General features: G+C 41.5%; 1 protein-coding gene across 1 annotated transcript; it reads right to left on the bottom strand.

Moving 5' to 3' along the window:
• Window positions 1–18,452: 18,452 nt before the first annotated feature.
• On the bottom strand, window positions 18,453–29,927 carry PNPLA4 (patatin like phospholipase domain containing 4). The gene is given in 9 exon segments (XM_035116696.2): window positions 18,453–18,532; window positions 18,535–18,676; window positions 19,967–20,067; window positions 24,612–24,662; window positions 24,664–24,748; window positions 24,946–24,970; window positions 24,973–25,024; window positions 29,736–29,819; window positions 29,822–29,927. Coding segments are annotated over 9 exon segments (669 nt in total). The 5' UTR covers window positions 29,921–29,927; the 3' UTR covers window positions 18,453–18,502.
• Window positions 29,928–72,089: the final 42,162 nt, after the last annotated feature.

Here is a 72,089-nt window from a genome sequence, read left to right on the forward strand (position 1 = left end):
GTGATATCTGAAGTAGAATGAGTTCTGGTTGCAATGCACTGCCCTATGCCTAGTGTGGGGTTTTTTCCGGGGGGGGGAATGCAGGGGTACGCATACCCCTAAACATTTTCTGAATCTTTGTATTTTTGTCCATTTACTGTATTTCTTTTTCCCAATTTGAACTATAAAATGGTGATTTTTTTAGTCAAAATGGGAGTACCCTAAATATTATTATTATTATTATTATTATTATTATTATTATTATTATTATTATTATTTTGGGGAGAGCACTGCCTATGCCTATCTCTTGCAGAGTCACTACATGTGGAAATTTGCCCAGTGCTGGTTTCAGAAACTTAAACTCCTATAGCTCTACTTAGTGTTCCCTTTTCGGCTGGGGCTTTTCCCATGGCAAAATTCATTGAGTGCCACAAGAGAAGGAAGGATAAAAGACAGCCTGAAATAAAGTCAGGTGCCATTGCATGTTAGCAGAAGGGGGTATCAGATAATATTCCATTCCATAGTTCCTTTATGATTATTCATGCTGCCTGGAGTGATTACAGATCAACACAGTGTGTTCTCATGCAATTTGTTCCAAGTGAATCGGCATGCATGAGCAACCTTCAGGATATTCATTAGAAGCTCCCCCCCCCCATATCCACAATCTTGAGCTTGCCTTTTTTTCAGTCCAACAACCCCATTCCTTTCTGGACAATCTTTGGGGGGGGGGGGAGGGAGACATGTCAGTGTCAGGTGGGACCCAAGGCAAAAGTGGATGGAGCAATGAAGCTAAATTTCACTCTTGTACAATAGGCTAGTTCCTACGTACAAACACACCCTGCTTTATCCTCCCTCTAGGCATTTTGAGAGTCCGGGGACACATTGCAGCCAGGCAAAAGCATTTGAGGAGAGTTTGAAGCACCGCCAACATGGTGAGTGGTCTGGGGAGAGTCCAACGGGGTAGATAGAGAGTGCAGAGGGCTACAATTGGTTCTGGAACCGAGGTTCCCCAGCCCTGATTTTAAACAATCTTTTAACAAAGAAATGGAGGGGGGAGTTGTTCTCAGCTACTAGCAACCGAAAACTATTTCCATTTTCGAATCCTATTTGTTCCCATTTCTGTGGCACTGTTTTCCCACTTCCAGATTGATCATGTATGCTCAGAAGTACGGTAAGTCCCACTTATCTTAATTGAACTTTCTTCTGAATAGACATGGATAGGTCTGGAGACTCCTGCACAGCTATGGAAGCAATCTTGAGTGCATATGATCTTCGGCAAAGTTAAGCAATTTCAAGTCCCATTGATTTTAGTAGAGAGAGTTAAGCATGTGCTTAAAGCTCTTCAATTAAAATCAATGGGACTTCAAAGTGATTGATTTTGCCTGGAAAAAGCCCCGTATTAGCCACCTTTGTAGTGAAAAGCTCTTTGCTTTCTCGCGTTTGTTTCAAAACACAATGCAATGTTCCTGAACTTTGAGATTCCGCATTATCAGGAGTTCACTTCCATCCCCCTTCTAGTTATGTAACTGTAAACAGAACGCCAACTCGTGTAACAAAAGAAGGTGATGGAAGGGTCAGACACCCACAGATTGGTACAACAAAGCAGGGAAATTCAGCCTTACCAAAGAAGAAAAGGACCAATCAATGAAGTAATGGCCTGTCTTCTTTTACAGTTTATCATCCTGGGCGTGCCTGGGCGCGCACATTAAATATAAATTAGTTTGGCATTGTGAACTGCAGGTTTCTAGTTTTGCAGAACCTCCCCCCCCTCCCAAAAAAGGGAAGAGCCTCATTCAGGCATTGTTACCCCAAAATGAGTACCATCACATGGAGGGGTGAACTCTGTAGCCCCACAGCTCTCCACCCATTGGGAGCGAATGCTTGTCCTGGAGATGTTGCTGTACCCATGTTTGCTTAATTGCATGATTTAGAAACAGCCTGCACATGTAGAAAATAAGTCCAGTCCCCAACATGCAGTGGTAACTATGTGACACGGAATGCCTGAAGAGGACTACGGTTTTGGTTCCAAGCGCAACCTTTCTGACAAGGATCATATCTGCTGTTTTGGTACATCTAATCTCCATGTAATACACATCACTGCTAGCTCAGATTCTTGTTCTATGTTGTCTGCACTGTTGCTATTCTTATGCATGCCATGAGTAAGGAAACAGAAGCATGTTTGAGGTTATTTCATTGGTTGTGTGTGCACTGGTTGCTTTTTAGTTAGTTAGATTTAGTTAGAAAATCTTCTGTTTTATTTTTTTATTCCTAAATTAGTCTACTGCCCGAAGAGCTCTGTGAAACCTGAAAAGTTCCATTTTCTTTCATTCTTCACTATCAACAAGTGGGAAGAATAGGCTAAGCGTGAGCTGATAAATTTCAGTGCCTAGATTCTTCCAACCGTGCAAAACCATAGAATAAATAAGGGGAAAGTTTATGTTGTTCTTGCTAATCCAGATTCCTTGAATTTTAAATTGGACTTTAAAATTCAACCTCTCTTCTTTGTACCACATTTCCATATAAAATGATATTCAAGTATCCCATTTTCTTCTTACAGCATTTATTATTGCTGTAATAGCAGTATTCACTCAAGCTACATGTCTGGTGGTTTTATTGAACTCCTTGCCTTATTTATGGCTGCTCAAAGAAAAAACCCATGTGCATTGCAAAGGAAAGCACATCAGCCCCAAACTCTATTACTGTACATTAGCTGTGCCCCTACCATAGCTGCCAAGTTCTCCCTTTTTAAAAGGGAAATTCCCTTATGCTGAATAGGCTTCCTCGCGAGAAAAGGGAAAACTTGGCAGCTATGGCCCCTACTACAACCAGGTATGTCTTCAGCCAGCATGAGAAGATTCCCTGTGCTCATACCAACATATATAGAGAGAGACCTCTTCCACATGAATGGGATAATGAATGGGGCCAGGATTCCCCTCATGTGTACATCGGCATGCATGCAATATGTACATGGTGTCCCTTATCACACTAGTCACACTAGTCCAATTTAGGGTCAATGAACACGTCACCAGCAGGGGATGGGGGTTTGCTCACATAGCCCCACAGATTCCATACACATACTTCAGATGTGTGAAGGGGTTAATCTGAACCTCCTTTTTGTGGGATTTAAAAATCATAGGTTGATAGCAAGAATCCGGATCCAATGGGGGGATTTTTATCAAGACTACTGCATGGTGGCGTGCTATGGTCCATGGGGTCACGAAGAGTCGGACACGGCTAAACGACTAAACAACAACAACAATGCATGGTGAGAAGAATTAACCCCGTCCCACTCCTCTCACACATCACACATTTAATCTACGTTGTTATCTACTTGCACTTTGACATGCTTTCGAACTGCTAGGTTGGCAGGAGCAGGGAGCGAGCAACGGGAGTTCACCCCGTCATGGGGCTCTGTGGTTTAACCCACAGCGCCACCTACATCCCAAGGAGGAGGAAGGTGACAGCCAATTCCACCCCTGGGACTGGATGAAAGTAAGAAGGAAGAGAAGTGGGAGGGTGGCTGAGGTTGATGTTCTATTCATCTCTGTGGTTTAACCCACAGAGCCCTCCCTACTCCTTCTCAAAGCCTCTTGCCCATCTTTGGGAAGCAGGAAGGAGGACTTTAGGACCCTGTCAGAGTCCTCATGTCTCCTTCCCGAAGCCAGGCAAACAAACTGGGCTTTAAGAAGGTGCCCCCATGGCTGCTCTCCCAGTGCTGCTACACCACTCGCACTACCCTAAATCTGCCACTGACAAGGACTTGTATAAAAAGTTTTCCTTCCAGTAGCACCTTAGAGACCAACTAAGTTTGTTATTGGTATGAGCTTTTGTGTGCATGCACACTTCTTCAGATACGCACATGAAAGCTCATACCAGTAACAAACTTTGTTGGTCTCTAAGGTGATACTGGAAGGGGGGGATTATTTTGTTTCGACTACGGCAGACCAACACGGCTACCTACCTGTAACAAGGACCTGTATGGTTAAGGATAGAAAGTTTATATGAAATTATTACTCTTGCTTCTGTCAAGAATATTTTAAATATTTATTAAATATTAAATATAAATTTAAAATATTTTCAAAAGCTTCTGAAAATACATTCTACAATTAGACCTTTCATTTCTCCATTCCAATAAACAAACAAAGCTGTCCTTAAAAAAGATAGATGTTGTACCAGATAGAATGGTTTTTAAAACAAAAAGGCAAATAAATCCTAGAGAAATGCGCCAAAGCACTTTCGGATTAAAAACAGAAACTCTCTTAAAATGAAAACATTTCCGTACTTCACAGATTTCTACCACTTTCGTTTCTAAAGGTAATGATATAATTATTTGCCTGCCTTGATTTGCTCTTTATATCCTTTATGTTCCCTTGAATGCCTGCTTTACGAGAGTGAGTTTTCATGTATCTGAGTAAGATTAGGCACAGATCTCATAAGAACATCACCATGACAACGGACTACAAAGGAAGCAAGGTTCAGGGAAAGCATCTCTGAAAAGGATTCACATATTAACCTCTCTTCAGCTAAGGAGAAACAGAGTTGCTCTGTGCATTCCGTATACAGATACTAACAGCCTGCCATATACTTGTGTTCTCTATTCCTCATGTATTTTTTCTTCCTGTAGGCTTTTTCTGTATTCTGCAGGCTTCACTGAGGTAGCTTTAGGACAGTTGTAATATTCAGTTAGGGAAGCCACAGCTACATGCCTCAGGTTTTTATTGAGACCATTATATTAGGCCTTCTTTGGTTAGTAATGCCAAATGCTTTACCTACCATTATCTCTCCTGTACAGGAAAAGAAAAATGAAAACTAATAGACTGCCAAAGATGACCTGGGGGTACACTTTCAACATAAAAGTTCCAAACCTCTAAAAGCCTGATAAGCTTAAGCGTTTTCTCCCTCTTAGGAGTCAGGACACGTGTCATATGTTACAATGGGAAGCTGAAAATCATCTGTCCCTTTGCAAGAAAATTCATATTTCTAGCCTCATGGCTACTACTGTTCAGATATTAAATCAGTGCTGCTTTTAAAAAAGAAAGAAAAAAAGAAAGAAAGGTTTTATTGGCTGAAGAATACACAAGGTCTCAGGGAAGATATTGACATAAGCAACATTTCCATACTAGATGCAAGGGAGGCAAAGGAAGAGGGATGAACTGTTAAACCACTCTGTAAATTTTAGCTGACAGGTGAATATGCGTCTCCTGCCATCCTAGCAGTTCAAAGGATGTCAAAGTACAAGTAGATAAATAGGTACCACTACAGTGGGAAGGTAAACGGTGTTTCTGTGTGCTGCTCTGGTTCGCCAGAAGCGGTTTTGTCATGGTGGCCACATGACCTGGAAGCTGTACGCCGGCTCCCTCGGCCAATAACACGAGATGAGCGCCACAACCCCAGAGTTGGTCACGACTGGACCTAATGGTCAGGGGTCCCTTTACCTTTAACAACTCAGCCCCCTTAGCAAACTACTGTTCCCAGGATTTTGGTTCCCAGGATTTTGGTGGGGAAGCTATGACTGTTCGAAGTGGCACATTACCGTTTTATAGAGCAAATGGGCCCTATGTCCATAGCCTTTTGTTCTACCAAGACGCATTCAAGACAAGATGGGGCCCACCATACTTGTTTGTGTGCCTGGCCCATTTACATATAAGTAAGAGATGAGAGGATAATATCTAGTTCGGCCCAAATATATTTTCCGAAGATACACATGATTGTGAAACAAAAGAAGGCAAATGACTGATAGGACCACACAAGCACATTCCTGCCATAGCAATCAGTTGGATGGCTTAATATGAAAGGGAAAAAACAGACTGTTCTTAAGCCTCCCAATATAATTTTTGGTTAGGTTCAAAGCAAAAATCAAATCCATCCAATATACTATTTGCACCACAGATCATTCCTAACCCCACTGGCCCACTGACTGCATTCCAAAATCTCTTTAATCTTTGAAAGTTATATTTCACCCATGACATGTCATGAAAATAATTAGAGAAAAGTGATTGTTTTCTTTATTACAATCAAGAAACCCAAAATAAAGTTGCAATTAAGGAATTACGCTATCCCCAGTGAAACGCTACAATTCCGCCTTAAAGGATTCCTGCCAAAAAAATGTTATACACGCCAATATATATTTATAGGTGTTTGCCAATGACTTCTCCCTCCTCACTGCAAGCCTGCTTCATTAATTTATTGGATGAGAAATAAATATTTGATGTGCAATTAACTGGAGATTAGTATGGAACTTTCCCACAGAAACAGATGCTCGGTGCTTTCAATGGCTGAAAAGCATTTTACAATGAAGAAAAATATAATGATATTGTGTCACTTCTGGGCAGGGGAAATTGTTCAAAACATTCAATTAGTGAATAAAATGGCTGCTCATTTAATACTTTGGAGGTTGATTAATTGCTGCTGTAGAGGAAAGACACCAGTTGCCATGTGTTCACGTAAAATGGGTGCCAAGTGCCCATCTACTGGAAATTATATTGAGGTGTCCGCCAGCTTAGACAACACCACTTTAAAGCCCAGTTCAGAGCTTGAATGGCATGGTAGCTGCCAGAAAAATGATCTGTATGAGCACTGCATTTGTGTGAAGCTGCTACCTAGCAGGACTGCCCATATCATTCTACCTCAATGACAGATACTAGAGAGCACTGGTGAGATGTTGAAGGGCAGAGCTCTGTGAGCCCAATGGCCTCCCTTACTCTCTCTGTGAAGGATGCTGTCCCATTAACAGTCATGAAGTAAAATTCAACTGGTTGTCTTCTGTCTGTGGAATTGCGGAGAGGGTATTTTGTCTGCCTTAGGTACAAAATGTCTCAGCCCAGTCCTAATGCCAACAAGGACCACAGATTTGTCCAGTTACGTATATTTAGTGCTAGGGCACATGATTTAAATCAGGCATCCCCAAACTTTGGCCCTCCAGATGTTTTGGACTATAATTCCCATCATCCCTGACCACTGGTCCTGTTAGCTAGGGATCATGGGAGTTGTAGGCCAAAACATCTGGAGGGCCGCAGTTTAGGGATGCCTGATTTAAATGCTAAAGGTCCCATGTTAAGCCCCTGGTATCTCCAGGCAGGGCCGGAAAAGATTCCTTAGGGAAATCCTGGAAAGCTGCTGTTAACTAGGGAAGCAAGATGGATCCCCATTCTGATGCAATTTAAGATAGCTTTCCATCTCCCTACATTCTTTCTATCTGTGCTGGATTATAATATCAATTATGTAATAATTTGTAAAAGTTTTCATTGGATGACACATCTACTGGATATCTTGGCTCTTCTATACATAAGAAAAAACTGAGTACCAGAACTGAGTTCCTATGAGTTACCCCTGAAAAAAAAAAGCCCTGGTGATGCTAAGGAAAACCAACAGGAAGGCACTAGATTATTTGACATGGCACATCCCAATAGATTCACAACTCTATCATTTAAAAGCCATATGCTCAATGACAATCACAATTTGGGCGAGGAAGTAGTCACTCGCAATGAATGGTTTTGATCTGCATCATAAGACAGCATCTTACAGAATGAACAGAAAACTTAAATGATCTTCATTGTGTGTCAACGAGAGCATAGTAGCCAAGGCAGATGTTGTTCTGACCTCTATTTACTGGGATCTGACAGCTAGTTTAGGCACCATCTGCCACCCTTTTGGGATATTCACTTGGGAGTATTAAACTGCTGTTGCATCATTATGCCAGGTGTCATCAATGGTCAGGTGCATCATTCTGGGTGCAATGAATGGAAATCTCCTTTGCATTCACTATTGCAAAAGACCTTGCATTTAACTGGGCTACTCCTCATTAACTCAAGAAACCGAAGACTTTTCTAAAGGTAGAAGTGGGGGGGAGGAAGGAATAAATCTCTATACTGCTTGATGTTTGTTCAAGTCATCTGTTGCCACATTAAGACATGTGGTCTGAAGATACTTACAGAAACCAGAACTGAGAAAACCAAAAGAAGAAGTCTAAGGTGGTCCTTTGAATTAGATTATTAAAGAGGTATTTTTTATAAAATATACATTAAAAACCTCTCTTTTCTGAGAAAACCTATGATGCAATTGGTTTGCCAATTAAAATAATCCCTTTGGGGCTAAACAGAGTACCAAATAGTCACTTGGCCAATGTATTACTCTGACATGTCCATCTTTTGATGCCGCCATGGGAATCCTTTGAAGAAGGACAACACAAAGGACTCTCTGCCACACAGCACTACAACAGAAATGTGGGTGGAGAGAAGATAGTAGTTAAAGTAACAGTATCAGTAGAAGATAAACAAAAAGAATTGTGATATAAAGGAAGTGAAAGTTTGAAGCAAAGGAAGAGTATATGTTGATATTTATTTGCTTGGTCATGAACACAAGAGGTTGCAGGTTTCCATGGCTGCACCATGGCAGCTTCATGGATTCAGCTGACACATAGCTGTCAAGTTTTCCCTTTTCTCATGAGGAAGACTATTCAGCATAAGGGAATTTCCCTTAAAAAAAGGGGAAAACTTGACAGCTATGAGCTGACAATACCTGCACAAAATAATAGGGTGAATCACACTGGTATTACACCTTCCTCCGTGGCATCTTTGAATTCTGTCCAGGCAATATTTGAATCCAGTTCTCTGCAGTTCTGAAGCAGTCGAACCTTGAATTGCTGCAATAAATACTCCTTTGTTAGTGGTGTAGGTTCCATTTGCATTTAAACATGTTAAATCACACTCTCATGCAATCCAGCCGAGCTTTTACATCGCTGAAGGACTCTGGTAACAAATTCACATGAGTCTGGAGCGCTTGAAACAGAATTAATTTTGTGATGGAGAGAGAACCAATGCATTACTCCTGTGACTAAACCATTGCAACAAGTTTGCTGTTTACATGGGCTTATATACACTCAAGGAAAAAGAGAGCGCCAAGCGATTTGCAATTTACTTAACTCTGACACACATGCTAAAGAATCTGAATTATATTCGCTTCAGGACCATCTGTTTCTTAGTTTCCTCTTGGCTTCCTTACACAGAGAGAAACTTAGATATTCAATTGGTACTCCTGAACATCTGTGATTTTGTAGCTGAGGACATATTTATAGAGCTGAATGCATGAAAGGGTGATACTAGTTTTCAAGGCCTTGTTTATTTTAAGCTGAATTTGGTGCAGAAGAAAGGTGATAGGTTAACATCACTAAAGCTATGCCCCCCCCCATTTCCCCCAGGCATGACAGGAGCAGGGAAAGAACTATTTGAAACACCAAGATTCCTCCTTCTAAATCTTATCTCTCCTCCCCCCCCTTTCACCAAGTGAATCACTGTTTCTGTTTATGAATCAGTCACAAGTTATTGTAACAAATTCTAGATATTGGGCCAGTACTTGAAATGTTATGTTGATTGAAAGAAATATAGAGCCTTGGAGAGACACATAAGGGTTTTTAGATGTAATTTAATTTCTAATTTTCTAAAAAGAAATGTTTTATCTGTTCCTCTTTTAATAGAAAGAATGAAGATGATCTCCATCAGCTTGCCGGTGGTAAAAAGAGAAATGGCCTGTGTATGAGAGAAGAAGCCTTAGGCTAACAGAGAAATATGGTTATTTTCATAAGGGCTAGGAAAGAGAAATCTCCAAGATGAGAAAAAAAAATGATGTTGACAGTTATTCTGTCTCCTTTATTGGGCAATTCAAAATTCATATGATAAATTATCCAGCTTGATAAGCCTGTGTTAAGTTATTCAAGATAAGTTACAGCTGCATATTTAGAATCCCCCCAAAAAATCTCTAATTCTGCGCAGAATGATGGACAAACACACACACAGAGGCACTTAATGTGCTTTTGCTTCTCAAACACTTGATTTTTTTCATTTCTTGCTGTATGTTATGCTTCCACAAATACAGAACAATTTATGACGGACGCAAACAATGAGATTTTCCTAAGGACTTTAATGCAGGCAGAGATGAATTGGGCCTCAGATGAGATCGGAGAGCCTCTGCATCACCCTACTAATTAGATTGCTATTACTTTAAATCTGCTACTGTCATTTTAAATGTTACTGCTGCTTTAAATCTGGTCTTGTTGCTTCAAATGAGGTGGCTATTTACTTGCCCTACTTCTCACCTTCCCACAAATCTTTCACTTTCAAGACACACTTAAACAGAGCAGTCATACTGGATTCCTAGCATCTTGGAGAGAAGGATTCTCTGGCTAGTACAGTGTTGACTTTTTTTTGCTTTTTCTAAAGAAAGCTCTGTTACTGGGAGGCTTAAGGAAGTTAAACAGGAAATAAAGGTTTTAATTTACACAACAAAGTTGGCAAAACAAAAGATGTGTCAGGAGATAGAAAGCTTGCAAGAAACTCTCTCTCTGTGTGTGTGTGTGTCTGTAAATAATATGTATACACACACAATTTAGTGGATGTTACAGATATCAGACCACACCCCTCCAACTGGTTTGGGATTCTTCTTTTTGTTCTATCCCCTCCTTACTGAACTGCAACCCAAGTAGAGTGCTACCAAAGAACTCTACTTCTCCTATCCCCAATTCAGCTTTCCGGTTTTTCTCTTGTCTGTATACAGTGGTAGCTTGGTTTACAAACTTAATCCGTTCCGGAAGTCCGTTCTTAAACCAAAGTGTTGTTAAACCAAGCGGGGGACTCAATTTACAAATGGAACATGTTCTGCTTCCAAGGCAAAGTTCACAAACAGAAACACCTAGCCTGTTTCTCATACTTTAAGACATTCCCATAAAATAAGCCATAGCAGGATTTTTAAGCATTCAAGGAATATAAGCCATACCCCGAAAATAAGACATAGTGATAGGCACAGCAGCAATGCCAGCTGCAGTAGGAGTAGGAGGAAAAAAATAAGACACCCCCTGAAAACAAGCCATAGTGGTTTTTTTTTTTTTTAGGAAAAATACATATAAGATGGTGTCTTATTTTTGGAGAAACATGGTACTTACGGGTTTGCAGCGTTCTTAATCCAAGTTCTTCATAAACTAAGCTGTTCTTAAAGCAAGGTACCACTGTACTCCCCATGGTAGCATATGAATGGGGGTGCGGTGGTTGCGGGCCACCCAGCGTGTCATCACTGAAGGGGGTGACCGTAGGGGCTAGCCTGCAGTGCTCCCGAGCCGCACATCTTTCCTAGGGTGTGACATGGTGGCTTGGGAACCTGCAGGCTCTGCGCTGCCTGAAACAGCAACGTGGGGCTTGCGGACTCCATGGGGGTTCCACGCAGTGTGCTCTTTCCCTCTTGGATGGTTTGCCCCACCCCCGGATTCAGGGCATTTACACCACCCTGAGTGCCCAAGCAGCTAGTTACGCCCCAGACTCCCCAAAATACACTAATCACTGTCTTTTAAACTAAGCTCAGAGACTTCCTTCTCTGGCTACAGCACTCAGGAGCTATATCCCTAGCCAGCTGAACACAAAGAACCTGCCATATGTCCAGATCTTATTACCATTATTACCCTGTATTTTTTCAATGTTAAAATATTATGGACTGTATAGACTCATGTTCATGCTGGCAATTGGCCTTAATATGACATAATTAATGATATATATTTATTTGATTTGTTTTTTGTAGTTAAAAAACTGAAGAAGACCAAACCGAAACAGTATGATTACCTTGAATCACTGTCTCACATGTTGTTATAGTTTACAAAGATTAAAACAGACATATTTCGCCCGTGGAATTGGTCGACGTGTTGCCTCCTTTTTTTGGGTATTTTGACTCAAGTCTGCAACACAGGGGTTGTTTCATTAGCATTGTCCTGGATCTTAGGCAGGTTAATTGAAAAATCGTGTTTCAATGACTTTGTCTTAAAAAAGCTCAACAATTTTGGAAATATGGCAATGCTAACCTAGACTCTCAACTGCTTTTCTTTTCACTCCCAAAGTGCTGTCTCCACTCACTCTATCCAGTTCAGCACTTTGCAACCTCTTCTACTCTGGTGGAATCCCCTTGCACTGCATCACCAGACTCTGGTCTTTCTGAGTTTTTTGTCAAAGCAGGCTAGTATATACAGGCTAGTAAATCTTTTGTGTGTGTGTGTATGTGAAGGAGTATTCAGACATATTATACCTCCACCCTACCTGTATGCTGAACAACATAGTCCAGGAAAATCCTATTTTTCTACTGCAGGTGTAGGTTACCCATTAGGCCCTAAAGATTCATGCTACGGTGTATATCTGCAGCACTGACAATTTTCATACAAAGCAACAAGTAACAACACTGTTATCCTTTTGCACAGGAATAACTCCATCTGAAGGTTGTGTTTCCTGTCAAGGCAAATATTGAGACTGAGCCTGGAGTAATTTCAGCGGCATTTCATTCAAATCCATCCTTGAACTTTAAATGGACCTCAACTCTCTAGTCAGTTCCTAGGTTGTGAATCATTTGTGCTTGGCTTCAGTTGACTGACAATAGCTTAAGTACATCTGGCATGAAGGAAAATTATTTGCCAGGTTTGCTTTATAGCTATATACTCACAAACTGAGGGAGGTTAATTTTCTTCTGCAAGACACTCATTAATATTCCAAGTGTCTCAGCCACAAATTTGACAAGACAAACATGGCTGGTCACCTACTATGCTACATGAAAGAGGCCTTCTGGAAGCTTGGGGAGGGAACCTTACTGTGAGTTCTGAAACTTCTGACAGCATAGAATGGTGACAGAAAATATATTTTCCCCTTCAAAGCAGGAGGTTCAACCTGACAGGAGATAGTAACAAGGCCTGAAACTTGGCTAGAAAGCTTTCAATTTGCCTGACACTTCTCCTCATAAGCGGTATATGTCATTTACCTCGTTACTCTTTTTGCTTTTCTTTTTTAGATATTTTGTTTGCATGTGAGGCCAACATCTTGCTGAGTCAGACTCAAATATGTTTATGCAAAATGCTAGCATACATCCAGGACAAGAAATCATGCTGGCAACAAGTAACATTGATGAATGACTGGAAGATGAAAGGTGACACACAGGGTTTTAAATGCTCATCAAAGAAAGGGATGTAAAATCAAATATTTATTCATCCTGCTTAATTTTTTTTAAGCAGAGCTTCACCAAGCGGTGACTCAGAAACTGCACATGGTTCCCAACATTGTTCTGGCCCCTGTTGAAGTAGCAGGTGGAAGGTCACTAGCCAGGAAATTCATTAGGAGATCATACATGTGAGATGGCAATCAAACCTCTGCTGAAAAGCCTCCAATAAAGGAGAATCTACCACCTACTGAGGAAGTCCATTCCACTGTCAGAAAGTTATTCCTGATGTTTAGTCAAAATCTCATTTCTTTTAACTTGAATCCAATGGTTTGGGCCTTAGCCTCCGGAGCAGGAGAAAGCAACTTGTTCCTCCCTCCATGTAACAGTCCTTTAGATATTTAATAAACATTGTATTGGCTGGAATTATGTAAGCCAATATATTGGCAATCTCCACTACTTCCTCTTGCCACTCATTGGTGTCTACCTCCTGGTAAGCTTTGTAGGGCACACCAGAGTAGGGGGGCAATTACTGGAGGACACTAGACCCAGATCCTTTCAAACATGGCACTTCAATTAAGTGCTAAAACAGTAGCACCTATGGATCAATCTCTCCAACTGCTTTTTTCATTTATAGGAATTTGAATGTATTACAAAGAATAATAAGACAATAAAATTGAAATGGGTCAGATAGAGATGCTTTTTGAAAAAGTTTTTTTTTTAATTCTTCACTTTTGCAAATTGCAGAGTCAATAAAAACGTTCACAGAATTTATCTTCCAATAAGGTCGCATAAACACATCCCCCGAATGGGCCTAAAAGGACATGATTCATGGAAAAAATAGATTGTGATTTGGCTGTTTATTCTGGGAGTAGGCCTTTCTATACATTTGATCCAGGCCTATTTGCACATTGAGGGGGGAAATATCTATGCAGTTTAATTTCCCAGTAAAAGTTTCAGGATTGAAATCCTGGCAAAACCAGCTAGAGGAAACATATTAAGAACATATTTTTGTTTTCCATTTTTCCATCTCCATAATTATATTCTCCCTACTCTGGCAAACAATAGACATTAGAGGGCCTGCAATTCAAGAGCAAGAGATTACTTGCCATATTTTAGTTTAACAATCTGATTTATTGCCAAAATGATGCATAAATGCAACATTATGCTTTCTACAAAAACTAAATTTGATGCTCCAATTGATTGCCAATCTTGAATTATTTCAAAATGTTTCATCCAAGCTGCCGCTAGATTTGCTTATCGTCTCTTTTGATTTTGACCTGTCTTGTCAAATAGAGCAGGACTGATCTCACACATGCCACTTACAGCATTGTTGTTGTTGTTTAAATATATTTTTATTAAAGATTTCTTGGTTTACAAAAGTATGTGCAATCTCTCTTTCTTCAAGTTACATTTTCTACAGGTCTGTTTCATTTGTTGAGACATTAGTGTTACATTAGGAAGAAAAGGGGGAAAGATGTGGAGCCACAATCTCATAGCTGGTGTGCACATGTGTGAAAGACAGTGGTTTTAAATGTGCTTCCATCAGCTATTTAAACTGATTCACAGATAATTTTTACAGTCACATTTCAACTGATTTGTCACCGGGAACAGGGCATAGATGTTCTTCTGAAAATGCATCTGCAATTCTCCATCTTCCCTATAAGTTGCATGCATTTTTCAAATTTTGTTTGCTCCTCATTCTTGTCACAAAACAAACTGGAATTTCAAGAGTTCTTCCTGATATCTCAAAATGCTTCAATGAGATAAAGGTGGCTGCATTGTTCTGATTATGAAATAAACAAGTCATCCATTTCACAAGTGGAGAAATACCCGATCCAGCTCTTAGGAACCACAGCAAGCTGAGAAACACAGTATTCTTTTCATGAAGTAGTCAGGAAAATCCATCCTCTTGTTTTCATTTCTAAGACTGTTGTTAAGTGGAGAAACATGGTTTCTTTGTGAAACAGACTGAAATTCTGTTGTTACTGAAGAAAAAAAGGGGGGTTCATTACACTAAGAGGTTTCATGTCATGAAAAGGTTTTTGCATGTCATGGGCAATTCCAGTTACAGACAAGTTGTGAATATCTTCTCCCTTATCAGCTAAAGAGGCAGTAAATGTATGGAGTTATGCAAACCCTTAGCCAAGGAGATAAGAGAATATACAACATTTGGAAGACAACTGAAGCCAGCCCTGTATAGGGAAGTTTTTAAATGTTTAATATTTTATTATGTTTTCATATATGCTGGAAGCCACCCAAATTGGCTGGGGCATCCCAATCAGCTGGGCGGGGTATAAATATGATAATAGTGATGATAGAATAGGACATTCCTATCTTCATCAGGAGGAGACTCTTGAGAGTCCCATGGACTGCAAGAAGATCAAACTTATCCATTCTGAAGGAAATCAGCCCTGAGTGCTCAATGGAAGGACAGATACTGAAGCTGAGGCTCCAATATTTTGGCCACCTCATAAGAAGAGAAGACTCCCTGGAAAAGACCCTGATGTTGGGAAAGATTGAGGGCACAAGCAGAAGAGGATGACAGAGGACGAGATGGTTGGACAGTGTTCTCGAAGCTACCAACATGAGTTTGACCAAACTGTGGGAGGCAGTGGAAGACAGGAGTGCCTGGTGTGTTCTTCTCCATGGGGTCACAAAGAGTTGGACATGACTAAACAACAACATCTTCATCAGAGAAATGTTGGAGGGTATGTTACTTTCAGGTAAACATGTACAAATTGCATGTTAATTAGCAGCCTGCTTGTCAGCTCCTGAAAAGAGGCATCTGCTTGGTTATTGTGTGAAACTGGACAAAACAGGCATTTGGTCTGATCCAGCAGGACTTTTCTTGTGATTACTTAAAATGCAGCTGCAATTCAAAGAAGCGGCTGAAAGAACTGGAATTTTTCAGCCTAGAAAAGAAGGGATTCAGGAAGCATTGTACTGAGTAGGTATTGTACCAAATGAAAAAAAAAATCACTGGTGGATTTTTATTTTTATTTAAATCAGTTAATAGCCACCTGTTATTTACTCTTTCAAGTGAATTTGGTAATGCACACAAAAAGCCTGTTGAGATCAGTTCTCAGAAATGAGAGACTGCATGCAGTTTGACAGTGAATAATCAGGTGTGAGCGTTTCCATGCAGTCCATCTTGAAACGAATGCCCTAGTCTTGGAAGAGCATTGTTTTCGGACTGCAGTAGTCACCTTTTCAGTAATAGAGGTCACCGAGGATGCATGACCTCAATGATCTTCCTACACTGCTATCTGCCTATTGAAGATCAGGTCAAAATCAAGGTCTTTATAGCCTTTTTAAAAAGGAGGCCAAGCTGCTTAAAAGGAATGTCTTGCACTGAAGTCATGACCTACCACATTAGGACTATTCTTTAGAAACTATGGAACTGTCAACTACATAACAGAAATCTGAAAGAACAAAGCAGCATGAGGCAATATTGACAGCTTATTCAACACAAGTTGTCATAGTTTTATACATCATCGCTGCCACACCTGAGAAAGTCCATTTCGTAAATTTGCCCTTTACATCAAATCAAATTCTCTTCGTACCAATTTTCATTTCAGCCATTTTAACAATGTAAGATACAGCACGGGTCGTTTCATTTCAAAGATCTGGAAAAGGCAGAGGAAAAAGCGGCAACCAAAGTGATAAGAGTTTGGGGCATTCCTGCCCCAAGAACAATGCAAGTTCATAATGCAGTGTCATTCCAGGCATTCAAGGGAAATCTGCAGTCAGATTTGCAGTTACTACAAAAAAAGGTGTGAGGGGAGTAGGAAAAGCTGCCATGAAAACAATTCACCACTTCCAAAAATAACTTTAAATATCCCTCCCCCCCAAAAAGTGTGCATTTTTGGGGGGGGAGGGGGCTGAATGCTCTTACCACAGAAATTGCTCTAGCCTAGTCTATCTCCTTTTCTCTTAATCATCAATGCACAATGCTGTTTTACAATGTTTCATCAATCCTTCTATGGGTGATTGCATCAGTATTTTTTTTTTGTGCATGTTCCCCTGCATGCATGATTAAAACACTGCACCAAATCTGATGATAAGACATGACAACTTGAGTAAAGCACCACCCCAAAGAACTTTGATCAGGAAGAATGAGGTGAAGCTTAAGCAAATAAAAAAGATTTAAAAATGCATGCATCAACTCTAGAATTAATTTTAGAAATTCTCCTGGTTAAACCAGCATTCAAGAGAAGCAGAGCAAACAACAGGGAGATGAAAGGCATCAAATGTTCCTAAAGTACATCCCATTTCTTTCATTCCCAAAATGCCTAATTGTGGCAGAAATGAACATACATATTTATAAAAGAAATCTCTCTCTCTCTCTCTCTCTCTCTCTCTCTCTCGTGTGTGTGTGTGTGTGTGAACAACCCTGGACCCAAGCTACAATGTAAAGTGAAAAACAGTCCACAGCTCTACTCATTGGATCAGATTATTCTCCTATGTGTGTACACAGAGCATCTTTATATTGAGTTCTTTAAGTTCAAATCAGCTATTGGAAATAGCTGAATTATTGACATGAGAAATTTGCAATGAAGTAAGAATTTATTCAAAGTATTCATAATCCAATAAATTACATAATCTGAGCAAAATCATTCCTGTTGTGCCCCAAAGATGTGATGGTCAGAAGCAATGAATACACTGAGACAGGTCCTGAGGACTACCTGGGTCAAAAAATGGCAGTCTCACCCAACCAAGAAGGCTGATTGGCTCCCTCCCTGCAAACCACAGGAAGCCAGGTCTTCTCTGACATTATACTGGGAGCACAATTGCACTGGAAACTTAAGCCCTGCATGACTCCTACTTCAATTTGGGCAAATTCCCTCCTTTGGGGGAACTTTGTCAGCAAATATAAATAAATTTAACTGCCACCTTTTTTCTGCAAAGAATTATACGTGCCAGAAAGCAAGAATTAGTCATTTGAAGCACTGCACTACGCAAATCCAAATGTGGAAAGTTATGCAGTTCATTTGAAGAACAAGATGTACTAATAGCAAAATCCATATGCATAACAATTAAAAGATATGCAATTAAGCTGTTTTGTATCCCACTGCCTCTTTATAATTAGAGTTCATGCTTCAGAGTACACAGGGGAAAAAACAATAAAAACGAAAATGATTAAGTCAATTAATGGGCACACAAACAGGATTACTTGCAAAGAACGTGAGTTTGCAACTCTGTGTAGAAAGTGTATATTTTCCAGCCACAAACTGAACATATATTTAAAATCTAATTAATGTCAGCAAATCATTTTTGAGCATTTCCATGGCAAGAAAAATTAAAACCCTTTGATTGTCTTTCTTTCTTACTGCCCTATTAAACAGATTCTCTTACTATGCAAGCACAATTCCATTACATCTAAACCTGTTTACAAATTCCATCCAATACACCTATATATAAACACTTGTTTGACAGCGACAGATGCAATTCCTATGGCATTCATTTTAGATAAACAGAAATTGTGACAACAATCCCTTGGGCTCTGTTGGAGTGTTTGTAGCTTTGCTCTGACAGCCATCAGACTTCATTAATTTCCGACACACATAATCTATTCAAACCAATTTTCCTTCAGTAAAAAAAATGTATGGCATCATCATATCCTGCCTGGTATAGCGATTCCATCTTCTCCTGGCTTGGTGGGAAAAGAGCCTCGTAGAGTCTTGAGAAGTTCTCTAAGGCCAAACCAAGAAAAAGACCATTTCTTTTGTCTGTGCTAGTTTTCCTTTGAGGTAACATATCATTAACTATAGTAAGTTTTCTTGAAGAGTGGTATCCAACACTTACTGTTTTATTATCATTTATCTGGTCCTTCTTCCAAGTAGCTCAAGTCATGGCAAATGGGCTTTATCACATATTTCCCTCTAAAAGTAAAGTGGGTGGCCATAGTAAAGCATGGCAGTTAAATCAGGCCATCCAGAAAGATGGAGATGGTTTCAACTTTAAGGATTGTATACTACGGATGCTGGTTATCATTAAAAAATAATAATAACCCAGCAACCCTAAAATTAGACGACCAAGGGCTGTGAATTTACAACTGCCCTTATCCAACCATAGAAGCTTGGAAGCACTTATGGACACACCATTATGGCCATGTTCATGGAAGGGCATATGTTCTGCCACTGCCTCCCACATCCCTCTAGTCACTTCCAGCTAAGAGGCTAAGAGGCTAAGAGGGACTAAGAGGCTGTATACCTCCCAGTGAGGGAGATTCAGCTAACTCTCTCTCCTCCTGTTCTGCCTCTTGTTGTTGTTCGCCTCCCGAGTCTGTCCAACTCCCATCTTCCGAACTGTGACCAGGTCAGTACTACTCTCCTGCTCAAGTGGAGCTCCAGGATCCTGGTTCTGAGCAGGGAGAGAGAGGGGCTCCCCCCACTCCTCCTCAGAGTAGTACTACCCAGCCTGATCCCTGACAATGAGTGATCACCAAAGCAGAACAGTCTCATTTGCCTGCTCATGAATGAATCGATCAGTATCCCCCAGCAAGTGTCATGACTGTAAACGAATCTCGACCTGAATTTCTAACCTTCGGGGGCCCATGGGAAGATTTGTAATGTTTTTGTAATGTTTAAGAGCATGCCATGAGAACAATAACCTCTGGTTGGTTCTTACACCCCTCTCCCTGGCCACTTCCCCTTCCTTCAGTCCCACCCCCACCTTGCAACACACAATTTGCTTGACCATGGAATCTTGGTAAAAGCTGGGTCTGGTGGATTAAAATGGATCCTCTTAAATTTGCATGAATTTAGAAAGAGTTCCCTACCATCAAATCAAAGCTTACACTGGTACACAGTACAAGAAAATGTCACAGGTTTGCTTCTTGTCAGCACCAAAAAAACCCACACTGATCTTCATATATCATGATTTTTTACACAGGAGGACAACAAAACTATCAAGAAATCATGGAATACAAATGTGGACACAGAGGTGAACTATAACCTGATGACTGTTTTCAGGAGGTCCTATGTAAAAATTCTCATTTATAATGGTCCATGTCTCACATTCATGTTTTTACACTATGGCACTGGTAGAAAGCACCAGTTCTACACTTATTAAAGTAATGTCAATGGGGGCAAGATGTGATTTGTGATTTGAGGATGGATGAGCAGGTGAAATCTGTGCAAAAAGATGCAATTTCAAAAACGAAGACAAAAAACCAACCCACACATTTTAATTGATTTAATCTCTCTCTCTCTCTCTCTCTCTCTCTCTCTCTCTCTCTCTCTCTCTCTCTCTCTCTCTTTCTCTCTCTCTCTCTCTCTCATCTATCTGGTATTCCATTCTCTTGACTGGTGGGGTCATTCTTTCCTCTTCCTTCCTCCCCGCAGTCACACCATTTCCCTTCCTACAGCATCTCAGATTGCCCCCTCCCCCACTCTCTGCTGTCAATTTAGCAGCTCAGGTCCCAGTCTGAGCCTTGAAAAGCACACTGAGTTGAAACAGGAAGTAGGAAACATAATCATTCTTCTGAGTGTCTCTTTCAGCTCTATGTAGCCTACTTTTCAAATGGGGGATCAAAAAAATCCTAACCATCCTTGCCACCTAATAACAAAAGGAGCAGTGAGGTGGGCAGGGACTCTGAAGATTAGTAGCATCATAGGTACCATGCTGGCAAACCTTCATTATAATATAACTAGACTCTTAGGTTTTTTAATTGTCACTGTTATTTCTAATCAGAACAGTCTGTTCCTAATAAGAGAAAGTCGGCCCTTAATCACTGGTGTTGTTCTGAGTGAGTGCAACGTCTTGGCTTCAAATTAACATCAAATTTGTAATGCCATGAACATACAGAGTGCAAATATAGCAACAATATTTCAAAGATGAAGACATTGTTTTCTGCCCAAACTCTTGATCTTTTTGGATCCAGCTCGTGGCTTTAGGTACCGTTTGGATTTTTGGACTTCAATTCTATGTATATAGACAGTTCAGAACACCACACGCCAAGTCATGACCAAGTTTCCTCCAATTTGCTAAAGCCTTGCATCTTCCTTGTGCCAGCATTAGAGTGACTGAAGGGGCTTCCAGATGGAAGTTCATGGTAGAATCAGTACTGCCTCAAGTATGCAAGCTTTTTTTGTATACAAATCTAATAAATAAAACAATAATAATAAGGTAGAACTGGTATTGCCTCTTGTTTTTTGCAGTGACAACACCACAACATCAAAATGCCAGCATAAACATTTAAAAACATGCAGATTTCCCTTATTGCAGAAAAGTCAGTGTTGGGGTGTTAGCTCATTAGCACATTGTCTTTGTACAGTGATGTTTCCGGTGGGTGGTGTTTCATACTACACTCCTACTTCCACCCAAATTCCCTGCAGCCATTTTGTTTCTTGTAGCCCAAACAATACAAACATGTCTATTTCTACCAATGGCAACTTGCTAAGGCATGCTCTAATTTCAGAAATCCAGTTAGAAGGAGCTGTGCTCTTAAGAGCTTCACATAGTAGAAGTGAGGGATTACCTAACACACCAATCAAAATACATGCATTGGGCTCAAAGAATATTTTGAAACAGAGGTCTTGTGAAGACCCATCCATCCCTCTTATGCAAACCTTAATCATATATATATATATATATATATATATATATATATATATATATATATATCTGTCTCAAGGCAAATCTTTAAAAAATGTAGTATAAACACTGACAACTGGGAAACACTGGCCTGCAAGCACTACAGTTGGAGAACAGCCTTTACCAAAGGTGTCATGGGCTTTGAAGACACTCGATCTCAGGACGCAAGGGAGAAATGTGCTAAGAGGAAGGCACACTTGGCAAGTCCACACCGTGATCAACTCCTGCCTGGAAACCAATGTCCCCACTGTGGAAGGACATGTGGATCCAGAATTGGCCTCCACAGTCACTTACAGACCCATTGTTAAAACCGTGTTTATGCATAGCTGCCAAGTTATCCCTTTTTAAAAGGGATTTTCCCTTATGCTGAATAGGCTTCCTCGCGAGAAAAGGGAAAACTTGGCAGCTATGGTTTATGGAAGACAATCTTACTCAGCTACAAGTGATTGCAGAAGAAGAAGAAGAAAAGAAGAAGAAGAAGAAGAAGAAGAAGAAGAAGAAGAAGAAGAAGAAGAAGAAGAAGAAGAAGATATCACTCTTGCACAATATCTGTGTTTAAAGAAAATGTGAAAGAAAAAAATGGGAATAATTGAAATAGATATTCCATGCTGTTTCTCTCCCCCACCAGAAAAAGCACAGCATGATAACTGAGAATGATAACATTCGTTATTGCACATTTCCAGGATCTTCTAAAGAAATGTGCATCTCCAGGCAGAGAAATACCTGCACACATGCCAGGAACAAAACAATAAAGCAGAGGGGCAGGGGGGAGGGAACCATCCAGATAGATTCCACCAACCTCTGTCTCATTATTCTACCTGTGTTTGTCTTCTGTTGGTCTATCATCCAAGAGCATGCCATGGCAGTCAACCATTTATTTGAAATTGCATGAATCTGCTGTTACTAAACTTCAAAATTTCCCTTTGGAGATGCTAATCAGATACAAGATTTTGCTGCACTTCCAAATGAACCTTTTTTTTGTGAAGAACGCCTTGCTTCTTTATCCCACTTTCTCTTCTCCATTCTCTCAACGCCCTTCTTAAGGTGCCCCTGAAAGTGTTTATTACCTCTTGAGTGCTGCAAGCTGTGTGAATGATTCACTGGAAGCCATCAGAGCGTAACAAGGGCTTTTTATGATTTGGTTGCCAACAGTGCCAATAAAGCATAATGAGTTTAGCAAGATAACTGACTTCCTAGGCGGCCAAAAATTAGAACTGACAGACAGGTCCAAATCCAGAGGTCGGAGCCCAGAGATGGTGGCCATATTTATATTTATTTTATTGCTATTATGACTTTAAAGTTCAATAGATAGCCTTAAGTGGAGCAGTATATAAGCAAGACAGGCAACAGTCTATCCCACACACATCACAGTAAGCTAAGCTGAGTGGCAGAATCTCCTACATCAGAATTGCTTAACAACTCCCCAATGCCTCTTCTCTTTGTTCACAATCTGTGGCTTCTTGACGTCCATGTGATCAAGGACAAAACTTCCAGAGCGGAAAGAGAAAAGAGTCCTCCTGCAGGTTTAAAGATCCAAAGCTGCAGGAGGAGAAGTTTCAAAAGTCTTCAGGAAGGGATAGTGAGCATTAATGGGCCAGCTGAAGCTAGGCAAGATGACCCCCCAAGAAGGGGAAAGCAGCCTGGGGTGTTTCAAAACTCCCTATCTGTGGCTGCAACAGTAGCACGGATAGATTAACCCTCCATTTAAGATGCTCTCTCATCCACCCCAGAAATAACATTTACGCTGCTTTCTCTTGCTGCACCAGACCCTCAAACGTACTCCTTAATAATTCATAGGCTATTGGATTTTGAGACATTATTTCTCGTAATCCACACACATATATTACAAGCAGGAGCGATATTGTGAAATAGGGTGTAGTTAAAATCCACTTAAAAGAGGTACATGAAGCATGAAGACTAAGCTTAATGGAATATACACCTGCAAGTAAATTCAGGTATCTAAATCTATGTAACTATGCTGCGCTCATTCATTTTAAAGGGCCCGGTGTTGCTTCATCAACCACACAAAGTATAAGCGGATGGGTAAATGAATAAAGGACTGTCTTTCTCACCCGCTAAACCATCATTCAGCAGAACATTCCAGCCTTGCAGAGGACCATTGCGACAAAATCCCACTTTAAAAATACCATTCGTATCTGAAGATTAGCAGGGCAGGTTAGCTACAGCGGTGTCAAAAGTTATGCTGTATCTAAAGGGGCATTTCTTCTGATTAAGTAGTCTATATACTTTTCCTAACTAAATCAGGAAGAAGAACATACCCTCCAATGATTCAGGTAGGTAGCCGTGTTGGTCTGACGCATATAAGGGTCTGGTGACTTCTGTTTCAATGTATCTGAAGAAGTGTGCAAGCACACAAAAGCATTTAACCAGCACAAATTTAGTTGGTCTCTAAGGTGCTACTGGACAATTTTTTTAATACCCTCCAACATTTGTCCAGTGATAATAGGAGCATCCTATTCCATTCCCTTCAGCATTTGTCCAGCAAAAATAGGGAAACCTGGGGCTTTTTTTTCAGTGGGAAATCGCCAGAACTCAGTTCTGGCACCTCTCAGGTAGGTGCCGTTGCCATTCTAAGAGAAAGAGGGAGACGTTCGTGGTGAGTTCCAGAACCTCTTTTTCTAGAAAAATAGCAGTGAGGACATCCTATTGCATGCCCTCTAACATTTCTTTGATGAAAATAGGGACGTCCAACGAGCTGGATGAACATTGTGATGCATATAGATGTCTCTTCTTTTTTGGAATGGTTATCAAGCCCTGTCTGGGCCTTTTGTTAGCATTTTGTTCTGACATAAGAACCAGTTCTTTTACACACTTAAAAAAATCACAGGGGGAATCATTATTTTTAAAGGGATAAAATAGGGCCAATTGTGAGCATTGCAGAAGCATTAGATCACGTGGGTCTTACTTTAAACAGGTCAGCAGTCCTTCTTGAAGCAACGTAGTTACTCAACTGAACTGAATGACGAGTTCTCAGGACACAGTTAATAAAAAACCAAACACATAGACCCTGGAGACAGTCATACATTTCCATTTATAGACGTGATCTGCAGCTCTCCTACCTTAACAAGATCCTCCCTGGAGGCAAAATCCGAAAGCAAATGATTTTTCCCCATTTTTAGCACTAGTGACTGATACAAAGAGCCGATTTTCTGCTATCTCATGAGCATTAGGAGGAAGAATTGAATCAATGCAGCCCCTACAGAAAAATAGAATGATAAACATTAGTCAGCCTTAATAATTAAACACCATCTAAATAATTTAGGAAGGATGGAAAGTGCTGTTTCTCCACAGTTATTACAAGACGCCATCCACACAGAATCCTCGCAGCAGCATTTCTCTGGGGCTTTACATGAAACCAAATTTAAGGTGATATCTGTAAAAAGAAAGGCGTACCTAAGTTTTGTCATAGCTTGGTGTTAGTAAAGTATAGTTTTCTAGGATCTGCAAATTCATAGGTATTTTTGGCACACTCCTGAAAAAGTCGCCGTCGTCCCCACCACAAAAAAAAGTTATGTACAATGCTATTTTTCTATTTTAATATTCATTTCTTACAAACCCTACAAAACATATTTCTGAAATAAAAACATTTTGTGCCATAATAAGCATAATAAGCTAGTTGAGTGGGAAAGATTAGGCAGTTTTTGTATTTGTTTTTATTACCATTGAATCCACATTTCTTAGACCTATCATGATCAAATTAATCTAAAAACACACACAATTTCATTTCTGCTTACCTACAAATCACTACCTTTGTTTTAATAAAATGTTTAGTGACACCTGAAATTTTAGTCAGCCAAAAGACCATGTACTGAATGGGAAACTCTTATCAGATCCTTCACAAGCAAAGAACATCATTGAATAGACTGAAAGAATCATGCAGATTTAAATCACAGAAAGCTGTGGGTGACAATTTTCAGTTATTTTTAATGCCACAGACTAGGAGTTGTAATTTACTAAGATGAATGCTCATTAGAATGCAAAAACAGCTTAAACAGCTGCAGGTAGCATATGGGCAATACCCACAGCAGTGGGAATTTAAGAGAAAATTAGTTAAACAGCAGTGATTTCCCTCCACTTGCAAAAGCCTTTGAAAGGGTGTGACCAAGGGTACTGCCAATGGCCTGGGGAAAATATGATACAGAGAACCAAGGGTGGTAGTGTGTTTTTTTAGATCAAATGGCAGGTTCAACAGATGACTCCTGATCAGATATAAACTGCTGTTGGGCTTCAGTGAGAACTAGCAGCAGTAGCATTGAGATAACTGTAAGGGGAAGAGAAGAAACTTCATTGTACTGCTATTTAAAGAAAATGGCATTTGCCTTGAACTGCAGAGTCACAAAAAATTGTTAGCATGTACTACAAGCAGCACGTTCCATAAATTCACTGACTTGCTGTTTTTTAAAAATAAAAAATACACTTCTAATTATAGATGCTGTCTTTAGCAGTTCTGATTTCTGAAGCAGATACTGAAGTTCTGCTAGTGCAGATAATTATCATGAACCCACTTCATGTCAAATTCATTCAGATTTACATTCTGTTGCAGGGGTTGGTGGATTGTTAGGGTAGATTTACACTGAAAAGACGCATTATCAGGATGTGAATCGAAATGTTCCTTTAGATGTGCGTCCCATTGAGCTTATCAGGCAGAGTCCACGCTGGCATGCCTAAACACAATTTCCCGCAGTTCCTTAAGGGAAAGATCTACACAAGAGGCAGCTTGTTAAGCAGCTTTACTACTGAGAATTAGAGCGAGGAGGAAAATATCTGCCTTTACTCTAACCGTTGTGTGGCGGTCAATGGAACACTACAGTGTGCAAGCGAGCAGTTGGATGACTGGCTAGCTATGATCACTTGCGTCATTCATACAGTAGCCGGTGGATTGCTCTCCATCATCTCGATCATTTTGCAGGACCAGCTGTGGGCTCACACCAGAGCAGCAGTGTGGCAGCTTAGGCTCTAAAGATGTGGTTGGACTACATCTCCCATCAGACCTGTCAGAGGGCCTGGTATGGCTACTCTAGAGTAACGACTCCAGCATGGTCTTTTAAGGTTTTTATTAAGTGCTGATTATTTACAGTGTTCAGAGCAGTAAAAATGCATCCTTAAGGTGAGGTGTCTGAACTCCCGAATGGCGATTGGCGCGTTTTCTTCCAGCACCACAGCTTTGGCAGACCCAACCTCTTCCCCCTACGTTTGCGTCGCAATTCGGGAGTTGGGGGAATTGGCCTCCCCCCTGTGCGTCCAACTTCCTGTCCCACCTGCGGCCTGGGCTCCACAACCTTGCCTGAGCCTCGGACACCACTTCCTGACTCTCCGCTGGAGGCAGAGCTCTCCTTACTCTCTCCCGCGCTTGGGGATGGGCTGGAACTTAAGATGGGAGGGACTTCCCTGTATCCCTCGTCCCTCACATCCATCCCCCTCCCAGGCTCCTCTCCCCCCCTTCCTAGTGGCTCTCCGCTTGCTGGGGACGAGTGAAACCCCAAGAAGTCTGTGGCATCCGAGCCTGTGGGTGTAAAAATTTCCCCCCAATCCTGCGATCTTTCTCCTTCCCCCTGAGAAGACGGGAATCCCAAGAAGTCAGTGGCGTCAGAGCTGGTGGGAGTAAAAATGTTCTGCCAGTCCTCTCCTGCCTCTGACGTCGTTGACCTCGGTGAAACCCACACCTCTTCTTCCGTGTCCTCAAATTCCGCTTCCCATCTCCATGGAGAGCTGCTGCCTGCTATCCCTTCCTCCTGCCCCTCCCCCTCTCCCTCCCTTTCCATGTGCCAGGGCTTGGGCCTGTGGGGGAACAGGGCGTGGAACTCTTCCACTAAAAATTCCTCAGGTACTTCTGTGGCCGGTATCCACTCATTGTGGGACGGCGGAGTGTCCTCCCATGCTATCAGGTACTCCCTAGGGTCGCCGCTAAACTTGGTGACTAGGCTCTGTCCCCTTCTCACTTGGACTAGCTGCGGCTGGGGCACCCCCCCACCTCTAGCGGCTTTCTCCTCTTCCAACTTTTTCTGTAGGTCCAAAACCATCACCCTTAGCTGTTTCTCAGTCTCCTCTTTTGTCCTCACCTGGTCCACCAGCTTGTTCAGCTCCTCCTGCGCCCCTCGCGCTTCCTCCTGAGCGGCATGCAATTGCTGCTGTGCGTGCGCTGTGAGGTTCTGCAGCTCCTGCTTCGCTGCTTCGGCCTCCAGCCTCCAATGCTCAGCCTCTTGAGCGCTCATCGCTGCACTCCAAAGTAGCCAAAAAAAGATTCGGGAGTTGCTGTCAGAGGGCCTGGTATGGCTACTCTAGAGTAACGACTCCAGCATGGTCTTTTAAGGTTTTTATTAAGTGCTGATTATTTACAGTGTTCAGAGCAGTAAAAATGCATCCTTAAGGTGAGGTGTCTGAACTCCCGAATGGCGATTGGCGCGTTTTCTTCCAGCACCACAGCTTTGGCAGACCCAACCTCTTCCCCCTACGTTTGCGTCGCAATTCGGGAGTTGGGGGAATTGGCCTCCCCCCTGTGCGTCCAACTTCCTGTCCCACCTGCGGCCTGGGCTCCACAACCTTGCCTGAGCCTCGGACACCACTTCCTGACTCTCCGCTGGAGGCAGAGCTCTCCTTACTCTCTCCCGCGCTTGGGGATGGGCTGGAACTTAAGATGGGAGGGACTTCCCTGTATCCCTCGTCCCTCACAAGACCCAAGAAGAACCACAATCCAACAATATCGGATGGGCCACAGGCTCTCCACCCCTGCTGGCTTCCAAGTATTTGCGAAGTTGTGGGGCAGAAAATGAGAAGAATCTGCAGAAACGAAGTGAGAGGTTTTGCACATTCCTACTTCTAATCTTCCTGGCTTCTATGAGTACCTTGACACCACTGTGAAGATCTGTGATTCACCCTGAGATCTTTCGAACACACACACACACACACACACACACACACACTAGCTGGCCCTGCCACTGCCACGCGTTGCTGTGGCTCAGACTGTTAAATGGAGGCTCAGAGTCCCCCTTCAGACTCCCCTCACCTTCAGAGTCCCCCTATTTTACGCGTGTTCTGTTTACACAGGCGTAACGCTGTGATCCCCCCCACTCTGTGCCGACCCATGACGTATCACGCCCCCTTCTCTCCCCCCAGTTCATCCCTGTGAGTGGTCCCACCGTGTCCTGACCTATCCCATCCCCTCCTCCCCCAAACCCCCACCCAGGTGAGTCAGTACCTCCATTCGGCCTAGTGTGTAAAGGCTTCAGCCTAGTATGTAAACGGGAGCCAAGGTGCTTTTGAGAGAGAAGGTTTTATAGGTGCAGTACCAGTGTAGCCGCCACTAGAGGGCGCTGGTTTGCAACCTAGTTCTTTTCCCAGCATGCATTTTCGTCTGAGGGGTTTGTTTTGAAACACGGGTTTTGGGGGTTTTACCTGCCACAGGTGTGACATCTGTCTTAGCAAACTTTATAAGAGCCTTCGGACAGTAGCTTGGGACGTTGTGTCAAAATTTGAAGGTAATCGGTGAAGTGGTTTTGGAGAAAATTAGATACTAACCCACATGCCCAATTTACATTTACATTTTTATATATAGATATATAGGTGGGTCATAGATAGCTTTGCTTTCTTAGTTATCTCTAGCTACCAATTAAGGAAACTGAAAACGACAAATCATTAATTACCAGGAATAAGCAATTACAATTACTAATTACTAAGAATGTTTTCATTATTTTTACAGACAGATTGTGCCTGCACTAGCTATGTCAGCCTATTTTGCCTTTGACACAAAATTAAACATGCTAAAAGGGGGTGGGAGAGAGAGAGAGAGAGAGAGAGAGAGAGAGAGAGAGAGAGAGAGAGAGAGACTGTCATTTGTAACTACATGTCCGATCGTCACAAATACTTACTGGTACTACAAAGTAACAGAGCAAGAATTAGAAAAATAATTTTATAGGTCAAAAAAAATTATTCACCATCACTGCCCATTTCCCCACATATAATCTTGCAACACACAATATGGGCAAAAGGGTGACAGTAAAAGATAAGAGTATGTTTCATAAATCTATTTCTGCTCCAAAATGTTTAATCTGGAATATGCTAGCAATACGTAGCTGCACTATAGCTGCACAAGATACTGGTCATATTATTATGATTTCAGTTGATAGCATCCCAAATGAGTAGATTTAAGCTATCTTTTAAAGATTTGCATGTTCTTTTTCAATTACCTCTATATTTTCTGGCACCGTTAAAAGAACAGTAGCAGTTGCAGATCCTGAAGAAGCTCCTGCAAAGGCCTTCACAACATCCAGTACTGTAATTTCTTGCCATGCCTGGAAAGAGCAAATGCTGCCCCCAAGTGGTATATCTCTGGAAACCCACAAGCTGCAAAGAACAAGTGGAGGTGATTCATTTTCGCTCTGAAAAGAAAGTTTAGAAAGGATTGTGAAAGATTTTTCCACTCTGATGTGTAACATAAGGCTTAGAACCATCAGGACATTTTTAATCTTTAAAAGATACAATTAAGTTCAGCTTCCAAAAATAATTGGAGACTTGCATTAATACCTTTGAGGCTCTTGTCAGAGGTGCTTTGAAATACAATTTAACAAAGTGTTACATTTTTTTCCAACTTCTCTAACTGTAACTTTATTATCTATCTTTAAAATTCACTCTGACAATTTACTTTCATATTCTACTGCAAGACTAAACCAGTTATTACTCATACCTCCAAACACTTAGCTGGTTATTCAAGCAAGTATCTTAAACAAAAAAAATATGTAAATACTTGCAGTCATTCCCCAAAATATTTCAGAACCATTGGTGCTGGCTAAAATGCTTACAATCCCTAGCTACTCCAGTAATTCAGCTGGTCATTCAATTCCTTTTAAACATTTAACTAAAGCTGCAATCACATATAAAATTTCCTGGAAGTAAGCCCCACTGATAACAATGGGACTTACTTCCAAGTAAAGATATATATTAGGGTGCTGAATGTCACATCTATAGAGAGATGTGGCTTCTCACCCATGGCCCTATTTTCATAATAATGTTTCTTTGAATTAAAAAAAGAATGTTTTCTTATTTAGATTAACTGGAAGACACAAAAGTTCAAGTCTCTGTCAGTATGAAAACAAAACGATAATATGGTAACATAAGGGTTTCTAACAACTATCTAGAAAGATAGGAACCTTCATCTAATAAAGAAATCAAACATGCTGAGTTGGAAGAATCAATTAAAACTGATCCCACTTGCTACTAAATATTGCATAACTGGAAGTGCAGTGAGACACTAAAAGCATGTTTACTCAGAAGCAAGTCCTAGTGAGCTTAGTGAGACTTATTTGAAGACGAGGTTCACTTCTATCTTCATGTATTGATCTATGCAAGGCAGCTTAGGGTAGGCATCTCCAAACCTAGGCCCTCCAGATGTTTTGGACTACAATTCCCATCATTCCTGACCACTGGTCCTGTTAGCTAGGGATCATAGGAGTTGTGGGCCAAAACATCTGGAGGGCCGCAGTTTGGGGGTGCCTGGCTTAGGGTTTCTGCATTTTAGATACCAACTAGATCAGCCTTCTCCAGTATGGTGCCCTCCACATGCAGTGGCCATTAATTCTGTGGTTGATGAGAATGTTATCTTTATGGTTCCAGATTGACAAGGCTGATCTACGGTAGATTTGAGGCTCGATTCACATTTTCATTGCAGCATAGAGCATCTAACCTTTTCAGCTGTGTCAATAGTGAAATGTCCTTGTGTGCAGGTACTGTCTGTTCATTCATAAGAATGAAAAGCAGGCAATATATAGTCAACATTAGTTGGATCTCAGCAAATAAAATGAAGTCGCAGGCTGGAAGTAGACTTTGGGCAGCCACCAGAAGTACCTCTCTCTTCCTACTGATAACGATTACCAATACAAAGCACATGATGTTAATGCTGTCATATTTCAATTCCCACCCTCCAAGATTGTGTTGCGTGGCCGTGAGAAAAGTCATTTGTGTGATGACAAAGCATCTTGCATTTCACATCAGGATATATTCGGATAAGAGGGAGAGACACAGAGTGGCCTTCATTAAGCCACACGATCAGCTACCTTAGCTTAGAACAAAAATTGGATGGATGGCCAGAAAGAGCTTGAAATTGAGTATTTTGTGGGGGTGGATCAGATAAACTAAAAATAACAGAAAGTTCAAAAACAACACATTCGTTTTTTAAAAATGTGAAAATTTCCTGAAATGTCTGAGCAAAAGTATTGCAGGTCTCCATGAAGTCATTGCATATTCCAGAATTAGGAATGTGCAGTATTAGGTTGTTGGAGCATCTATATTATTATTACTATTACTATATTAATATTACTATTGTTATTAATTAACTAATTAAATTTGTATACTGCCCTATTCCCATATATGTTTCTCAACATAAACTTACAATAGAAAAAAAAATTGGTGCAGGTGTACTTTTTCATTAGATTAAAAAGATGGATGAAAAGGTTGGCATTCCCTATTCTGATTCATGTGAGTTCAAATTACCAGCAAAGAAACTTGGATTAAGGCAAAAAATATAAACTGGGGAGGAAGGGGGGGGGAGAGATGCAGCATTTGGTTTGTGCTTCTCTCTAAGTCTCCAGATACCATTAGCTCAGAGAATATAGTAGTCTACAAAAGATATGTAAATCTAATTAAGTATATCTTTATATTTCCTGTAGCGAAAGCTGCTGCTTGTATTACCAAAATCCACTAGAATAATAAGCTTTAAAAAATATAGAATTTTCCCGATGTGATCCACTTACCGCACTGTCTTCTGCACATTTTTTTCCCAATTCAAAAGTAATATAAAACAAATGCAGAAATTAATCATTTTGGGCTGCATTGTGTTTTCAAGATTAATTGTCTGGAATGACGCTAACAACATTAGGCAAGCGTGGGTGCTCAACCATATCATGACTCTCCAAGTCTCACCAGCATAAATAAAGTCAAATGCAATGGTGATGAGTGTAGGAATCCCTGGCAAATGCATAGCTGCCAAGTTATCCCTTTTTTTAAGGGAAATTCCCTTATGCTGAATAGGCTTCCTCGCGAGCAAATGGCCATCCAGCTTCTGTTTAAAAACCTCCAATGCGGGAGACTCCACCACCTTCCGAGATAGTCCAGCTCTTACCCTCTTACCATCCTAATGTTTACTTGGAATCTCCTTTCTTGTCATTGGAATCCATTGGTTCGGGTCCTGCCCTCTGGAGCAGCAGGAAACAAAACAAGCTTGTCTTTCAGTCTTGTCTTCTCCAGGATAAACATCCCTAACTCCTTCAACCATTCCTCATAAGGCATGGTTTCCAGACTGTTTATCATTTTGGTCGCCATCCTCGGCATACGCTCCAGCTTGTCAACATCCTTCTTAAGCTGTGATGTGCAGAACTAGACACAGTACTCCAGGTTGGGGAATCACAACACCATTCTGCATGTACATTTATTTATTTAGTACATTTTGTAGCCTACCTTTCTTCCAACCTGGAATCCTCTGGGGGTTGCCTGTATGGTTCCCAGGCAGTCTTTCATCCAGGCATTGACCAGACTAGACCTGTTTAACTTCAGCAATGCTTGGGCCTAAGACTCCAAAGCTGATGCCCAAGAAAGGCAAGCTTTGCCAGCATCTCTGTTCAAAGGGTACAGATGGGGCTAAGGCATTTAAAGGGGGCAGAGCCCAAAGAGTCCCAGCCTACAGACTTTATCCTGACACGATCCATTGCATTCTATATGATATCAAGGTCTGAGGGTATGTGAAGTTAACACCCTGCTGAAGCGAAGGGTCTGGGTCTGGTCATTGTCTGCGTGGCTGACAACCATCGAAAGCACCTTCAGATACTCTGCCTTGGGTTCCATTACAGAACGAAGGCAGTGTATAAATGTTAAATCAATCAAAAAATAAAATGTGCCCCAAATTCACAGGAAGCACTTCATCTTGAAGTAATGCGCAAGCATACCCTTCCAAAATTTTTGCAACATTGTAAATAAGCACAGGTGTGTATTTTATTTTTATTTTTTTACAAAAAAGGAATGCTGAGAGCAGCTTGAGAGCAGTACATGTGAAAAGGATCTAGGAGTCTTGGTAGACCACAAACTAGACACGGGTCAACAGTGTGATGCAGCAGCTAAAAAAGCTAATGCAATTCTGGGCTGCATCAATAGGAGTATAGCGTCTAAATCAAGGGAAGTAATAGTACCGCTGTATTCTGCTCTGGTCAGACCTCACCTGGAGTACTGTGTCCAGTTCTGGGCACCACAGTTCAAGAAGGATACTGACAAGCTGGAACGTGTCCAGAAGAGGGCAACCAAAATGGTCAAAGGCCTGGAAGCAATGCCTTATGAGGAATGGCTTAGGGAGCTGGGCATGTTTAGCCTGGAGAAGAGAAGGTTAAGGGGTGATATGATAGCCATGTTCAAATATATAAAAGGATGTCATATAGAGGAGGGAGAAAGGTTGTTTTCTGCTGCTCCAGAGAAGTGGACATGGAGCAATGGATTCAAACTACAAGAAAGAAGATTCCACCTAAACATTAGGAAGAACTTCCTGACAGTAAGAGCTATTCGGCAGTGGAATTTGCTACCAAGGAGTGTGGTGGAGTCTCCTTCTTTGGAGGTCTTTAAACAGAGGCTTGACAAGCATATGTCAGGAATGCTTTGATGGTGTTTCCTGCTTGGCAGGGGGTTGGACTGGATGGCCCTTGTGGTCTCTTCCATCTCTATGATTCTGTGATTCTGTGATATTGCTTATCATTTTTGTAAAAGAACCAAATAAATATCAGCTTCCAAAAAGAAACAAACCATTACTCGCTTCCATGTAAACACAGTTGAGATCAGGGAGCAGAAAATACCACTGCTTGTTTCCACCATTTTCCTAGCTTAATTAAGATGAAATATTTATATGACATTAATTAGTTACAATTAGTTGGAAGCATGCTCTTTTCTAAACAGAGTTGTACAATAATGCACTATGGAAATCTAGAATTAAACCCAGACAAGCAGTCAGGCCCCATGCAAAAAAGTGTCTGTTGCTGGGCTGTACCACTTCTTTAGAAAACATGGTGAATTGGAAGATGCAAATATTCATTTCCTCCACCTGCAGTTTCAAATGAGAGAGTCCATCACCTCCTGCCCACCCTCCTTCATGTTTAACAGCCGTATATTCACCCCGAGCAAAAAGCAACACTTATGAAATTATATTTTATAAGTTAATAGGCATGATTCTTGAGACAGACTGCAGACGAAAATAACCATGTAACAAGCAAGTAAAGCAATATGTAAGAGATATGAATATTTTATGTGGACAGAAGGGGGGGGGGATGAAAGAAGACCAAAAAAGGGGATTGGAAATGCCTATTTTAAAACAAAAAAACAAAGACTGCAGAAATATCACAGGGAACAAATTAAAACTTCATGTGCTCTGCATGCAAACTGCAGCCTATTAAGCTATGAAGATAAAAAGAATTGTCAATGGACAAACGGAGTAAATCGGACCGTAGTTAGAAAAAGACCAAGAAAAATATCCAAAGGCTAACCTGTCAATAAGGTTCAGTTTGTACATTATATTTTTAGCTGTGCAGTTCTGCCTCGGGGTGGATAAACACACATCTGAAGCCACTGCTGTCCTGACTGAGAGTGCAGATTCTTCTGCCTGCTTTTGCAGGACAGCACAAACCTATTCTGGCTCTCTCACATTACAGCTGAGGGAAATGCCATGGTGGTGCCATAGAGCTGTGTCCAACAGAGTTGTCCCATTAGCGTAATAATTTTTGCCTGTGTGAGGCTCCCTTGCCCTCTCCTCTCCCTCTCCTCATGCACCTCCCTATTCCCCTCAAAAGAATCTGTCCTAGGGTTCCCTCAACCCTCTGTAGCAATTCAGGGGGAGAATGGGGGAGGACATACAAAGAGAGGAAGCCTCGTTCTGCAGGCAAAAGTCCGTATAACAACAGGACAGCTTTGCTGGATACAACCGTGTGTCCCTACAATAGTCTTTCTCTCCATTGCAAAGTGAAATATTGAAAATACTTTTGTGGTATCCTGGAAAAGAGGAACCAATAGCAGCAACCTCAATCAGGATTATAGTGGCTTCAGAGTTTCATTTCATTTTCATTTCACTTTTAATTTGTATACCACCTTTCTATAATAATAGAACTGTAGAAAAGTGTTTCTCAACCAGTGTGCCTCCAGATGTTTTGGGACTACAACTCCCATCATCCCTAGCTAGCAAGACCAGTGGTCAGGAATGATGGGAGTTGTAGTCCCAAAACATCTGGAGGCACACTGGTTGAGAAACACTGCTGTAGAACAGTAGAATTGAAAATGCTATACAGAAGACAATTTGTGTATAGGTGAAGAAACAACAGAATATACAGCAAAGGTCTGTATATTCTTATAACAATCCCATCCACTACAGGTAAATGATAATAATGAAATACAAGTTAAATAAACTACTTATATCAAATAAAATAATATTCAATAATTCATTAGAATATAATAGTACACAATTAAATTAACTCTCAAAATAACAGCAAATAATAATTTAACAGAAATTCACTCTCAACCATTACAATCAATCATTACTAAATTATAATCAATAAAAATAACAGCAAATTTACAGTTTACAAAATACAATACATGTGTGCTTATCTATCCCAAAGAAGGACCATACATCTAAAAATGTACATAAGTGTTCTGTGCCCTCCTTGAGTGTTTGTGCCTGGTTTGAATGTGTCCATAAACTCTGGCCTGTGACCACCTAGAATGGAATGCAGCCCTCAAGCTGAAAAAGTTTATCCACACTTGTTTTCCTGGTAAAGGGATGAGCCGCAGCAAGTCTAAGTCTTGTATATGGATACTGTTGTTGCACATAATGGTAAAAGCATGGTTTAGCATTACAGGACCAAGCCACAGCTAACCAAAGGCAGCTATACTGTCTTCTACTCTAGCAGAACTTGGAAGCTTTTGTTTACATTTTAGACTAACTGCAGCTTGTTGTGATATGCAGATCCAGAAAAACTGCAGTTAGTCTTAACTATGGCTGGTGGAAGCAACCCAACTTCAAACCATAGTTTATGAAGCTGACTAGTTTTCACCAGCCCTTGCTAATATAAACCCCCAATTGAGATGTTATAAACAAGCTTCTATTAGTCTAAATTGGAAGTGGACAAGATGTTGTTAGCGCCTCTTCGTGCCCATATTGGGGGGCGGGGGCGCTAACAACACCTTGTCCTCATAATGTTAAATCACAGTTTAGTGTTATGTGTGAACTAGGCCACAGTTTGTTGCAAAAATGTAGCAAAGAACAATTTTAAAAAAGAAGATTAATCAAGACAAAATTTCATTCTGTCAGTCTGTATTCGCTCCAGAAGTACCCTGGCTGATATCTTCAATATTTTGACAAGGTACCGAAATATAAATTTTAAGCTCATTGATACAGGGGGTGCAGTGGGGGCGGAATTCAAACTGTCAGAATATTTTAATAAGAAAAACTGAAAACTAATGTAGAAATCTGACAACAACTCTGTGGTACTGCAGTGTGCTCACATTTATTGAATATAATAATAATAATAATAAAAACCAGCTTCAACATAAAATAGAACATTGGATTTGAAAGAGAAACTGAAACATTTGAATCTGGAGCTTTTTCATCTAATCCAACAAGTCCAGAATTTGAATACCCTTTGCTTCCTAGTAAGCATCTCAAGCTCTTGTTTAGAAAATGGAAGCTAAATACTTTGATCGTACAAATCATCATAAATCCAGAAACTATGTCCACCATCTGTCCTTGGAATGCACCAGGATGGATTTACTGCAACATTTACTTAGTAAATCATGGCAAAGTGAAAGGTGATAAACGAAATGAAACAAAAAACAGAACCTCAAAGATCAGGACTAATTTTGTTTCTTTGCAATACCCATCAAAGAGAGAATTCCCATCTTCAAAAAGATATTTATTTACTTGTCTAGAGCGCAGCTTCTGCCATTGGATTCAGTTAGAGCAGTTAGTCAAACAAAATATTTTTGAGTAAGAAAGGTCAGAGATCACTTGAGCACAACGGCAGACTTCTCTTGAACTGTGACTCAGGGCAGTGAAAAGCACAATATTGCCTGGCAAAACACCTTTTCTAAACAAGACCATTTTCTTTCAGAGCAATCCTATCCATGCCAAATGCCCGCTGAGGGGAGCTGGGAAGAAGCAAAGGGACACCAGCAGGGAGCAGTCATTCTGAAGGCTCCAAATACTCTCATGAAAGCTATCTGGGCAAAGATAGAGATCCACCAGTGTTTCCATTCTGGAGTTTGCTGGATCCAACAAACCTATGCTCCTTCAACTGTACTGGGCTCCTTGAGTGTGCCAGCCTGAAGCCAATGTAACCTTTCTTTAGAAGGCGAGAGGTGGTGGTGGGGGAACCAGGCCTCCCATACTAGGAAGGTTTTGAAAGCGGCAGATTGTTCTTTACTTAGGATTGTTCTGGTGTTTAGTCAGGAGATTTGGACTAAACATTAGGAAGAACTTTCTGACCGTCAGAGTTGTTCGACAGTGCGAACGGTCTCCCTCAGGATGTTGTGGACTCTCCGTCCTTGGAGGTTTTTAAGTAGAGGTTGACTGGTCATCTATCATGGATGGTTTAGTTAAGATTCCTGCATTGCAGGGAGCTAGATTAGATAACCCTTGGGGTACCTTCCAATTCCACAATTCTGTGATTCTATGATTGCAAGATGATTATGTATTTGAAATACCTTGAGCACACACAAAAAGCTAGCTATTGTCTATTGAGAAGGAAAATGTTCAGTAAACAGCATCAGGACAAAGTTCCAGGATTTCCAAATACTGATCAATTTCAAGGAACATCTAGGAAACAGCAAAAAGAAAAAGTTGGCAAGCATTGGTAAGAGCCTGCCAACAGCTTTCCTTCAAAGCCCCGAATTTCCAATGTGTTGATGCATTAAAACATAAGCTCTTCTAATAAACCTATTGAGACTAATTTTCTTGACTTCAGCATACTCTGAAGAAGTCCTAACAATACAAGACAATTGCATTGCCATATAAAACTAAGCACGACCCACACAGGTTACTCAATACCACACATCCAGCATATTGAGCCAGCTTTTTTCCCCCTTCCATCATAGCTGCCAAGTTTTCGCTTTTCTCGCGAGGAAGCCTATTCAGCATAAGGGAAAATCCCTGTAAAAAAGGGATAACTTGGCAGCTATGCCTTCCATAGAATTTACATGAGAGAGTCAATTAATGGCTAGGCTAGGGTAATTGAGTAAAATATGAAATGTGGCTGGGGGGGGAATCAAGTTGCAGATGGTGGTGGGGAAATAGGCTGGAATCTTATACACATCTACTCAGAACTAAAGTTTATACAATTCAGTTAGATTTACTGCCAGGTATAGGATCAAAGCCCAACAGTCCAATCCAATCCAATGCAGAATCCCATCCCACTCAAAAATAACTGGAGTGAATCAAGGAGACTCACTTCTGAGTAGACCTGCATAGGATTGTGCTGGAAATCTAACTGAACTGATTGGAACAAAATAAAAAAATTCCTTCCAGTAGCACCTTAGAGACCAACTAAGTTTGTCTTAGTTGGTCTCTAAGGTGCTACTGGAAGGAATTTTTTTATTTTGTTTCAACTACGCCAGACCAACACAGCTACCTACCTGTAACTTGAACTGATTGGGACTGACTTCCAAGTAGGGTTGTGTGTGATAGAGCCAATAAAACACAAAATGCTGCAAATATGCCTGATAAGGCTGGACCAATATTTCAAATAAAGGTCTTTTTGCAGGGGTGGGGGAGCAGAATTCTGAGGAACTTGTTTTGTTTAACTCTCCCTCTGTGGGGTTGCCATCTATTTCCCTGGCGCCCACAAAACTTGTGATCCCACACTTTTGCTGATCATGATGTGGTTATCTTTTTCTGCCCTGAAAAGTACACAGAGACTAAGGAAAAAGTTAAAAGATTAACAGTCCTTCCCACTTTCAACTCTATGCACTTTCCATGGTGCATATTAACTCTACTGGAGATGACTTTTACCCAGATCAAAGTTTTCATGTCCACATGGATGGGAAGGAGGGCTGATTCAGAACAAGGGAGAAGGAACTCAGCAGAGGAGGTGGCAACCATGGAACTTGCTCAAAAATCAATGGTCCTTACAATGTTGGGCATCCCAATTTTAAGGGTTTTTATTTTTTAAGTGACACACTTTTTCATCAGTGTTCACTGAATACCTTCCATCTCATCTTCCATCACATGGTGCCTTAGATATTTTGTTATTGATTGCATTGACTTCCCCTCTATTGACACCTCTTGCCATATCCATTATCAACCATGCATTCTGAACTTGTGAGACCTATTCATGCAGAGGTCATGAATACCTTAGAACAGTGGTCCTCAACCATGGGCCTCCAGATGTTTTGAGACTACAATTCCCATCATTCCTGACCACTGGTCCTGCTAGCTAGGGATCATGGGAGTTGTAGGTCAAAAACATCTGGATGCCCAAGGTTGAGGACCACTGCCTTAGAACACCAAATAAAAAAAAATAGCAAAGCAAGTAGGCAACTGTTTTGGGTTTTGTTTTTTTAAATCAACAACCTTGAAGCTACAACAAATTGCTAAATTTGCTTCCTAGCAAACAGGCTTCCTTAATCCCAAAACCGCAGCCTGTTTTCTGTGTTGGGCTATTATACAATGTTTTACAACAGAACTTTTACAATCTAGTATTTTTACAAAAAAATTTAAAAAATGCTTCCAGTAGCACCTTAGAGACCAACTAAGTTTGTCATAGGTATGAGCTTTCCTGTGCATGCACACTTCTTCAGATTACAGTATCCCATTTGTATCCCAACCTTCCTTGGAAGTGACCAAAGTTAAAATCTATCTCAATTTCTTCTTGGATAGCTTCCTCTGAAACAGGTAGGTAGCCGTGTTGGTCTGAGTCGAAGCAAAATAAAAAAATTCCTTCAGTAGCACCTTAAAGACCAACTAAGTTTATATTTTGGTATGAGCTTTCGTGTGCATGCACACTTCTTCAGATACACTAGAAACAGTGTATCTGTTTCTAGTGTATCTGTTTCTAGTGTATCTGTTTCTAGTGTATCTGAAGAAGTGTGCATGCACACGAAAGCTCATACCAAAATATAAACTTAGTTGGTCTTTAAGGTGCTACTGAAGGAATTTTTTTATTTTGCTTCCTCTGAAAGAAAGGGCGGGGAGGTCCACTTAAACAGGGTCACACCTGAGTAGCCACAAATATTTGGAGCCACATGCAGTACGATCTAGACAGGTCTACTCAGAAGTGCTCTGGAGTTCAGTGGGACTTCCTACTAGGTAAGTGTGTAAAGGACTGCGCAAACACTTTACTCCAAAAGCTATTACCCACAATGGTGTTTGTTGTTGTTGTTGTTGTTTAGTCGTTTAGTCGTGTCCGACTCTTCGTGACCCCATGGACCATAGCACGCCAGGCACTCCTGTCTTGCACTGCCTCCCGCAGTTTGGTCAAACTCATGTTCGTAGCTTCGAGAACACTGTCCAACCATCTTGTCCTCTGTCGTCCCCTTCTCCTAGTGCCCTCAATCTTTCCCAACATCAGGGTCTTTTCCAAGGATTCTTCTCTTCTCATGAGGTGGCCAAAGTATTGGAGCCTCAGCTTCACGATCTGTCCTTCCAGGGAGCACTCAGGGCTGATTTCCTTAAGAATGGATAGGTTTGATCTTCTTGCAGTCCATGGGACTCTCAAGAGTCTCCTCCAGCACCATAATTCAAAACAATGGTGTTTACTTCTAGGTAATTGCTCAGGAGCAGAATGTACCACTTTAAAAATCATAAACTACAAAAGCAAAACTAAACTATTCCCGTGAGCAGCATAAACAATATAGTTGGGAATCTGTATTTTGCCATTTTAAATATACTACACAGATTCTAAAGAAAATATTACATTTTTTTTTCTTAACCTTGGCTTGCCTCTCTCCCCACCCTCCAAAAAAAAACCTGGCTCCTTTGTCTGCTGCTTAACCAGCAGAAATTCAACATGGGAACTTCCTCATGGAAACACAATATAAGGAACTCATCATATATAAGATTTCTGCCTGCCAAACATCTTTTGAAGGCATAGCAGTCCTAAAAGATGTGGCAATACTATCAAAACTGTGGAAAGTGGGGTTTACTACTGTGTTATGTGTCGGAAAGTTGGAAGTTTGAGGGTCCTGCTCCTTATCGTTTTCTGTATTTGACTGACTAGAAATATAGAAAAATAGAGATCTAGTGCCAAGATGCCTTGGTCTTGTACACAGCAAGTGCCTATTAGTGTCAGTCACAATTCGTTCTTAAGGCATCGCTAACAAGGTCCAAAATGGAGCCAACGGTCTTGAGATTTAAGGCATCATAATTTACTACTTATTTAGCTAAACCACCAGGCACCTTTGTACAATTCTAACAAATCTAATGATCTTGGCCAAGTAACTGAATTTAAATCATCATCACCATCACATTGATCTAGCACATGGTAGATCTGGCACAGCACAGTTCCTACTTGGCAATAAGCTGCCTTCTTGGTCTCTGAAATGCAAAACCAATGTTTTAATCTGCTTTGTGTCAGGGAAGGTTGGAAGGTAGTTGGGTCTGAATTTTGGGATTCCTCTGAATCTGCTGCTATAGTTCTTCACACTTTCTACCTGTGGCCCTCAGCCTATGTTCTGAAATGAAGGAATTTCTACCATTACTAGTTCAGCAACTTTAAAATTAAAAAAAAAAGTGGCCCAAGGGCCTGGTGCTTGAAGCCACCTCCCTGTACGGCGCATCCTTGGGGATCCTGCCATCTTCCATTCTGTGAACATGATGAAGCCAGTGTAGACATCTCTGAGACAGGATTGTGAACATGCTGGGGATGTGGGCTTGGGAGAGCACATCTTTGTTTGAGACTGTCCTGCCATATGATGCCCCAAATCTCCCTGATGCAGTGCATGTGGAAGACATGGAGGTGTCACTCCTGGCAGGTATAAGTTGCTCATGGTTTTATTTATTTATGGGATTTTACTACTACTCATTTTGGGCCTTCCATACTTGTCAGCAAAGAAATATTTTCATAATTCAAACAGCAGAGCTTAGTGTCTGCACATATGGTATATTTTACAGTGCCACTATTTCACTCCTAGTTTCTATAGTTAACACTTCCTGGCAGGAATGAGAGCTTGGGAATTAAGTTGGAATAAAAAATAAAGCCCAAGGAGAAAATCTGCTTGGCATTGCTTTTGGCGGCCAAATATTACAGCACTAAGCTTGTTTAGGTCCCATGAACTTAATGCAAGTGTCTGCCAAAACTAGCCTAGCATCGTTTCCCGCACTTAAAAACTGCTATAAAATGGCAGATTATACTGGAAGGCCTTCGACATTTTAATGTGTGTTTACAGGGAAAGAAGTATTTTTAGATCAGGTTTCACCTTTGAGGTTTCATAAGCAACTAAGCAGCAAAACCATCTCAGTATTCCAATGTTTCAGTATCAGGATGGCAGGTAATGAGATAGTATAACAATAAGCTTATGGCAAAAGATGATGGATTGTTTTTCAGACCACTTAATCCACCTGGCTCTAGATGGCAACAAGCCTTTTTTTCCAGCTTACAATATCTGAAAGAATATTTTTCTTTAAAAATGTAGTTAACTAGGTTCTTCTTGCTTGGTCAAGACAGTTACAGTGAGTCAGGCACTGGATGTGAGGACTCTACTATCAATTTAGAGCTCTACACAAATGAAGCCCATTAGAGACGGCTTTGTGTATTGGTATTCCCTAGGACTTTTTTCAGGTGGAACTCTCAGGAACCCAGTTCCGGCACATCTTGGGGGGTGGCCATTGCCATTATAAGAGAACGAGGGACATGCTCATGGTGAGTTCCAGCACCGCTTTTTCTAGAAAAACTGCACTGGGTATTCTCCAGTTATTTATGCCAATCATTCTTCTGCATGGACAGGCTCATCCAGATTTGTGCTCATCCCGTGGCTAGAAAGCAGGGGTCCAAGCAGTGGTCCCACACTTTCTAGACATGAGGTCCAAGCAGTTTTGCCCTTGTCTCACTGCTTTCTCTCTCAAAACCCACTCTTTGGTGATAAATCTGAGCAAATGTCAATCTAGAGAAAATCCAATTGACATTTGCACTGATTCAGCAGTAAAGAGTGGGTTATGAGGGGGAAAGAAGTGAGACAAGGGCAAGCCTGGATGAGACCAAAGAGAATATGGAAAAAGCCTGGTTTGCAACTTCAGATCATGGTAAAGATGACAACTTTAGAGCTATATTCTTCCTTTCCTTGAAATGTGGTGGCAATGCCATTTCAGGCATTCCTGGATGACACACCTGTGTTTCTCATAAAATAAGACGCACCTACAAAATAAGACATGGCAGGCTTTTCATGAGTTGATTAAATATAAGACATACCCCAAAAATAAGCTGTAGTGGGGGGCGGCAGGTCTGGCAAGGAAAGGAAGGCGTTTAAGCGCCTTCGGAAGAGCTGGCAAGAGGCAACAACGTGCTTGCTGGCAGCCTTCTTTTCATGCCACTCGCAGTGGCCGCCGCTGCAGTGCTTTGGTGCTGGGCGCGTGCCCACAGCCACCGCCACAGCTGCTGGGATCACTGTCGCTGCAGCCACGCTCCTGGGTGCTCTCGGCACTTCCCCCCGCAGCCACCTCACTGTGTTTTGCGGGGGCGGGGGCTTCCCGATGATCAGCTGGGAGGCGGGCTGATCGGGCGTCTCTTCACCACCACCGCCGCAGCACTCAGAGCGCTCGCCCACAGAGATCACGGGCTTCACCTGCAGCCGCAGCTGCCTCTCACCAGGCTCTTCGCGCTGTGCTGCGCTCCCTGAAGCGGCTCCCGTGCAGCCGCCTCTTGCCGGGCCCTCCGCCACCGCTTCTCTCACAGCCGCCTCCGCGGCTGCTTCCTGCTCCACCAACATGGCTGTGCTCCTTGGATCACCGTGTTTCTTCTGCTCCTCAGCAGCACGCAAATGGGGAGGGAAAATGGGAGGGCAGCCTTGCCGTTTTTATTTTCTGCTCCCCGGCTCTCCCCGGGTCCCGCGCGGCACGTGCTGGTGGCTCTCACCGGGTCCCACTGGGTTGGGGCTCGGCGCAGCGTGCTGTTGCCAGCTCCCACTCAAAAAAATAAGACATCCCCCGAAAATAAGCCACTGTGGGGGGTTTTGAGGAAAAATAAATAAAGATGGTGTCTTATTTAATGAGAAACACGGTACCATAACCTAAAAACATTTCTCTTCAACCAGGCGTTTGGCTGATTAACATTCTATGGCTTTTAAAATGTGCTTGTGGGAGGGGTTTATTAGTTTGTTTTGGTGTGTGTTTTTTTGTTTTATTATGTGTTTTGTATTCTCATGTTGTATTTTTCTGCTGTGAACTAGGATCTTTGGATGAATGGTGGTATACAAATTTAATTAATTGATTGATTAATAATAATTATGCACAATTATGTGACTGGCAGACGGTGGCAGAATTACCATGATGCTGTTACATTAGCTCTTGTTTCAACTACTATATTCCTATCCATTTGTTTTTTTACAAAAACTTTGCTGCTGGGTATGTGTGATTACAAAACTCTGGTGTACCTGTGGCATAGCACCTGCCAGGTTAGCAGAACCATAGGATTAGAACAACATTATACTCATGTGTTCCTCAACATTCATGCAGCACATTTACAACTCTATTCTTTCCCCCGTGATGGCTGGTTCTCTTGACACAGGTTAAATTTATCTTATTTCCCTATTATTTTTGGAAGTGCTTGTACTGTTTTCTTTGTCATCTCTGAGCACCCAGCCGCTGTTTGTTCTTACAGTTTACCTGCCAAAGTTTATGACATTGCCTTTTACCTGAAATATATTCTGTCTTGTAGTTCAATATTTACTGGTGCTACTTTCAAACATCTTTCCTGGAAGTTTCTTACACTCTCCTTGTAATGTCCAACATAGTGCAAGTGTGCATCTTAAAACCTAAAACCTGAGTGTTGGGAGAAGAGCCTCTGGAGCAGATTTTGGGGGTCTTCATGAGCCTGGAGAGGGGAAGAAAACACCAGTTCCCCCACAGTGCAAGTGTCTCTCCATCCCAGAAGCACGTAGACGCCCTGGGGGTGTTGCCTGCTGCAGGAAACTTTTAGCAGAATGTTATGTAATTACATTTCATGAAATTAAATACTTTTTAAAAAATTCCTTCAGTAGCACCTTAAAGACCAACTAAGTTTTTATTTTGGTATGAGCTTTTGTGTGCATGCACACTTCATCAGATACACTGAAACAGAAGTCACCAGACCCTTATGTATATTCAGAGGGTGGGGGTGGGGGTGATGGGAATGGGTGATGGGCTGATAGGAGTGGTAAAGCTGTTGATGACTGTTAACGATTGTTAATGACTGAAATTGGTCTTGCGGGGGGAAAGCAAGGGCTGAGGTGCTAAGGAAAGCTTGATCATGTATAATGAGATAAGAATCCTATGTCTCTGTTCATTCCAGGTGGCTCCATGGTTTTAAGCTTGCTAATGAGTTGCAATTCAGCAACTTCTCTTTCCAGTCTGTTTCTGAATTTTTTCTGTAATAAAACAGCTGCTTTGAGATCTTGTATAGAATGTCCTGGGAGATTGAAGTGTTCTCCTACTGGTTTCTCTGTCTTGTGGTTCCTGATGTCAGATTTATGTCCATTTATCCTTTGGCGTAGGGTTTGGCCTGTTTGTCCAATATAGAGAGCTGAAGGGCACTGTTGGCATTTGATGGCATACACAATGTTAGAAGATGAGCAATGAAATAGTCCTGAGATGGTATACTTTTAGTATGACAGACCGAGATATTTTGGGACCTGAAAAAAAATCTAATTTCACCTCCATGGTGGGTTAAGATATAATAACTTACTCAATCATTGACAGCAATTGACAATTTATTGCACTATAATGATGCCCAGAAATTGCTGCCTGAAGAAGGCTAGCTCATAATACGATAGGGCTGCTAGTGTGTCTGGCTCTTAACCAGGAGGTTGGTGTTTCAAGCCCAGCCAGGGATGACTGTGGCCAGGATTCCTGCATTGCAAGGGGTTGGACTCGATGACCCACATGTACCTTCCAACTCTACAATTCTATGATTCTATGAAATCTAAAGTAAAGACCACAGGGAAGGAGACAGCAGAGTTTCCTACCTATCAGCCAAATCCAGTCTGCACATGAGCACCAGTCAAGTACAGTGGTACCTTGCTTTAAGAACAGCTTAATTTATGAACAACTTGGATTAAGAACACTGCAAACCCAGAAGTAGATGTTTTGGCTTGTGAACTTTGCCTTGGAAGCAGAACATGTTGCGTCTGTTCCATTCAAATAAGAACACTTTGATTTAAGAACAGACTTCCAGAATGGATAAAGTTCGTAAACCAAGGTACCACTGTAGTTGAAAGGCAAGTTTCCAAATTAATTGTTTACAGTGACTTGATATGGGAGTTCAAATAATAACTTTAAAATTAGAACAGTGAATTAAAATAATAGCATCCTCCCAGGAATTCAGCTAGGCGTCATGCTAATTACCACTTATTCGCAAGTTTGAAGTCAAGGCCTATTGGCTTTGTAAATGTAAAAAATCTAATTTTAACACTTCCCATGGTACCAAGGGAAACTTAGATTAAAAGGGTACATTTCTGCTGCCAAGCATGTTGTTATTTAACAGACAAATTAAAACCCTGGGGAAAGCTCCTATCTCCTCTCAGATTCTGATTAGATGTAAGTGTTTTTAAATGCTGATTCGGTATGCTAGAGCCTACAGGCAACAAGGGGGGGGGGAGAGAAATAGCAGATACAGAAAGACCCTCACAGCTGAAGTCTGGATGTCCTGAGGCAGAAAGGAATATATTCATGTGCCAGGATCCCAGTGGTGGCACAGGGTGAACACTGTGCCCTGAGAGACAGTGTATTAGGGCTGAGTACAGTTTTAATTTCTAATTAAAGCCTACACTTTCAATAAAGCAAAAACCTTTAAATGAACCAGTGTATGTACAACATGAGGGACGCGGCTTGCCGATCAGGTCAGCGGTTCGAATCCCTGCAATGGGGTGAGTTCCCATTGTTTAGTCCCAGCTCCTGCCAACCTAGCAGTTCAAAAGCACGTCAAAAGTGCAAGTAGATAAATAGGTACCACTACAGCGGGAAGGTAAACGGTGTTTCCGTGCGCTGCTCTGGTTTGTCAGAAGTGGCTTTGTCATGCTGGCCACATGACCTGGAAGTGTACGCCGGCTCCCTCGGCCAATAATGTGAGATGAGTGCTGCAACCCCAGAGTCAGTCACGACGATACCTGCCAAGTCTCCCACTGAAAAATGCGGGATCAGCAGTGGTGCGGCACCGGAAGTTGCATAGAAGCAACTTCCGGAGCCGCTATGCCCATGTGTGGACACTGGAAATCGGGCAGAGCGGCACTTGAAGTTGCTTCTACGCATGCCCGGTGGCCATCTTGGTGACGGCCACCGCCATGCGGCCACCACCAAGATGGCCGCCGGGTATGCATAGAAGTGACTTCCGGTGCAGCTCTGCTCAATTTCTGGTCCCCGCACATGGGCAGAGCAGCACGCAAAATGGAGGCTCCCTGGCAGGTAGGAATTCCAGGAGATTTCCGGGATTTTTCTCCATTTAGGAGAACAGCAGGAAACGGATTAAAATCCAGGGGTTTCCTGCGAAAAACGGGATACTTGGCAGCTAAGGTCATGACTGGACCTAATAATCAGGGGTCCCTTTACCTTTAGCTTTATGTACAACATATATGAACAAAAGAGCTCTTAAGGGACATAGAACTCTTTGAGAGAGGGAAGTAGGTCTGATTCCCCTCCCCCATTGTTTTGTTATTCCATTCCTAATTATTGCTCCATCACAAATGACATTGTGATTCATGCTTTAAAATCAGGGCTGTGAAGAAAGCATTGACTTAACAACAAACATCACCAGACACTGGCTGAAGACCGGTGTGGAGAGAACCATATCACTTTCTTCCCTCACTTTGTGTCCAACTGTGTGGTAAAATTCTCCTCACCGCTTGACATGATCCTTTGCAGCCAACCAAGTGGTTACATCCACTTATCTGTTTTCACAGACGTTTGGAACCTAGGGAGAGTAGGGTACTTTGCTTCTGGCTGTCCAGTTGTATTTTATCATGGATCCAGGTTTTTAGCAGTTACTTTTTAAGACTCTACTTTTGTTTCGATAGTTAGCCACCCTGGGAACCTTTGAGAGGAATGGTGCAGCACAAGAACAAGTAATACTGGAGACTTGGTATCACGGATGAAGCAGGAAAGCTATGTCTGACTGCAGGTGGCCAGAAAACAGAAAACAAAAAAGGCCTCACTTGCTCCTGTGTCTTCAATTGTTTCAGTTTCTCTTTGTTTCAGTTTTAACATGGAAAAAAAACTAGCAATTGAAGCTTTCCACTGCTTCTAATTCCTGCACATATAACAGTTATTAGCAGGTTTAAAAGTTGGTGGTAGGGCCTCACATGACTGAATGCGCATATATATATATATATATATATATATATATATATATATATATATATATAATGTCATACCTCAATTTAAGTCAGGGGTCCCCAGACTTACCCGGCTTTGGTCCGGAGGGCGGGGGAGTGTGTGCCCGTGCGCATGCGCACACACACTTACTGGCACGGTGGCGCGCTTCCAGGTCGGAAAAATTGCCAAAAATTGTTTGTGCGCATGCGTATGGGCCCCGACCTGGACGTGCACCGGAAATGACCTCTTCTGGGTCGGGAGAGGCCCATACGCATGCGCACAAACGATTTTTGGCAATTTTTTCCGATCTGGAACAGCGCCGCTGCGCTGCACGCTGTAAGAGTGGGCGGCGGCAGCGAGCGGCGGGGGTCGTCGCGGGCCGGATTGGGAGGCCAATTGGGCCGCATCTGGCCGTAGTCTGGGGACCCCTGGTTTAAGTACACCTCGGTTTGAGTATTTTCAGTTTAAGTACTCCGCGGACCCGTCTGGAACAGATTAATCCACTTTCCATTACTTTCAATGGGAAAGTTTGCTTCAGGTTAAGTATGCTTCAGGTTAAGTACACACACACACACACACACCTTTCCCAATAGTCCCAGGGCACAGATTGAGATCTCGCCCAACTCTTGCATTAAAATCACCCAGGGGGATAATTTTATCTTCCTTAGGCGTCTCCAGCTTAGAGTAAAATTTTTCTTTAATGTCTTCATCGGCATCCAGTGTTGGTGCATAAGCGTTTATAATAGTAGCTTGTTGGTTTTTGGAGAACTTTGTTTGAAGGGTTGAGAGTCGCTCATTAATGCTGGTAGGGGCTTCTGACAGGAGCTTCACAAGGTCGTTTTTGAAAGCGAAGCCTACCCCATGTATTCGATGTTCTTGTTTAGCTAGACTTTTCCAGAAGAATGTGTAGCCTCCTTTTTCTTCCTTCAGTTGTCCCTCGCCTGCTCTTCGAGTCTCTTGAAGCGCTGCAATATCGATGTTAAAATGTTAAAAGATCGCAGCTCTCTTGTAATGATAGCAGTTCTGCGTTCAGGATGCTTGCTGTCTGTGTTATCTGACAAAGTCCGTATATTCCTTGTTCCAAAGTTCAATTGTCTTTTACGACCGCTAGGTGGTGACCCCACTGGGCACGGTAATCCAGACAGGGGGAAAGGGAGGCAGAATATGTTTAGGGCATCTTTTCTAGCCCCTCCCCCTTCTGGGGTGAGCAGAGTGGATCCTAAAAAGGATCCTGTGCCAGTTTATGACTAGGGGCTTCCAGATTTCACGATCCTGCCCCCGTTACCATTTGCCGATCACCATGGGACTTTTGGGGGTTGGGTTGGGTTTTTGGAAGATGCCTGTGTGTGAATTTGTTTTATGTGTGTAGATCAGTGCACACTGACCAACACACAGTCTTCGCAGTAGGGCTCTGTTCCGATGGCATGACATAGTCATGACAAACCGGTAGATTCCTATCTGCTGCAGCCTTCATCCGCCTTCACAGCCATTGTAACATACCACTTGTTATCATCTGCCTGTTCTGCCATTGAGGACTTCTTGGATCATTCTTTGTCTAGCTCCTTCCCTTTGACCTTACCGCCTTGGGTGACCCTGCTGGGAGTACGAGATTCCCAACGGCTTCACTCACAAGGGACATGGGAACATACAAGCGCCCACTCACCACAACAAGGTGATGTTTAAACTAGGGGTGAGGTAGCCTGGTAAGTGCTGCAGTGAGGTGCAGATCATCAAGTTCAACAGGGGGTCTCCATGGTTACTGACAGGTGGCATTAGGTGATGTCATCTGGGTGACAGGTGGGCATAGCTTACATAAACAAGATGGCACCATGGATCATTGGGATGGCCTAGGCTCTCCGTTTCTGGTTTCAGCCATCATGTGAGCCCTTATCTGCAGTTAAGCATTTGAAATACCAAAATTCATAGTGGCACAGATTCTTCAGTTTGGTGAGAACTGGTAAATGGTTAATTGCATTGCTTGTTCTTTTTTATTTTTAATCATGTACCTCCGAGGGGAAAATATGCCATTATAAGATACTTGTACAAATAGAATAATAATTAATTCTAGGTTATTTTTGCAGAAACAAAAGAAATACAGTGGTAATTAAAATATTTGATTTTCTACCTGAGTATAGTGATTCCGGATTTCCCAGCACAGATAATACACACACACACACACACACACACACACATCCAGACCTAACAATTTTATAGAAACATACACATGCTATTAACATTTGATTGAAGCATGTGATTTAGTAACATGCAATAAATAAATGCAATGGAGTTAAAATGAAATGCTGGCACATATATGATAAAAATAATTTTGTCACAAATTGAGTAGCATTAAACATTTCAGGCTGGCACTTATGAAGTGGATGTGTTTTCAGGGACGCAAATTCTGGAATGCTCCTGCAGAGGGCAGTGTACTACAATAAAAGAATGCTGGGACCACGCAGTGCAATTTTCTCCAGGTTATGCAATACACCTTTTATAGCACAGAAATGTAGACTCTCAGTTCTTTTATGTTTCACAACTTTATACTACTAGCTGTAGTGAAGAGACACTCAGAGGCCATTCACTTCTCTACTCTCTATTCTACTCTCTATCCTCTATTTAGAGAGAAGCATGAACCAATCTTGTCTCTCGACTGTGTGGCTTTAGTGTTTGCAAGAGGATGCTAGACCACCTGAGCTGGTAGAACATCGGGATGAGGGAAAAGCCATCAGTCTTATCCTGATATATGAACAGCAACTGCCTAAAAGAATGAACTCTACAATGTTTTGTAAGGGAGAAACCATTTTTGACGCGTTCCTCTTAGCTTCGGTGTCAAAATTCATCCCCTGCTTATTTCGACTTCTGCTAAAACAGTGTGAACTGTTCCTGAACAGGAAGATTATACTTTGGGGCTATCACAACTATTATTTAATTAATTAATTTAACTATGTATATATGCTGCCAATTATGAAGGCACCTCAAGGCGACTTACAGTAACACCCATTAGAAATGCAGGCATTGGAATTCGTCTGTCTCAAAGAAGACACAATGGAGTGCGCCTCCGGGGGTGAAGTCAAACTGCTGTGTTAGTAGCACCGAAGTGACCTCCCCCAGGTAGAAGCGTGGGAAAGGTGTATGGAGGTCCTGGGCTGCCCAGATGTGGTTCAAATGAAAGCAGAGCAATATGTTTGGCAACAGCTTGGCAGCTGCTTTGCATGCAGAAGTAACTGCTTTTCAAGCAACTGCTTTTTATGCAGAAGGCCTCAGGGAAGAGTCTGACTCTGGAGATGAAGGAATACAGAGGGAGTCACATACAGAGCAGGAGTTCCCAGAGCAGCAGACTCGGAGAGCTCACAGGCAGAGGCAGAGGAGGAGATTGAAGACATTGAGGGGGTTGCTATGCAACCAGGAGGGAGGCGACGTTTAGAGGGATCTTTGTTTGATAGCGGGGGGCATGGAGTTCACCCACCGTCTCCCTGAACAAGGAGGGCTGAAAGGGTTAAAATGCAACGGAAGTACAAGAGAGGAAGGACTGGACTTTGGCACCCTTCATGCTGCGAAAGGGGCAGCAACTCAGAGTGACCAACTCATAGCAAAGAGGATGTTAATTGTAAATAAACGTACCATAAAACTGCCAGAGACTCATTAATTCTTATCAGGGCTCACTTGCCTGTCTGAGATCATTATACTACCGGTAGATAGGATTGGGGAAAACTGAAACACTGGATAACCACTATCAAACAGTGTGGACAATCCTGAGCTAGATGGATTAACAGTCTGACCCAGCTATCTCTGTTGCTAAGGTTCTGCATTCCCACTCATCTGCTTAAATGTGAGAGGAACATCTCACACGACTAGCGATTCCACTTTAGCAGATTCTCAGCTTGCATAGACAGATGTGGGTCAAAGTCTCCTTTGAGCACATAGGGTGATGTGTGCCAGGATGTTGGGGGCAAGGTTCTGTGTGCACCCCGATTCACATGTTCAGGTAAGCACCTGAACACACCTTATGTGTTAAATAAAAATGTTCCTCCTTGAGCCAGGACTTGGATCTTCTCCTTTCAGTTCCAGCAATTTTGTATTTTGAAGATGTGAGAATCATATTTGCCCTACTAAATCTGTCACACAAATCATAGCTTTTTAAAGCTGCCGCATTCCCAGTTTATCTTTTCTGATCAGAAATCCCCAACTGTTTGAGAGAATTAAAAAGTGTTACATGGCAACTTAAAGGTAAAGGGACCCCTGACCATTAGGTCCAGTCATGACCGACTCTGGGGTTGCGCGCTCATCTCGCATTATTGGCCAAGGGAGCCGGTGTACAGCTTCCAGGTCATGTGGCCAGCATGACAAAGCCGCTTCTGGCAAACCAGAGCAGCACATGGAAACGCTGTTTACCTTCCCACTGTAGCGGTTCCTATTTATCTACTTGCACTTTGATGTGCTTTCGAACTGCTAGGTTGGCAGGAGCTGGGACCAAGCAACGGGAGCTCACCCCGTAGCGGGGATTCGAACCGCCGACCTTCTGATCAGCAAGCCCTAGGCTCAGTGGTTTAACCACAGTGCCACAGAAATCCCCAACTGTTTGAGAGAATTAAAAAGTGTTACATGGCAACTTAAAGACCCCTTAAAGAAAATCTCCAGTGAACAACCTCTTAGAAGTCCATAACCCCACTTTAAGTGCACCAGGTGTGACTCCTTAGCGAACCTTAAATTGACCAAGGGAATAATTAAACCAGAATAAATAATCATGGATAAACACTTTAATTGAAATATGACAGAAATGAAATCAATTAAACTGTATTATATAAAAATTAAGCCTACTAGGTAAATATCTACTATATTAATCTCTTACGAGGGGAAGAGTTTTATTACTGGTTCATCGTGAGAAGCGGCCTAGGAATGAGTAATCTAGCTACCAGTAGGTTTTATTTCATGCTAAGGATTTTTTCTTTAGTTCAATGGAATCAAACACTTTTCAGACTCTTATGCTAACCTGTTAGTCCAAATCTTTATGAAGTGATGATGAAGCTTTTCCTTTCACTATCAGTCTCCTTTGGGTGAAGAGGGACGAAGCATTTTCACTTAAAATATAGCACCCGTATGACAACATTTTAAACAGATCGACACCATATGGAAAAAGCAGGTAAAAAGCACTTGTAACATGCTTCTGCTGAGAAGCTGGCAGAATAATTTTACAAAGTCACATGTTGCAAGAGAATGTGATATAGTTGATAGACTGCTAAACTTTGACTTCAGTAATCCGGATTTAAATTCCTCCTCAGCTAAGAAGCTCATTAGGTAGCTTTGGGCAAGTTACTGTCAACCTACCTCATAGGTTTGTTGTGGGGATAAAATGAGATTCGGCAGCCGAGATTACCCTAAAGTATACAGCCCTGAGTTTTGTGGAGGAGGGGTGGGATACAGTAAACAGTAAACATAATTCTCGGACTGGAAGCAATGGGTTTGTGCTAGTTTTAGAACTTAAGACTACCAATATATTCTAACCAAGTACAGTAGCAAGCAGGATTTATATCTTGCAGGCATATTCCCTTTGACCTTACTAAATTTAGAGAGAGAGAGAGAGAGAGAGAGAGAGAGAGAGAGAGAGAGAGAGAGAGAGAGAGAGAGAGAGAGAGAGAGAGAGAGAGAGAGAGAGAGATCACTTTGTATCCATATTTCTGTCCATCTTTTGTCTGGAATACAGAAAAGCAGTGGGGTTTGATTTAGTGTATGCCTTACAATGTTTACATCTGCATTATATGGGTTAGAATGCCATCTTTCAGTGTTTTCTTCACATATATACGTTCAACATTTAAAAAAGAAAATCTGTAAGATTTTAGGATATGAATGACAGCTCCTGTGTGGTATGTCCTATGATCCTGTAAGAAATCTAGCCATTTCTGTCCTGCTGAAGCTCAAATTATGATCTTGATCGTTCATCAAGGCAGATAATTGTGAAGATCATCATCTCAGTATTGAATATCTGTAGATATGATCATCTTCCCATCTGCAGGGATTCATTATAAAATGAAGATAACTATACTTTGGGTCAATCTTTAGGCTGAACTTGTATCCTAAAGTTTTTAGACCATGTAGACTTTCATAGCTTCCCAAGTGGTATATAATATAAGCAGGGGGAAAAAATGCTGAGTAGAATGATGGACATTTGAGGATCTGTAGCCCCAGAAGTCTTCATTTCACAGTTTTCCTGACACTATTAAAAGAATAGCTTTGCTTTATCTAGCAAAGGTGCCTTTTATTGTTTTTCTGTTGCTTCTGGGCAAATAGACTTGTAATTAATCACCAGTTTTTTCCTGTTGATAACTTTGTTCTTTCCCTGAAAATGAAAAGATCATTAATAATCAAGGGGAGTCATTCCTGTTGAATTCAGTGCAGAGTTATAGAGGTCCTCAGTTAGTTTAATTAGTGTGCTATAGTGACAGTGATGAATAAAGTGTCATCTTCAAATGTCATTCTGAAGTTGAGCAGATAACTCTGTTGAAAGGAAAATTATAATTATTATTTGCATATTTCTTTGCATTTGTTTTACAGAGGGGGGAACCTATTCAGGCCAACTGTGTGCCTTTAAAACAATACATTTAATATGAATATATACGTTACATTTTTGAAATAAAATGCTCACTTTATTTCCAGTACTGTAATTCAGTATTTTCATGTGATACCCTGTGATATTAGCTAGAGAGTGGTTGGGCTTGAGGGCCACATTGCCTTCTGTGCAACCTTCCGAGGGCCACACGACAGTGGTGGGGGCCGCCAGAGGCAAAAGGAAGGAAGCAACGAATGTACATTTCACTTTTGTGCAGTAAGCTAGTTTCACACACACTCACACATCCTTCTTTCTCCTCCAAACAGACTAGCAAGAGGTGTTTTCGTAGTTCAAGGACGCTTTTCCAAACACTTGGGGTGCAAAGCAGAGCTGATGAGAATCCAAAAGAACTGGGGATGCTAAATTATTTGAATTGATTAGCCTAGTCTTTGGCTACTGTGGTAGGGATAGATCCAAATCACAGAGCATGGGGAAAAGAAGAACCCTCAAAACTGTTTGCAGAGAGAGCTGGAAGGCTGCTGTTCAATAAATAAATCAGGGGAGATCACAGAATGGTGCTGTGTTATTGTTTCCTAGATTTGCTTGCTTCTGCCAGCTCTGACAACCCAAGTCAACCTTGGGAATCAGTTTGCAGATCCCCCTTCATTTATGTTGCTTGGTATGGAAGCATCATTTTCCCCAGTCTTATGAAGTACTGTAGTAGCTCCCATATCAATTCCCTACAGAAAATCATGCATTTCCTATAGGGAAGATACACGAATCCCCCTTTTCACTCAGTTTATAGATGTATGATATGTGACTCGCTTACACATCTGCTTTCATGTCATGTGCAAATATTATCTTTAAGATGATTTTTTAAAACTGCTACCTGTCTACCTGTCTTTTGTTTCCCATCATTAGTCTCCTCGTAAAAGCCTGAACCAAGTTTCATCCATCTTAAGAAAAAGAGCCACGTTGCGAAAGAGAACATTTTTTTCTCAGAAATGGGACAGGTTTTACCAGGTGCTTCAGCTAATTGTCTGAAATAATGAGACACTGTCTAGGAAGAATAAGTTATAGAAGAATGGCTCCAATTAACTGATAAAGACCAAGGTGGTGATAACAAAGGGAAGCTGGCAACAGAAATTTCCTGTTTGAAAACTTATCCAAAAAGGCTCTTTCAAATATCACAAGTTAATAGCCATGGCTTAGGTCTGCCAACAGCCAAAAGAGTGAAAACCCTACTAACCTAATAAAAAAGTGCCAGGATAGAAGTAACTTTTTATGTTCTTCATCATTTGCAGACACCACAAGAGTCAACAAATACCTCTCACTAGTCAGTGAGAAAGATTTTTGGGTGGTTTATCAACTACTTCAACGTAGAATCTTTGTCAACCATTTTATCCATTAGCTCAGTTGGCCTAGAACAAGCATCCCCAAACTTCGGCCCTCCAGATGTTTTGGACTACAGTTCCCATCTTCCCCGACCACTGGTCCTGTTAGCTAGGGATCATGGGAGTTGTAGGCCAAAACATCTGGAGGGCCGCAGTTTGGGGATGCCTGGCCTAGAAGTATGAGCTGGGTTTTTGTGGGTTAATTGTTACTCCTCTCCACAACCACCTCTTGTATTGGTAGTACAAGAATCAGGTGCCTAGGAACAAGAGTTTGGAAGAGCTTTCCCTCCAGTCTGATGGATCCAAATTAAATCAAGGTTTCTTTCCTGTACTCAAACACTATTTGTTGTACCAAGGGTGCAAATCTGTAGGAATACACACAAACACAGACACTGTACATATTCTCCAACATATAAAATACAGTTCGCTGCAAATATAATGTGACTTGTAACTTGGCCAGTTTCACACAGATTGCTGTGCATGCCCATTGTAAATTCCTCTATGACAGTTTTCTTCTTCTTCAATGAATAGCCATTCATATGTTTGAATGGTAGAATACAAGCCAGTTCCTGATGCCGAGAAGTTGTTGTAGAAGATCCTGTCGAGTTTAAGGCCAATTTCTCTAAGCCACAAAGCTCTAAAGGCAATAGACACTGTGTCTTTCATACTAGCCACCATTAGCATTGCTAATTTTGCCATTTGATACTGTGTTCAATTGATCTCTGGACTGAATGGTGTTATGTTTACACATTTCTCCATATTATGTTTTCTTTACCACCATGTTCCATTTTGCCATGGGAGTTCAGACCTGTTGTGCTCAGCTATAAATATTTGACCCCACATTCTCTCATTTGTCTGTTTTCCCCTGCTGAGCCATTGCCTTGTCTTATAAAAGTCAGTGGGTTTGAGTGAGGCCTGTGAATGATAGCCTGTCAGGGGCTGCTAACCTTGTTGATTTACACAGCATTGCCCCTCAGCAGGTAACATCCTGGAAAAGCAATGAGTGTGACAGGTTCAGAACAGAAAGGGCATGTCTTGTTATTACAATAAAGGAACAGTGAACTTTTCTGTTGCTACTTTGCATTGTTTTCATTTTGTTTTATCTTCGATGGCTATCAGTAAACAGAGCCAATGTCCATGGTTACCTGTCCTGGGAGAAATTAAGATTCAGCCTGAAAACACGTGAACTCCTAGTTAGATCCTCGTGTATTTAGTGCAAACATTTGAAGGATCTTCCTAAGCACATTCTATTGAACTCACTTAGAAATCACTTCATGATCAGGAATGTTTGTAAGATGGTTTGCTGCTGTGAGGAGATTTCTAAGTGCATCCACCTGAACACACTTAAAAGCCCGCTTCAGAGCTTCACCCTAATCGTTCAGAGATCTAAATAGGGGCCTACATGCATGCATGTTCCTGCACATGGGTTCTATTCAACTGAGTTTTACTCAGAGTAGATCCACTGAAAGAAACCACTTTTGTATACCAAGTTTACTCCAAGGGATGCAAGATTGTGTACAAGGGCTCCCCCCCCACACACACACTATTTTATCTGTGTAACAACCCTGCAAGATAAGTTAGGTTGGAAGAAGACCTAAGGATTCCTGATTAAGCTTCATTTGCAGATTTAAATCTCATATTTGAATCCTGATCCAAGACTAACGAGTCTACTCACAATCCATGGAGTTATTAACTTTTGTTAAGAGTAAAAACAGTAGTGATGAATACATTTCAAAAATAACATTTCATTTATACTAAACTGTTTCCACTAAACTGGAGCAAGTCACATTTGAACTAAAGTTCATTTGTGGTTATTTTGCTTCTAAGTTGCCATCTAAAGCTAACAATGAGCATGGCTACAGCAAGAATTTCAACACTGCAAATTGTTGCCTAGCAAAACTACTTATATTTACATGTTCAGCATTCATGCTGGTTTTTTTAAATATCACCATGCAGTGAGATTTTTTTTATTACTAAAAAGCATATATGTGCAATACTTTTTTTCATCTCTTAGGTGCAGACCCTCCAAGTGCCCCTATTTTCAAGGGATGTCCCTGATTTAAAGAAGCCATCCTGAATGTCCCACTTTTCCTTAGGATGACACTATTTTCACTAGACAAATGTTGGAGGGTATGAAATTATCTGACCCCTGAGCCATCTGAAGGCAATCCTGTATAGGGAAGTTTTTTTAAATATTTAATGTTTTATTATGTTTTATAATGGAACGCGGGTGGTGCTGTGGTCTAAACCACAGAGCCTAGGGCTTGCTGATCAGAAGGTTGGCAGTTCAAATCCCCACGACAGGGTGAGCTCCTGTTGCTCGGTCCCTGCTCCTGCCAACCTAGCAGTTCGAAAGCACATCAAAGTGCAAGTAGATAAATAGGTACTGCTCCGGCAGGAAGGTAAACGGCATTTCCGTGTGCTGCTCTGGTTTCGCCAGAAGCGGCTTAGTCATGCTGGCCACATGACCTGGAAAAACTGTCTATGGACAAATGTCGGCTCCCTCGGCCAGTAAAGCGAGATGAGCGCCGCAACCCCAGAGTCGTTCGCGACTGGACTTAACTGTCAGGGGTGCTTTACCTTTACCCAGAAGTCAGCAAACCTTTTCAGCAGGGGGCCGGTCCACTGTCCCTCAGACCTTGTGGGGCGCTGGACTATATTTTGAGAAAAAATATGAACGAATTCCTATGCCCCACAAATAACCCAGAAATGCATTTTAAATAAAAGGACACATTCTACTCTTGTAAAAACATGCTGATTCCCGGACCATCCGCGGGCCGGATTTAGAAGGTGATTGGGCTCCATCTGGCCCCCAGGCCTTAGTTTGGGGACCCCTGCCTTTACCTTTTTATATTTTTATATGTGTTGGAAGCTGCCCAGAGTGGCTAAGGCAACCCAGTATGATGTGTGGGGTATAAATAGTAAAATAATCATTATGGAATGGGACGTCCCTATTTTCATTGGAGAAATGTTGGAGGGTATATAGGTGGCTTTTGAACACTTCAAGCACAAAGAAATAGAAGATGCTACTTTCCTGTGCATAAGCTAAGTGCATTTGGCTACTCATTGCCGCTTCAAAAAAACTGGGAATGAGGGAGCCTAGCACAAGGAGAAAAAGTCAAGAAAAGGAGGTGGCACCAGTAGAATGCACAGGGACCCAAGACTAGGGGAAAGAAAAAGGACAAAGCCTGGATGAAGGCTTGAGAACAGAAGAAAGAATTTGTGAATGCATTGCTGAAGCAGTCGTTGCAAGATGGCACTGGCCCGTCTCCGAAGCACACTCCCACACCACTGACATTCTGGAACATAGCTGCCAAGTCTCCCGTTTTCCCCAGGAAACCCCCGTTTTAAAAGCCGTTTCCCGCTGTCATCCCGAATGGCGAAATATCCCGTAATTCCCCCAGATTTCTTCCGGTGCCGCTCTGCCCATGTCTGGGCACCGGAAATCGGGCAGAGCCGGCACCGGAAGTTGCTTCTACGCATGTCTGGACATGCGTAGAAGCGACTTCCGGTGCCGGCGCTGCTGATCCTGTATTTTTCTAACCGGGACTTGGCAGCTATGTTCTGGAACTTACAAAGAAGTAAAAAGCAACAACTGTAGCAACCACACCCGTGTCTCCTGAGGACAAGCACTGATTCACCCCAGCTTGGTCAGCCAAGCTCTCATGCACTGAAACCAAGAGGCGGAGCCAGCAGAAAGAGACCGGGAAACTGGCAGCATGTGATTCCCAGAGAGTGGGGAAATGAGATTTCCACTATAAAAGGGCCGTGCTCTTGATAGTCAGGTTGGGAGCATGCCAGCAAATGCCAAGGGAGGGCATTCCCCTTCTATTGCTTCCATTTCTTTATTTTTCATCCACTACTTAATTAAAACAGAAGCAGAACCCTGTAGCTGGCATTGAAAGCCCATTGCTACCAGATTTCATGAATTACCTCACTTAGGGAAAGCAATAGAGGGACTCCCTTTTCTGTTCTGTGGTGGAGGGGGTGGGAAAATAGTTGCAATAGGAGAAAGGTGTTGAAGAAGCAGCAGAGCCGAATCGCTGACTTGGTTAAACATACAAAGACTTTGTAGAAGCTCTTTGACTTGGAAATATTATGTCTAATAACTGAAGGGGAAGACTTTGTGGAAAATAACTTGGAAGCGTTTGATATCAACAGTGGGAATTTTCTCTCTTTTGCCCATATTTCATCTGTGTGTAATTTCTCTGACAGTATACTCTTTCATCCTACTCAGAGTTAATACAAGCTCTACTGCTGTCTACTAACTTTAAAAAGTTGACTGCTGCTAACACTATGTGTACAGACACATCTTCACCCAACAGTGAAAATGATTGTGTTTTCTCCATTCCATGACGAACATGTGTCAATCAGATTTGCCTTGGGTTTCTTTGTATACTGTACACAATCAGTCTAAGCCATGTACACACAATTTCTAGACCTATGGGAAAATATTACCCTGCCCTCCTCCAGTTTATTCACTTCTACATCTTCTTTCCAGGAAGTGGGATAAAATGGGGGGGGGATATTAAGTGGTCTAGGAGCTGGGAGATCAAAATTAAAATCACCACCCTTGCATAAAGTTCACTGGGAGACCTTGGACCAGTCACTGTCTCTCGGCCTAACCTACCTCACAGGGTTGTTGTGAGGATAACATGGGGAAGAGGAGGTCCATAAATACCACCCTGAGCTCTTTGAAGGAAAGGTGGAATGGCTACGAACTCAATAAGGTTAATTAAAGAAGGTTAATACAGTAATAAAAAGTCTATCTCCAGCCTGCCTGTCCTGATTTTGAGGCCCCATTGAAAAATCATAGGATGGGGAGTAAATCAGACCAATTTGGCCACACCTCTGTGACCTCATTGGCCAAACCTCTGTGACCTCGTAGCCCCAGCAGTTTCAATGGACATCAGCCTTCACTGTGTGCAAGTACTGTAGTGTAGACACTTGCAAAGTAATGCCTACAAAAGTGCTTTTAGAAAACTCCAATCCACAGTGCTTCAAAGGCTGGAGTGTGTACACAGGCTTAGAAGAGAAAACTCGCTGGGCTAAAAATAGAAATATTCCACTAGAAGGAACATTGGTACTCAAACCACTTTTTCTTCGGCCAGCTGTGATTTTTGGCAGAAACAGGAAACATGCACAAATGTTCATTTATTAAGTCAGGATTTATCACAAATACCTATTCACAAAACTCTCTATGTGTTTCAACCACCACGCCCAGGTACTGCTAGTATCTGGCAAGGAAATAATGAATAGTTCAAAAGCTGCTTTGCAAAATTAAAGTTTATTCTTCCTTCTGCAATACAAAAAATGAGTGAGCAAATTCAGTATATAAAAATGTTGAGGAAAACATGTGTAGATCGAGATCTGATACACACTGTACTCAACAGATACATTTTTGTTAGTAAACTCTGTGGAGAGAAGAAGCATATCTGCAAATGTGTGTGTTCCAGGGAACTGTGACAAATTGCAACTCCCTGGCCACCACTTGCTAATCTGTGTTTACTAGTGCTGATATTGAGGGATAAAAATTAGTAATTGCAACTTTTTATAACACAGTGTGACCATGTGCCAACTAGAGTCATTAAATGGGGGGATTTGTAGCAGGTTTAACAAGCTTTTTTTGGAATACAAATTAGTCATGATCTTCCAAAAGAAAGACCATACAATAATAAAAACAGTATATTTCAACAGGACAAAAAAAAGCCTTTTACGTTATGCTAACTTCCACAGATGCGGGTGGCACTGTGCATTAAACCACAAAGCTGAGGGCTTGCTGATCGGAAGGTTGGCAGTTCGAATCCCTGCGACGGGTTGAGCTCCCGTTGTTTGGTCCCAGCTCCTGTCAACCTAGCAGTTTGAAAGCACATCAAATGCAAGTAGATACCTTCCCAGCGGGAAGGTAAACGATGTTTCCATGCACTGCTCTGGTTCGCCAGAAGCGGCATAGTCATGCTGGTCACATGACCCAGAAGCTGTCTGCGGAAAAATGCTTGGCCTATAGAGCGAGATGAGCGCCGAAACCCCAGAGTCATCCGCGACTGGACCTAACAGTCAGGGGTACCTTTACCTTTACCTAACTTCCACGGGTGTCTTAGAAAGTCAATAGCAGAATGGTCGACCTAGGCACTTTGGTAAACTTCATTTGGTTCTTGTTAACCAGAAAACTTTTATTTGAACGGCATTCAGTAGCAAAGGTCACTAGTGCCAAGTCCTTTTTTGATCCTGCTCCCCACTCTGTCCTTGCATATGCAGGCTCAGGCACAGTTTCACTCAAGCTAGCATTGCAACTTCTCATCATTGTAGTAAGAGCTCATATGTGATCTGTCTTCTTTTCGGACTTCTGAAAAAAGACTTCTCCCACAGCTCCCACCTCACCTTCATGGTGAGATGTGCAAATAATCTTGAGAGGAACATAAAAAAGCAGATAGGTGAGACTCTTGGAGCTCCTTTCATTGTTTCATCATAAAAACAGCCAGCATAAAGGCATATGTACTGCATATATGCAATAGAATAGTTTGTTATGAAATAAGAGCATTCTGCAGGGGGGGGGGGTTCATAATGTGGACTTGTAGCAGTTACAGGGCATACGATTCAAGCAAGTGCTCATACAGGCCAGAAATAATATGGGAAATATGACATATGCTAGATTACTTAAGTGATTTCTAAGTCTACAGGTGATCTTGGTGTGTGTGTGCGTCATGCTATTCCCAATGAAAAGAGTAGATACAGTGGTACCTCTACTTACGAATAACTCTACTTACGAATGTTTCTACTTACGCATGGAGCTCCGTCCGCCATCTTGGATGCTGTTTAGATAGGATTTTTTCTACTTACGAATTTTTAGATAGGGTTGCTTCGACTTACGAATTTTTTCTCCCAATGCAATTTTTTTTCGACTTATGAATGTGCGTTCAGAACGCATTACATTCGTAAGTAGAGGTACCACTGTATTTGTACCTTGAAGCCTATGGACTGATGGTGATCTGAAACAGGAAAAGGGGTTTTAGTTTGGTGATCTGATATTTCCCCCTGACCTTAAACCTAATGCAGATCTTTCTGAACTCCCACTGTCCCTGACCATTGGCTTTGTTGGCTGGGACTGATAGGAGTTGGGAGTCCAAAAGGCGCCTCATTCCTGCTATAGAAGCGATGTAGAATAGGTGTTTACCATGTGACACAAAAGTGTAAGTGGGAATGCTCACTAGTGTCACCGTCCATAAAGCCATTGGAAATAATGCCATTAATTCTAACAAAATGTGTCCACAGCAGAGCCAAAGCACAAAGATTCAACAATGCAACAATGACTTGGGGCATGTTGACAATTCCATTGCTCTTCCATGGAATATATAATCTGTTTTTCACACTGGCATTTTCCCAGATGAATCAGTTGAAATACAGGAGGAGACTACTAAATCTCTCAAGAGGGTTGATGGTCTTGCAGAATTGAGATGCCAAGTTCTAGTCAAAACAGCATTTTCGTGTGTTTATGTACAGGAGGTGTCCTTCAGCCAAAAAGTCTTGATTTCTAAACAGAATAATAAATGCCATGTGTCCAGCTTTCCCTACCACATTTCAGTTAACCTTGTTAAGCAGGTTAGTTGGAAAAATACTGGTTTAATATATCACAGGCAGTGACCTGACCAAATGACCTATGTTGCTCAGATGAAGAATATCTGCTTTCTAGGATTACTAGAGAGAAGGGCAATAATAATAATTAAAAACTTTGCAGCCTCTCCACCTTTTTGTCAGGCTGCTGTTGCATTCCTGAGTGCCAGAAGCTCAGATGGAGTACAGGTGAAAGTGAAAATGCCCACATTTTTATTGATGGATTTTGTGGATGATACTTGCACAACACCCCATAACATAATGTTTTCTAGGCGGCTTGTGACAGATAAGTATGGAAACTTTAGAAAATATAAATATATAAAATAAAGCATAACATAAAAAGCAACATAAATACAAGAAGAAAACAAAGCTCACCGCAACTCCAAAGTTAAAACACATTGCTCGAAGACCAAAAAAAGAAAGAGTAGGAAAACCATGAGTATTCATGGCTAGGGGTGGGGGACAAGGAGTTTAACTCTTTTTCTTTCTACCACAGTTTCAGCAAAACAAACAAACATTTCCTAGGCTGCCATTTGCATTTCAGGAAAAAAACTTCCATTTGCAGGGCCACAGCAGGGATAGAAATAAACTTCCTTTTCCTGCTCTTTTGGTATGAAGGCTGCTCAGGTTTCCCCACCACTGACATTCATATAACAAAGACTGCACCATCATGTCTAGCTTGGCTTTTGGTTGAAACACCCCCATAAATGTCAATGGGGAGATCAGGGAGACTGTGCCCATAGTCTCTTCTGTTTCCTCCTTCATAGCCACATTGAAGAATGGATTCTGAATAACTCCACAGTCAAATGCAGCACACAAACACACAAAGCTGATTTTATCCTGACCAATTCAGTGGTCACCAACATGGACGTAATGGTGTCTTGAGGGCTTACAAAGCATCTGATCTCGCCCCACAGCCATGAGAAGGTGAGGGTGCTTACCTTTTTCTCCCTTGAGTACCCAGGAGGAGGAAATTGGAAGGAGCAGAAGAGCTTATAAAAGTTTGTTACAGTTATTTGGGAAATAACATAAGAGAGGATCAAGGAACTTGCAGGGGATATTTGAACAGAATGTAGAGCAATACGGTTTTCCCAGTAGTGATGTATGGAAGTGAGAGCTGGACCATAAAGAAGGCTGATCGCCGAAGGATTGATGCTTTTGAATTATGGTGCTGGAGGAGACTCTTGAGAGTCCCATGGACTGCAAGAAGATCAAACCTATCCATCCTGAAGGAAATCAGCCCTGACTGCTCAATGGAAGGACAGATCCTGAAGCTGAGGCTCCAATACTTTGGCTACCTCATGAGAAGAGAAGACTCCCTGGAAAAGACCCTGATGTTGGGAAAGATGGAGGGCACAAGGAGAAGGGGATGACAGAGGACGAGATGGCTGGACAGTGTTCTCAAAGCTTCTAACATGAGTTTGACCAAACTGCGGGAGGCAGTGGAAGACAGGAGTGACTGGCATGCTCTGGTCCATGGGGTCATGAAGAGTCGGACACGACTGAATGACTAAAAAACAACAACAGAGCAATATTGAACTGTAGGAGACAGAATATAATTTCAGATGACAGGCAAAGTTTTGGAGCCAGCAAAGTTGTGAAACAGCAAATCAAATGGTGCTTAGGACTGGTGGGTGGTGATTTAGTTGCTATAGACAGCCTGTGGGGAAACACAGGATTGTTCCCTTTTTGAATAAAGAAAGTCAGAAATCATTCCTAAGCAATGGCCCTAAGACCTTGGTTTCAATGTGCAAAACTCAGAGGAAGTGATACATGTGTTGCTGAAGGGAAGAAAGCCAGCCCACTCATAGTGCTGTTGCTTTATCCTAAGAAATCCTCTAGTGTCAGCTTTGAACCATAATAAAGAGAGACTTGGGAGCTCTGCCCATATAAACAGTACAAAGCTCATAAAAAAAGGGAAAGAACCGTAATTCCAATCACTGCCTGGCCCTTTCTTTCATTGTACTTCATTTTAAACATTAGTTAACTTTCATTCTGTCTTCCTTTATGGAACAATGACAGTATAGTTTGCACTGCAATGAAGCTTTTTGTCTTTTCATGCTGCAAGGACAGCAAGGAAATCTGACATTTCAAATATGCATCCTCTCTCCCTGTCTTTCTCTCAGTCCACCCCCTACCCCTACCTCATTCTAATATCTAAAGCATCTGAAAGGAAGTGATATCCATTGAAGAATCTGGAAAAAGACATTTATACAGTCCAGCAGTCGGGACTGTCACCAACACCCATGTCACATTCATACTTTAATCCTTCACAGAAGGCCTTATTTTTGGCGGCTTCAGTGTGTGGGTCCATAGTTCTTGTCTCTATGCACTTTTTTGTTTGTTTCCTTTGAGAAACTATTCAGTTCCCACACACCCAGGAACTTGCTTTAATGTGCTCCAAAAAGCCAAAATAACTTTGGATCTTTAGAAATATGTGACAAATGCCAGGAACAGTGAGAAATGGTGTTCAGGTGCAGAAATATAGTCAGGTAGAATTTTTTTTGGGGGGGGGGGAGAATAGATGATTATTTTATACAGAAACTTTGCCAGCCTGGCATCATTTCTGTTCACAATTTAATGAGCCACATCCTAACACAAACAAAGCAGTGTTGGTTTTAAACAATTTAAACATGTAATATGCTATAACAAACTAGTCAGAGATTTGCAGCTCCTTGGAATAGCTTAATTCCATTTGGCGAACAGTTAAAAACATGAAAGATTAAAGCATAGCTGCCAAGTTTTCCCTTTTCTCGCGAGGAAGCCTATTCAGCATAAGGGATAACTTGGCAGCTATGGATTAAAGCACTTGGTTAACCCCATAGTTAACTATGGCATAGCACATCAGCAGATGCTAGAAAACCCAGCCGGATGGGCGAGATTTAAATAAGTTGTTGTTGTTGTTGTCGTTGTTGTTGTTGTTGTTGTTATAGTTTCCTTGAGCTTGTGAATGCATTTTCCACAATTCTAACAAGTATCTCTTAAGCGTTTGTGATGAGAAAAATCTACAAGTTCTAAGGTAATCTCTTGTAGCCAAGTTTACATACATTAAAGATGGTTGCAGTATACTGATTGCCTCAAAGGATGGTTAAATCTTGAAAGTAAGTTTTAGAGAAAACTCAATTCATGTTTCCCAAGAAACAAAACAAACAGGAACATTACTTTTATTTGGTATGGGAATTTTGAGGACATCCATCAAACTAACAAAGTTAGTTGCTCTCGTTGTTGTATCTGAAAATTATGCACACAGGCGTGCATAGATAATCAAATATCTACTAGGGAAATTTATTGTTTTTCTCTGTACAGATGACAATAATGTGATACGATGTGGGGAGGGAGCAAACGTAAGTTCTGGGTTCCCAGGGTGCTTTCAACGAGTTCTGCTCACGGAGATGCAAAAGAAATTTAATTATTCCCAACTGCTCATTTCATGCTGGGGCGTAAAGGCAGAAAAATAGAATTGGAACTGGTGGATGAAGAGGGAAATGAGCTACTTAAAGAAGCTATACAACTTCATCCAGATTACAATTCTGCCATGACATGTTTCTAGAGTTTAGTTGATGTGTCACAAACCTCTACACCCTCTGCACTTTCTGCTTTATTAACTATCATTACCAAGATGTGAAAGATGAGGAAATTCTGAGATACGCTACAAAAACATCTGTTACAGTTGGTATCGGCAGGAATTCTGGGTTTGCTTTATTCAGGAGAAATAATGATGTGCTGTTATTGAGCAGGAGTTGGGTGGAGGGAGTCTTTAATAAGGACAAATGAAATATTGTTGCATAAATAATTATTTTGTCTTTCACATCCATTTCATGTTTTATATTAAAGTGAATCGTTATGCTACTCTAGTATAGAGTTATTTTATAATGATACTTGTTTTATTTAAAATATTTGTCTGCTACTTTCCCATAATGCTCAAAGCAATTTACAAATGAAACATGCATGAAATGCATGTACAGTGGTACCTCTGGTTACAAACTTAATTCGTTCCAGAGGTCCGTTCTTAACCTGAAACCATCCTTACCCATGAGGAAAACACAGTACACTTTAAAAACAGCGTGAACATGGGGGAAAGCACTCTGAAAACCACACCTTCTTTGGGACTGTTACTACATGTGTTCTGCTTAGCCATAGGAGAATCCTGCACATATCAAAATTTTGTTTTAGATTATTATTATTCTGCTATTATCCTTCTTGCTTTTTATGTCCCTAATAATGGAGAATATTTTCATTGTTTTGTTTTTACTTGAATTAATAGCAGGAAACTAATTACATCCTCCCTCCAGAAACTTTGAGTTATTGGCATTTAATTTACATGCCAGGGGCATTGTCATCATCATCATTACCTTTTTGCAAAATGTATAATAGGTTCTTTGCCTGTGCATGCTAACTCGTTACTTCTAAGTAAAGCTGAACAGAATCAGGCTGAAGGGTTGCCAGATCCTAACCAGGAGAAGGCCTTATACAACTTTCCAGTTCTAAAGTGTGTGTCCCTTTCATTCTTTCGATTATAGACGGCAAAGCTTAAACCTGGAAACAATTGTATATTTCCTTATATTTTCATATACTGACCCACCATTATGCAAGTCTTTCCACCTCAGACTTTTTAAACTGCCCACTAATTGCCCATTGATGTTCCCAGGTGAGTTAAGGGCTAGGTCATTATTTCAGTTGCACTGAATTTGAAAGAAGTAATAAGAATGCTCATTGACCTACATAGATTCCATTCAAAGTTCAAACTCTTCGTAAGTGTAATAAAATGCATCCTTCAACAAAGACACGCTCTCTCTTTCTCTCCTTCTCTGCTGTACTTTCAGAAGGGCAAGTCCAGACAGGAACCCGCTGCTTTAATAGCCATATATTTGATGAAAAGATGGATTAGTTCTCAAACAGAAGAGGTGGGTGAGCATGTTCTAACTGTGGGTGGCGTGGTAATTAAAAGTCATGAAAACTACACCCTCTGACAGATCATTAGACAAAACAGTATGTAGAAAATGTCTTGTCATGTCTAATTACTACAGCTGCTGTTGTACCGGGACATCGACTCCTGTGAAACCAGCAGGAATGACTGATTTTAAGGAAGATTCTCCTGCTAAGTTTACATTTATCCTCAGATGTGATGGAAAACATTTGAGTCTGATCTGCATCTACAGCTTGACTGGGGAAAGATTTAAAATGTTAGGTTAGGAAGGCTTAAGATAAAGGATGGAAACAGCTGAAGGATGTTCTTATTTTGTTGAATATAGCTGATATCTGAAAGCAGAAAAGCTTTATATTGAAATCAGAAACAGATTATAAATGTAGGATCACTTGGATTCTGTACGGATGGGCAAAAATTGATTTCTTTCTATTTTTCCAATCTCCAATGTCAACATCAGTTTGGGATACCGGTATATTAAAAATAAAGGAATCTCATGAAAATCCGCCAACATTTTAGTGTGTGTGTCTTCTAATTTTTGCATGTAATTTAGCCTAATACACACCTTTTGCAAAGCATATTTTCACTAATATAAAACCATTTTAATGGTTTTTTTTCTAGACATTACACAGTTGGAGAACTACATTACAAAGTTCGAAGAAGTGCAAATTTCAAAGCATGGGTGTGTTTCAGTTTGTATACAGTCAAACCTCGGTTTTGCGACAGCCTCCGTTTGTGACCGCTTCGGTTTCCGACCACCATGGACCCGGAAGTGTTTACATCCGAGTTCCGCGGCACTCGGATGCGCAGAAGCGATCTGCGCAGCACGCACACACGCAGAAGCGTTCTATCGGCGCTTCACGCGCGCGCAGAAGCATTCCTCCAGGAGCTACGAACTCGGGGAGCGACCGGCTCCCCAGAACCAATTGTGGTCGTAAACAGAGGTATGACTGTATTGTTTCAGGAGGTGCAAATTCAGTAAGTTCAACTTTAAATGCATATTTAATTGAATTTATTTCCCTTCCCTAGGCTTCTGATCAACATTTCTGTGAATATTTACTTTTCAAATAATTTTCTACAATATACCAGTACTTGGTCAAAAATCACCTTAGCTGTATTATCTTACTTGATTGATGAAAGTCACAATAGATATTTCTGCAACACCAGTTATACTAAGGAAAAACTTTTGGCAATGATGCCTACTTTTCTGCCCCTAAAGTGGTCCTACACTAATTGTGACCCGCTATCCTGTCAGGTGCTTGACAATGCTAGTGTTTTAACTATCTTGGTGGGGTCAGTTTAGCAAAACAATTGATGAAATGTAATGGCTAAGACTGTGAGCAGTGAGCCAAAAGGTCCCTGGTTCAGATCCTGGCTCCCATAATGAACTCTGTAGATGGTGTTGGTGTTAGGCCAACCATAGTTCTTCATTGGCAGCATGGAAATAATACTGGCCTGTTTTGTAGTGTTGCAATTGCTAAATAATGTACATGAAGCATTTTGATCAGTGGTTAAGTATCTCAGTGGTAGGTTGCATGGCTTGTGTGAAATAAGCTCTTTGTTCAGTCCCTGACATCTCCAATTAAAATAAGGTCAGGTAGCAGAACTGTCAAAGGCCTACTGCTTCAGATCCTGTCTATATTATACTGGACTAGATAGTCTGGCTCAGTTTAAGGCAACAGCTTTGTTTTGTTCATAGTTTTTTCTTGGTGGATAAGCTCTGGTATAAAATCAACCACTTTCTTTTCATGCTTGCATCCCCCCGCCCCGCTCTAATATTTGAGAGAATTGCATGGACAAACCTTCTTTCAAAATGAGGAGAAGACTAACAATAGGTCTGTGGCATGAAAAAATAGATGAAGAAAAACTTTTATCCCTCTCCCATGACACTGGAAATCGTGGACATCCAATAAAGCTGAATGTTGGAAGATGCAGGACAGGTAAAAGAAAGCACTTCTTAACGTAGTGCAAATGATGGAACTTGTTCCCACAGGAGGCAGTGATTGCTACCAACCTAGATGGCTTTAAAAAAAGAATTAGACTCCTTTCTTCTTATAGAAGATAAGAACATAAGTATAGTCTGCTGAATCAGACTGAAGGCCCATCTAGTTAAGCCAAGATGGCTACTTGCTAAGATGGCAATGTTCTGCCTCCACATTTGTACAGCCTGAGAAATTGGACAGGAGTCAGCTGAACTCTTACCCATTCGGGGAGGTTTTCAGATGTACTACACCAACTTGTAACATTCAGACATGTTGCCTCCTAGTTAACCACATGCATCTCCCTCAAAGCAATTATATTTTACGCTGCTGCTGCGGCAACCACATCCCTTGACATTAGATAGTGAATTACTGCCAAGTTAGAAAGAGCATTATCAACAAAACCATGTGGCTAATCCATAATTCCCTATAGCTGCCTCAGAATTAATCTTTATATTAGTGTGTCAGTAAATTCACTGTTCCCTCCTTGATGGAATTAACACCCCAAGCATAGAAATGCATCGAGTGTTTTATTGATCTGGAATGGTAATATGCTTCAATCCTTGATCCCACAAACATGTGTGCCCAG

Source organism: Zootoca vivipara, chromosome 4, assembly GCF_963506605.1.
Source record: "Zootoca vivipara chromosome 4, rZooViv1.1, whole genome shotgun sequence".
In the NCBI taxonomy this organism is placed as follows: domain Eukaryota; kingdom Metazoa; phylum Chordata; class Lepidosauria; order Squamata; family Lacertidae; genus Zootoca; species Zootoca vivipara.